The 71923-nt window shown below is 41.4% G+C and overlaps 3 protein-coding genes across 15 annotated transcripts; 2 read left to right on the top strand and 1 right to left on the bottom strand.

Annotated features, from left to right (window-relative positions):
* The first annotated feature begins 2359 nt into the window (after window positions 1-2359).
* On the top strand, window positions 2360-4290 carry LOC135527553 (MICOS complex subunit MIC10-like). Its single transcript, XM_064956050.1, has 4 exons — window positions 2360-2504; window positions 3106-3153; window positions 3802-3908; window positions 4075-4290. The coding sequence occupies exons 1-4, from the start codon at window positions 2441-2443 to the stop codon at window positions 4081-4083; spliced, it is 228 nt and encodes a 75-aa protein (XP_064812122.1). The 5' UTR covers window positions 2360-2440; the 3' UTR covers window positions 4084-4290.
* A 32104-nt stretch (window positions 4291-36394) lies between these two features.
* LOC135528137 (cold shock domain-containing protein E1-like) lies at window positions 36395-67890 on the top strand. 12 transcript variants are annotated; one of them, XM_064956993.1, is made up of 22 exons: window positions 36395-36504; window positions 49281-49946; window positions 50802-51051; window positions 54386-54581; window positions 54995-55104; window positions 55644-55673; window positions 55863-55949; window positions 56019-56137; window positions 56289-56370; window positions 59761-59889; window positions 60178-60303; window positions 60426-60665; window positions 60911-61075; window positions 61509-61679; window positions 62958-63065; window positions 63214-63389; window positions 63508-63620; window positions 63736-63855; window positions 63986-64164; window positions 64369-64532; window positions 66181-66313; window positions 66418-67890. In XM_064956993.1, exons 3-22 carry the CDS (start codon window positions 50926-50928, stop codon window positions 66463-66465), a joined length of 2622 nt encoding a protein of 873 aa, XP_064813065.1. In that variant the 5' UTR covers window positions 36395-36504; window positions 49281-49946; window positions 50802-50925; the 3' UTR covers window positions 66466-67890. The 12 variants fall into 12 exon arrangements, with proteins under 12 accessions (XP_064813065.1, XP_064813072.1, XP_064813071.1 ...); XM_064957000.1 differs by lacking the exon at window positions 55644-55673 and having other exon boundaries at window positions 56040-56137; window positions 60426-60641; window positions 60911-61051; XM_064956999.1 differs by lacking the exon at window positions 55644-55673 and having other exon boundaries at window positions 56040-56137.
* A 353-nt stretch (window positions 67891-68243) lies between these two features.
* On the bottom strand, window positions 68244-70930 carry rassf11 (Ras association domain family member 11). 2 transcript variants are annotated; one of them, XM_064957003.1, is made up of 4 exons: window positions 70841-70918; window positions 70472-70520; window positions 70232-70341; window positions 68244-70107 (listed from the first exon to the last, which is right to left on the bottom strand). In XM_064957003.1, the coding sequence occupies exons 3-4, from the start codon at window positions 70332-70334 to the stop codon at window positions 68717-68719; spliced, it is 1494 nt and encodes a 497-aa protein (XP_064813075.1). In that variant the 5' UTR covers window positions 70335-70341; window positions 70472-70520; window positions 70841-70918; the 3' UTR covers window positions 68244-68716. The 2 variants fall into 2 exon arrangements, with proteins under 2 accessions (XP_064813075.1, XP_064813074.1); XM_064957002.1 differs by lacking the exon at window positions 70472-70520 and having other exon boundaries at window positions 70841-70930.
* Window positions 70931-71923: the final 993 nt, after the last annotated feature.

Raw genomic sequence — 71923 nt, 5'->3', positions numbered from 1 at the left:
GGTGGCCGGACTCGTGGGATGGGGGCAGCACTCAGGCCAAGGAGGTTGGAGTGGGGACTTAGTCTGTGAGCAGAAAAAAGTGGGCGTGTCACCAGGAGCACAGAGCCTGTTTCGGTTTACCAGGTGCACAGAGCCTGTTGCGGGTTGCCAGGTGCACTTGGTTCCTGACAGTGGGACTATAGATGTTTTAGTAATTCCAGGGAGTAAGCTATACTCTAAGGCCAAGGGAGAGGGGTGTTGACCGGGTAGGGAGAGTAGGTGTGGAGGCCAGGTCAATGGGGGCCTGTCTGGAGGTCAGGAAGGCCCCAGGGAGAAGGCCCAAGTGAATAGATGTGTGAGTGACACTGTCCTTCAGGGGGGTAGAGCAGGCAAATTAATGTAAAATTGCGTGAGATTAAAATGGACAAACAAAAGGGTGTGCAATATAGAATGGTAGTCAGTGGCCATTCTGAACCTTGTTTGAGGTCAGTAGGTCACATGACCAAGGAGCTATTGAAATGTTAAAGTTTGAAAAATGAATGTATAAATGTGATGTGGTCATCCTGTCTGGGTTGGCACCCCCCCTAGTGTTGTGCCATGGCGGAGATCTTTGCGGGCTATACTCAGCTTTGTCTCAGGATGGTAAGTTGGTGGTTGAAGATATCCCTCTAGTGGTGTGGGGGCTGTGCTTTGGCAAAGTGGGTGGGGTTATATCCTTCCTGTTTGGCCCTGTCCGGGGGTGTCCTCGGGTGGGGCCACAGTGTCTCCTGACCCCTCCTGTCTCAGCCTCCAGTATTTATGCTGCAGTAGTTTATGTGTCGGGGGGCTGGGGTCAGTTTGTTATATCTGGAGTACTTCTCCTGTCCAATTCGGTGTCCTGTGTGAATCTAAGTGTGCGTTCTCTAATTCTCTCCTTCTCTCTCTCGGAGGACCTGAGCCCTAGGACCATGCCCCAGGACTACCTGACATGATGACTCCTTGCTGTCCCCAGTCCACCTGGCCGTGCCGCTGCTCCAGTTTCAACTGTTCTACCTTATTATTATTCGACCATGCTGGTCATTTATGAACATTTGAACATCTTGGCCATGTTCTGTTATAATCTCCACCCGGCACAGCCGGAAGAGGACTGGCCATCCCACATAATGCTCTCTCTAATTCTCTTTCTTTCTCTCTCTCGGAGGACATGAGCCCTAGGACCATGCCCCAGGACTACCTGACATGATGACTCCTTGCTGTCCCCAGTCCACCTGGCCGTGCTGCTGCTCCAGTTTCAACTGTTCTGCCTTATTATTATTCGACCATGCTGGCCATTTATGAACATTTGAACATCTTGGCCATGTTCTGTTATAATCTCTACCCGGCACAGCCAGAAGAGGACTGGCCACCCCACATAGCCTGGTTCCTCTCTAGGTTTCTTCCCAGGTTTTGGCCTTTCTAGTGAGTTTTTCCTAACCACCGTGCTTCTACACCTGCATTGCTTGCTGTTTGGGGTTTTAGGCTGGGTTTCTGTACAGCACTTTGAGATATCAGCTGATGTACGAAGGGCTATATAAATAAATTTGATTTGATTTGATAAACATGTGAGATGAAAATGGACAAACGAAAGGGTGTGCAATGTGTAGGCCCACTGAGTGTACATTCTGAACCTTGTTTGAAGTCAGTAGGTCACATGACCAAAGAGCTATTGAAATTCAAAAATGTAAATAAATAATTTAAAATAGTGTGAGATGTAAATCGACAAAGAACCAGTTTTGAACATTTTTGGACTAATTGAAATTTGAAAAATTTGTCACTATGTTGATGGTCCCTAACTGCTGTTGGTCGATGTAAGGAAAACTCCAGGCAAATATCTGTCGAATATCCATTCTGAAACTGTCTTTACCTCAGTGATTTGTGTTGGGACTAGATCTTGTGGAAGGATCACTTAAATTAATTCTGCATTGACATATCCAGCCCAAAGCAGGAGTTTAAAAAAATGACTTCTGTAGTGGCCAAAGTTCCAGATCTTCTCTTTAATAAGTACATTTGATTTGAGGCTCAAATGATTTGAGGTTTTATAATGCAACAGTTGTATTTGACACTGTCATCTCATAAAACTGTCTTGTTATTGTTGCAAAAAGTGAGCTGTAATTTATTCAATGTGTTGATAAGCAAATGTATTAATGTTTAATAAATAGTAAACAAATTCCTCAAACTGTTTATTTTACAGCAAAAGGAAATGCTGACATTGCAAGATATGGGCCACCTGCTTGATGGATAGATTTGGTGAAAATGTCCCTTTAATCGGGATGCCGCTAAGACTTCTGGTCTTGGCTATAAAATTAGCTTTGAATTTCCCAGTTCAGTCGCTAGATGGAGTATTATGTTCCTCTTCAATTAAAACGAGCTATCGCGAGATCTAGATAACGGCTCCGAAATCCAAGGACTGCATTTGACATTTTTAGCCATCAAAAAGCTAAACATGTCTGAAAAGGAACTGGGGAAAAAGCTGGATCGATGCCTCGCAGATAGCGCCGTTAAACTTGGTAAATAACTCAATTTGTTCCAGAACGTTAGCTATAGTCTGCTTTGCCAGATAATACAACTAAAAGTAACATGTCAGTATTAGCTAGCTATCACTTACTGCTAGCTACTGAGCTAGTTAGAAGGTCTGCTAAGGACGAGTAGTAGTAGTAGGTGGTGGTAGCAGCAGCAGCCAGCCAGCCATACTATTCTCGTAATCTAGCTAATGTTAACTGTTACGGTGTCAGTTAGTCATTTACAATCACTGTCAGTCCAGTTAGCCACATAGCTAGCGTGCAAGATGTGAATAACATATTTTGGTAGCCAGCAAACATTGTTGCTGCTACTACATAGTTATAACCTGTCAGTGTATGTCCAAAGGGGGGTAGGGCATAGAGGCATAAGATGTCTCAAGCCATTGGATATTCGTTTACATTTTCTAGGTAAATGTGTTAAAGGTATGATACTTTGGCATTATACAATGCTTTCATCGTGTATCCTTTTTGATGTGCATTGGTGGGGACAAGATGGCTAGCTACATCTCTGCCAGTACAGGTTCTGGCCCCATATTTCCTGTCTCAGTTCTGTTACCTGAACATTTCTCCCTATGTTACTTGTTTTAAGGTGCTGGTCTGGGCTTAGGAATTGTGTTTTCTGTGGTATTCTTCAAACGTGAGTACTTTCACTGTTCACAGGATTGTTAACAATGGCCAGAGATAAACATTCTTTATGGGGTGCAGACTGATGATGCAAAATATGGAATATTTGCAGTGGAGCAGCCATTGTGGCCTTGACTATTTCACACTACTGACCTGAACCGAACCAAGCCAAGCCAGGTTGCATTGTGCTGGCCTGTTTGTGCATCAACCACAATTCCTGCAACTCTGCTGGAAAGGAGCATACTCAGCCCTGACCAGATGCATGTTAGTTACATAGCTAGCACATTAAATTTGCATCTAGGGAGGCTCTTTTGATGTTGTGAACACGTTAAGTCATTAATGAAGGGGGTTGTGCTTTTACATTGGTTGGTTCTCTGTGTGTTTGGTCTATCGCAATTAGTGCGATAGCCCAAAACTGTGTGCATTAAGTCAATTAACATGGAACTCAACAGGAGTTTAAAAAAATTGTGGCCAGACCATTTGGAACATAAGCTCTCACTTGACCACGTGGTCTTAGTTTCCAGTCTAGGAAAGGACCATGTGAAAAGAAAATATCTGCACACAGCATTGTTTAGGTCTTCACGGTAGTGTGACTCAGACATTTCTGTGAGTAAATGTATTTTCAAGAGAAAATAACTTGGACAAATTTTGCTTTCCTCAGGACACACCTGGCCAGTTGCCTTTGGCTTAGGAATGGGACTTGGCATGGCATACACAAACTGCCAGAATGATTTGAGAGCACCATATCTAATTCAGAGAAACATTAAGGTCAGTATAAGAATCCATGCACATTTTGTATTGAGGATGTGTTACTAATGCCAAATATGTTGGACCTACATTCTGCTCAATATCGTACATTGTTCTTGCATAATGTACTGAGATGTAATTCAAAATGAAAATTTAATCCCTTTTATCTTCACTATTTTCCTCACAGGAGCAGTAGCCAAACGTCAGTGAAGGAGTGTCTGTCACGTTTTTGTGATGCGTCGCATTTTGCACTGACCTTCAGCCAGACTAATTTCCTTCTGCGGGTTGACCCTTCCATATGTATTAGTATAATTTATATGTGCCTGAACAGGACAGTCTGTCTTTATTTAGATAAAGTAATCATAAAATAAAGACAATTGAGATTGTGTGTGTTTTTAAAACAGCTTATTAGATGTGTAGTGTTTTATCTTCCATTTCACTCTTTGATACAGTTAAAGTTGGAAGTTTACATACACCTTAGCCAAATACATTTAAACTCAGTTTTTCACAATTCCTGACATTTAATCCTAATAAAAATTCCCTGTTTTAGGTCAGTTAGGATCATATTATTTTAAGAATGTGAAATGTCAGAATAATAGTAGTGATTTATTTCAGCTTTTATTTTTTTCATCACATTCCCAGTGGGTCAGAAGTTTACATACACTCAATTAGTATTTGGTAGCAATGCCTTTAAATTGTTGAACTTGGGTCAGTCGTTTCGGGTAGCCTTCCACAAACTTCCCACAATACGTTGGGTGAATTTGGGTCCATTCCTCCTGACAGAGCTGGTGTAACCGAGTCAGGTTTATAGGCCAACTTGCTCGCACACGCCTTTTCAGTTCTGCCCACACATTTTCTATAGGATTGAGGTCAGGGCTTTGTGATGGCCACTCCAATACCTTGACTTTGTTGTCCTTAAGCCATTTTGCCACAACTTTGGAAGTGTGCTTGGGGTCATTGTCCATTTGGAAGACCAAGCTTTAACTTTGATGTCTTGAGATGTTGCTTCAATAACTCCACATAATCTACCTCAGGGTGCCATCTATTTTGTGAAGTGCACCAGTCCCTCTTGCAAAGCACCCCCACAACATGATGCTGCCACCCCCGTGCTTCACGGTTGGGTTGGTGTTCTTCGGCTTGCAAGCCCCCCCCCCCCCTTTTCCTCCAAAATTAATGATGGTCATCATGGCCAAGCAGTTTGATTTTTTTGTTTCATCAGACCAGAGGACATTTCTCCAAAAAGTATGATCTTTATCCCCATGTGCAGTTGCAAATCGTAGTCTGGCTTTTTTTATGGCGGCTTTGGAGTAATGGCTTCTTCCGTGTTGAGCAGCCTTTAAGGTTATGTCTATATAGGACTCGGTTTACTGTGGATATAGATACTTTTGTACCTGTTTCCTCCAGCATCTTCACAAGGTTCTTTGCTGTTCTGGGATTGATTTGCACTTTTCACATCAAAGTGCGTTCATCTCTAGGAGACAGAACATGTCCTGAGCGGTATGAAATAACTCTGAAGTACCTTCAGGCGTCAAGGTATTGGAGTGGACATCAAAGCCTTCACCTCAATCCTATAGAAAATTTGTGGGCAGAACTGGAAAAGCGTGTGCGAGCTAGGAGGCCTGCAGACCGTACTCAGTTCCACCAGCTCTGTCAGGAGGAATGGGCCCAAATTCACCCAACTTACTGTGGGAAGCTTGTGGAAGGCTACCCAAAACATTTGACCCAAGTTAAATAATTTAAAGGCAATGCTACCAAATACTAATTGAGTGTGTAAACTTCTGACCCACTGGGAATGTCATGAAAGAAAAGCCGAATTCATTCTCTATTTCACATTCTTAAAATAACGTGATCCTAACTGACCTAAGGGAATTTTTACTAGGATTAAATGTCAGGAATTGTGAAAAACTGAGTTTAAATGTATTTGGCTAAGGTGTATGTAGACTTCCGACTTCAACCATGCCAGCTTAATTTCATGACCAAGATTGATAGCTGTGCCATGTAAATTGAGATTTGATGTACCGATTGTATGGTGTATTAGCTGGGATTTTATATATGTATCTACAGTGGGGAGAACAAGTATTTGATACTGATTTTTGCAGGTTTTCCTACTTACAAAGCATGTAGAGGTCAGTAATTTTTATCATAGGTGCACTTCAACTGTGAGAGACGGAATCTAAAACAAAAATCCAGAAATCACATTATGATTTTTAAGTAACTCATTTGCATTTTATTGCATGACATAAGTATTTGATACATCAGAAAAGCAGAACTTAATATTTGGTACAGAAACTTGTTTGCAATTACAGAGATCATACGTTTCCTGTAGTTCTTGACCAGGTTTGCACACACACTGCAGCAGGGATTTTGGCCCACTCCTCCATACCCTTCAGGTTTCGGGGCTGTCGCTGGGCAATACGGACTTTCAGCTCCCTCCAAAGATTTTCTATTGGGTTCAGGTCTGGAGACTGGCTAGGCCACTCCATCCAGGACCTTGAGATGCTTCTTACGGAGCCAATCCTTAGTTGCCCTGGCTGTGTGTTTCGGGTCGTTGTCATGCTGGAAGACCCAGCCACGACCCATCTTCAATGTTCTTACTGAGGGAAGGAGGTTGTTGGCCAAGATCTCGCGATAGATGGCCCCATCCATCCTCCCCTCAATATGGTGCAGTCGTCCTGTCCCCTTTGCAGAAAAGCATCCCCAAAGAATGATGTTTCCACCTCCATGCTTCACGGTTGGGATGGTGATCTTGGGGTTGTACTCATCCTTCTTTCTCCAAACACAGCAAATGGAGTTTAGACCAAAAAGCTATTTTTGTCTTATCAGACCACATGACCTTCTACCATTCCACCTCTGGATCATCCAGATGGTCATTGGCAAACTTCAGACGGGCCTGGACATGCGCTGGCTTCAGCCCCAGACCGAGGGTGATTGACAGTCGTCACGTAGATTAGGCCAGAAGGCTATACTGGAAAATCTAACCTCTATCAAAGTAGAAAGATGACAGAGCTGCAAAAGTTATTCTGTGCAAGGGTGTTTAGTTACAAAGTGATTCCGGAACAAAAACGACAGTACTGCCATCAAACATATACTATATGGGCCAGATATAAACTGCTACCCCATCCACAGCGCAATCCAAAATGCCTCTCCATGAACTGAAAGAAAGGCTCCCTTTGTAGGGCGAGCCCCTCCCCTCAGAACAATTAACACTAATTAATTAAGCAATTACCTAGTCAAACCTACATTTTCCATTTACCTAAACAAACTAACTAAAGTATATACATTGCAACACGTTTATGAAACAATATCACAACATTTACAAAATTACATCACTACTGACGGTGTCTTTCAATATGTCCATTTACATGAATGAACCATTCGGGACAGGTACTACAAAGTCAGCCCAATTCCCTGAGCTCGGGTCCTTATCCAGCATACCTGGAAGCTACGGAGAGAGAGAGAGAGAAACAGAACAAACAAACAACGCGCTTATCCACAACATAGATAAGTATAATAAATATTGCTTATATTAAATATGAACACTGACAAGTGTGAAATGTATGTAGACAGAAGCTAATTTGTGTGTCGACCCACATTGTTCACTTATAACAGAGCAGGGAGGAGTGATGAATGTGTGCCCGCGGCAAGTGACGGACTTTAAGTCACAGTCATCTTGAACTTCTTCCATTTTTTAATAATTGCGCCAACAGTTGTTGCCTTCTCACCAAGCTGCTTGCCTATTGTCCTGTAGCCCATCCAAGCTTTGTGCAGGTCTACAATTAAATCCCTGATGTCCTTACACAGCTCTCTGGTCTTGGCCATTGTGGAGAGGATTGAGTGTGTGGACAGGTGTCTTTTATACAGGTAACGAGTTAAAACAGGTGCAGTTAATACAGGTAATGAGTGGAGAACAGGAGGGCTTCTTGAAGATAAACTAACAGGTCTGTGAGAGCCAGAATTCTTACTGGTTGGTAGGTGATCAAATACTTATGTCATACGGATTTTCTGGATTTTTGTTTTCGATTCCGCCTCTCACAGTTGACGTGTACCTTTGATAAAAAATTACAGACCTCTACATGCTTTGTAAGTAGGAAAACCTGCAAAATCGGCAGTGTATCAAATACTTGTTCTCCCCACTGTATGTATATATATATATATATATATATATATATATATTGCTCAAAAAAATAGTTGTGTGTAAGCACAACCCCCACCTGTGGACGTCGGGCCCTCATACCACCCTCATGGAGTCTGTTTCTGACCGTTTGAGCAGACACATGCACGCCTGCTGGAGGTCATTTTGCAGGGCTCTGGCAGTGCTCCTCCTTGCACAAAGGCGGGGGTAGCCATCCTGCTGCTGGGTTGTTGCCCTCCTACGGCCTCCTCCACGTCTCCTGATGTACTGGCCTGTCTCCTGGTACCGCCTCCATGCTCTGGACACTACGCTGACAGACACAGCAAACCTTCTTGCCACAGCTCGCATTGATGTGCCATCCTGGATGAGCTGCACTACCTGAGTCACTTGTGTGGGTTGTAGACTCCGTCTCATGCTACCACTAGAGTGAAAGCACCGCCAGCATTCAAAAGTGACCAAAACATCAGCCAGGAAGCATAGGAACTGAGAAGTGGTCTGTAGTCACCACCTGCAGAACCACTCCTTTATTGGGGGTGTCTTGCTAATTGCCTATAATTTCCACCTGTTGTCTATTCCATTTCCACAACAGCATGTGAAATGTATTGTCAATCACTGTTGCTTCCTAAGTGGACAGTTTGATTTCACAGAAGTGTGATTGACTTGGAGTTACATTGTGTTGTTTAAGTGTTCCCTTTATTTTTTTGAGCAGTGTATGTACACACACACACACAGTGGCAAGAAACAGTATGTCAACCTTTTGGAAATACCTGGATTTCTGCATAAATTGGAAACAATTTGATCTGCTCTTCATCTAGGTCATAACCATTAGACAAACACCATCTGTTTAAACTAACACACAAACAATTATACATTTCCATGTCTTTATTGAACACACTGTAAACATTCACAGTGCTGGGTGGGAAAAGTATGTGAACCCTTGAATTTAGTAACTGGTTGACCCTCCTTTGGCAGAAATAACCTCAACTAAACGTTTTCTGTAGTTGCGGATCAGACCTGCACAACAGTCAGGAGGAATTTTGGACCATTCCACTTGACAACTTTTTCAATTCAGCAATATTCTTTGGATGTCTGGTGTGAACCACTCTCTTGAGGTCATGCCACAGCATCTCAATCGGGTTGAGGTCAGTACTTTGATTGGGCCACTCCAGAAGGCATATTTCCTTCTCTTGTTGATTTACTTTGTGTTTTTGGTCGTTGTCCTGTTGCTTCACCCAACTTCTTTTGAGCTTCAATTGACGGAAAGATAACCTTATATTCTCCTTCAAAATGTCTTGATACGCTTGGTAATTCATTTTTCCGTCGACGATAGCAAGCTGTTCAGGCTCTAATGGAGCAAAGCAGCCCCAAACCATGACGCTCCCTCCACCATACTTTACAGTTGGGGTGAAGTTATGTTGGCGTGCTGTGCCTTTTTTTTCTCCACACATAGTGTTGTGTGTTCCTTCCAACCAACTCAACTGTCGTTTCATCTGTCCACAGAATATTTTGGAACATCCAGGTGCACTTTTGCCAACTTATTTTTGGACAGCAGTGGCTTCTTCCGTGGTGTCCTCCCATGAACACCATTCTTGTTTAGTGTTTTACGTATCGTAGACTCGTTAAGAGATGTTAGCATGTTCCAGAGATTTCTGTAAATCTTTAGCTGACCCTCTAGGATTCTTCTTAACCTCATTGAACATTCTGCACTGTGCTCTTGCATTCATCTTTGCAGGACGGCCACTCCCAGGGAGCGTAGCAATAGTGCTGAAATTTCTCTGTTTATAGACAATTTGTCTTTCCGTGGACTGATGAACATCAAGGCTTTTAGAGATACTTTTGTAACCCTTTCCAGCTTTAAGTAAGTCACATTCTTAATCTTAAGTCTTCTGAGATCGCTTTTGTTTGAGACATGCTTCATATCAGGCAATGCTTCTTGTGAATAGCAAACTCAAATTTTGTGAATGTTTTTATAGGGCAAGGCAGCTCTAATCAACATCTCCAATCTCATCTCATTGATTGGACTCCAGGTTAGCTGACTCCTGACTCCAATTAACTTTTGGAGAAGTCATTAGCCTCTGGGTTCACATACTTTTTCCAAACTACACTGTGAATGTTTAAATGATGTATTCAATATAGACAAGAAAAATACAATTTGTGTTATTAGTTTAAGCATACTGTTTGTCTATAGTTGTGACTTAGATGAAAATCAGATCAAATTTCATGGCCAATTTATGCAGATATCCAGGTAATTCCAAATGGTTCACATACTTTTTCTTGCCACTCAACCAGTCAAATGTTTGGACACCTACTTATTCCAGGGTTTTTCTTTTATTACTATTTTCCTATTTTCTATACAGTACAATAATAGTTAAGACATCAAAAGCGTTCTCCTGGCATCCGCCAAACCCAGATTCGTCCGTCGAACTGCCAGATGGTGAACCATGATTCATCACTCCAGGGAAAGCGTTTCCACTGCTTCAGAGTCCAATGGCAGCAAGCTTTACACCACTCCTGCCGACGCTTGGCATTCCACATGGTAATCTTAGGCTTGTGTGCGACTGCTTGGCCATGGAAACCCATTTCATGAAGCTCCTGATGAATAGTTATGCTGACGTTGCTTCCAGAGGCGGTTTGGAACTCGGTAGTGAGTGTTGCAACATAGAATAGACTATTTGTTTTACTCGCTTCAGCACTCAGCAGTCCCGTTCTGTGAGCTTTGTGTGGCCTACATTTTTAAGACAAAGTTCCAAAACAGAATTGGTTTTCAGTTGTTGTGTGTACATGGACAACACAAGCATTCAGCAATCTGCTAATTTTGACATTGATGAAACATTTGATCTCAATTCAGTTTTCTTTTCCCAAAACTATAATCTATTTATGAACAGAGTGGACTAAGGTTTTGTAGACTTTACCCTTTGCCAAAGTTGAAAAAAAATGTTGTTTAGAAGGAGTGCAAGGGCAAATTTAATTTTTGCACACACACTTCAGAGTTGGCGTTCCCTAACAGAAACCTGCAAATACATGCTATGAAACTGTTTCATAAGTTGTTTTTTTAATCTGTTTTTTTAAATCAAATTTTACTGCTTGCATCAGTTACTTGATGTGGAATAAACTTCCATGTAGTCATGGCTCTATGTAGTACTGTGCTCTTCCCATTGTCTGTAATGGACTTGGAGAATGTGAAGAGATGTCTTGTGGGGTATTCATGCGTGTCTGAGCTGTGTGCCAGTAGTTTAGATAGACAGCTCGGTGCATTTAGCATGTCAATACCTCTCATAAATACAAGTAGTGATGAAGTAAATCTCTCCTCCACTTTGAGCCAGGAGAGATTGACATGCATATTATTAATATTTGCTCTCTGTGCTGCCCTGTTCTAAGCCAATTGCAATTTTCCAAAGTCATTTTTTGTGGCACCTGACCACACGACTGAACAGTAGTCAAGGTGTGACAACTTGCTCAATTTCCACATTATTTATTACAAGATTTAGTTGAGGTTTAGGGTTTAGTGAATGATTTTTCCCAAATACAATGCTTTTAGTTTTAGGGATAACTTATTCCTTGCCACCCACTCTGAAACCAACTGCAGCTCTTTGTTAAGTGTTGCAGTCATTTCAGTAACTGTAGTAGCTGACATGTATAGTGTTGAGTCATCCGCATACATAGACACTCTGGCTTTACTCAAAGTCAGTGGCATGTTAGTAAAAATGGAAAAAAGCAAGGGGCCTAAACAGCTACCCAGGGGAATTCCTGATTCTACCTGGATTATGTTTGAGAGGATTCCATTAAAGAACACCCTCTGTGTTCTGTTAGACAAGTAGCTCTTTATCCACATTAAAGCAGGGAGTGTGAAGCCACAACAAGTTTTTCCAGCAGCAGACTATGATCAATAATGTTAAAAGCTGCACTGAAGTCTAACAAGACAGCCCCCACTATCATTTTATCATCCATTTCTCAGCAAATCATAAGTAATTTGTGTAAGTGCTGTGCTTGTTGAGTGACCTTCCCTATACGTGTGCTGAAATTCTGTTGTCAATTTGTTTACTGTGAAATAGCATTGTATCTGGTCAAACACATTTTTTTCCAGAAGTTTACTAAGGATTGGTAACAGGCTTATTGGTCGGCTATTTGAGCCAGTAAAGGGGGCTTTACTGTTCTTAGGAAGCGGAATGACTTTAGCTTCCCTCCAGGCCTGAGGGCACACACTTTCTAGTAGGCTTAAATTGAAGATGTGACAAATAGGAGTGGCAATATCGTCTGCTATTATCCTCATTAATTTTCCATCCAGATTGTCAGACCCCGGTGGCTTGTCGTTGTTGATAGACAACAATAACTTTTTCACCTCTTCCACACTGACTTTACAGAATTCAAAAGTACAATTCTCGTCTTTCATAATTTGGTCTGAGATACTTGGATGTGTAGTGTCAGCATTTGTTGGTGGCATGTCACCCCTAAGTTTGCTTATTTTGCCAATGAAAAAGTCATTAAAGTAGTTGGCAATATCAGTGGGCTTTGTGATGAATTTTTTCATTCCACCTTTATTTAACCAGGTAGGCCAGTTGAGAACAAGTTCTCATTTACAACTACGACCTGGCCAAGATGAAGCAAAGCAGTGCGACAAAAACAACAACAACACAGAGTTACACATAAACAAACGTACAGTCAGTAACACAATAGAAAAATCTATGTACAGTGTGTGCAAATGTAGAAGATTAGGGAGGTAACGCAAAAATAGGCCATAAAGGCGAAATAATTACAATTTAGCATGAAAGTGCCATCTGATTCAATGAATGATGGAGCCGAGTTGACTTTTTTCCCCAAAATGTAATTTAAGGTTCCCCAAAGCTTTTTACTATCATTCTTTATAGAAATTATCTTTGTTTCAGAGTATAGTTTATTTTAATTTAGTTTAGTCACATGATTTCTTAATATGCAGTACGTTTGCCAATAAATTGGGCTGCCAGACTTATTTGCCATACCTTTCGCCTCATCCCTCTCAATCATACTATATTTCAGTTCCTCATCAATCCAAGGGGATTTAACAGTTTTTACAGTAATTTTCTCAATGGGTGAGTGCTTATTAGTAACTGGAATAAGCAATTTCATAAAAGTACAGCTTCTGGTTGCTCCTCATTACACACCACAGACCAGCAATATTCTTTACATCATCAACATATGAATCACTACAGCACTATGAATCACTGGTTGAGCTCCGTTGGAGAGTTTCCTACCAACATGATGTGAAAAGCTATAATATTCCATGCTTTTCAAAAACTTGTCTGATGAGTGATATAAGTATACTACAGTCTAAATACTGTAGTATTCCCATATGTATATACTATTCACTGTAGTGTTTTTGCTGACATGACTATTATATTGCAGTAACACCTGCTGATTAGGGTTAGCTAAAATGGCACAACTACCAGACTACGCCAGTTACTGTTTAATGAGGGGAACACCTCAACCAGAACATAAGACAGGTTCGTGACAGGCCACCTATTGAGTTGGGTCAACAGTTCTGAGCAATGTATTGGTCCAGACAACACCTTAGCAAAAATATTATATTTTTATTACAATTTTAACATTAAGTATTTTAGGCAGGTTCTGGACTCATTAAATGGAAACAGCACCTAGGCAGATACAGTATAAAGAACAAGCAATGTTTATTAAAGCTTGGAAGATTAGGTTTGCTTGTTTGACACCGATAAATAACACACATTAATAAGAATACACCAAAATGACTTTAGATCTGTTTCTTCCACTAGATGGCTTCCTGAAATACAACACTGCATTTACAGAGAATCAGCTAAACAGGTTCACAATATGACCAAAAACAGGTACAAACAATACTGTACTTCTGGTTAAGTCCAACAAAACAGCCCCCACTATCATTTTATCATCCATTTCTCTCAGCAAATCATCAGTAATTTGTGTAAGTGCTGTGCTTGTTGAGTGACCTACCCTATAAGTGTGCTGAAATTCCAGGGTATTGGGTTTGATACCTGGTACCACCCATGCTTAAAATGTATGCACGCATGACTGCTAAATGGCATGTATTATAAATCAAAAGAAAAACATTTGGAAATACTCTGAGTGCAAAATAAATACAAACCATCATAAATTGTCATGCCAGCATGATGAATCCAGCAAGCATCCCGACCACAGTGCATTAGATTACTTCCTCACATCAAAGATTTTGTCTGAGGTCACTGACCAGCTGGAGGGTCAACCTGGCAGGGTCAACCCTGCAGCTCCCTGTGGGACATCAACACTACAAAATAGCACATGTAATCATGGAGTAACCCAAAAAGTGCATTTCAAAAATGTATTTCATATTTTAGGTTCTTCAAAGTAGTCACCCTTTGCTTTGATGACAGCTTTGCAAACACTTTGAATTCTCTAAACGAGCTTGACCTGGAATGCTTTAATAACAGTCTTGAAGGAGTTCCTACATATGCTGAGCACTTGTTGGCTGCTTTTCCTTCACTCTGCTCCAACTCATCCCAAACCATCTCAATTGGGTTGAAGTAGGGTGATTGTGGAGGGCAGGTCATCTGATGCAGCAGTCCATCACTCTCCTTCTTGGTCAAATAGACCTTATACAACCTGGAGGTGTGTGAAAAACAAATGATAGTCCCTCTAAGCACAAACCAAATGGGATGGTATATCGCTGCAAAATGCTGTAGTAGCCATGCTGGTTAAGTGTGCCTTGAATTCTAAATAAATCACAGACAGTTTCACCAGCAAAGCACCATCACACCTCCTCCTTCATGGTGGGAACCACACATGCAGAGATGATACATTCACCAACTCTGTCTCACAAAGACATGGCGGTTGGAACCAAAAATCAATCATTTGGACTTCCACTGATGTCCACTGGTCTAATGTCCATTGCTTGTGTTTCTTGGCCCAATATTGGTGTCCTTTTAGTAGTGGTTTCTTTGCAGCATTTATTTGGGCTGCAATCTGAGTTGCAGTTAACTAATGAACGTATCCTCTGTAGCAAAGGTAACTCTGGGTCTTCCCTCCTGTGGCAGCCCTCACGAGAGCCAGTTTCATCATAGCGCAATTTGACCATGAAGGCCTGATTCACTCAGTCTCCTCTGAATAGTTGATTTTGAGATGTCTGTTACTTGAACTCTGTGAAGCATTTATTGGAGCTGCAATCGGAGGTGCAGTTAATTGCCGATTTCTGAGGCTGGTAACTAATGAACTCATCCTCTGCATCAGAGGTACTCTGTCTCTTCCTTTCCTGTGGTTGTCCTCATTGAGAGACAGTTTCATTATAGCACTTACTGGGTTTTTTGACTGCACTTGAAGAAACTTTCTAAGTTCTTAATTTTCTGGATTGACATGGACTTCTTCTGTACACCACCCCTACCTTGTCACAACACAACTGATTGGCTCAAACACATTAAGATGGAAAGAATTTCCACAAATGTACTTTTAACAAGGCACACCTGTTAATTGAAATGCATTCCAGGTGACTACCTCATCAAATCAAATAATACAAATGTGATCACATACACATGGTTAGCAGATGTTAATGCGAGTGTAGCGAAATGCTTGTGCTTCTAGTTCCAACCATGCAGTAATATCTAACAAGTAATCTAACAATTTCACAACAACTATCTTATACACACACAAGTGTAAAGGAATGAATAAGAATATGTACATATAAATATATGGATCAGTGATGGCCGAACGGCATAGGCAAGATGCAGTAGATGGTATAGAGTACAGTATATACAAATAAGATGAGTCATGTAGGGTATGTAAACAATATAAAGTGGAATTGTTTAAAGTGACTAGTGATACATTTATTACATCCAATTTTTTATTATTAAGTGGCTAGAGATTTGGGTCAGTATGTTGGCAGCAACCACTCAATGTTAGTGATGGCTGTTTAACAGGGGCGGCAGGGTAGCCTAGTGGTTAGAGCGTTGGACTAGTAACCGGAAGGTTGCAAGTTCAAATCCCCGAGCTGACAAGGTACAAATCTGTTGTTCTGCCCCTGAACCCACTGTTCCTAGGCTGTGGGTTAACATTTAAAAAAAAATAAAAGGTAAAATAAAAAACTGATGGCCTTGATATGGAAGCTGTTTTTCAGTCTCTCGGTCCCAGCTTTGATGCATATGTACTGACCTCGCCTTCTGGATGATAGCGGTGTGAACAGGCAGTGGCTCGGGTGGTTGTTGTCCTTGATGATCATAATGGCCTTCCTGTGACATCGGGTGGTGTAGAAGGGCAGGTAGTTTGCCCCCGGTGATGCGTAGTGCAGCCTTACGGTTGTGGGCAGAGCAGTTGCCATACCAGCCCGACAGGATGCTCTCGATTGTGCATCTGTGAAAGTTTGAGTCTTTTTGGTGACAAGCCAAATTTCTTCAGCTGCCTGAGGTTGAAGAGGCGCTGTTGCGCCTTCTTCACCAATCTGTCTGTGTGGGTGGACAAATTCAGTCCGTGATGTGTACGCCGATGAACTTAAAACTTTCCACCTTCTCCACTACTGTCCTGTGGATGGGGGGGGGGGGGTGTTCCCTCTGCTGTTTCCTGAAGTCCTCGATCATCTCCTCTGTTTTGTTGACGTTGAGTGTGAGGTTATTTTCCTGACACCACACTCCGAGGGCCCTCACCTCCACCCTGTAGGACATTTCGTCATTGTTGGTAATCAAGCCTACCACTGTAGTGTCGTCTGCAAACTTCATGATTGAGTTGGTTGAGTTGGAGGTGGTTGAGATTAATTTAAAATGGACCTACACACAATAAAAGTAGAATTGTGTTTTTCTAAATGTTTACAAATGTAATTAAAAAGGAAAAGCTGAATATCTTGAGTCAATAAGTATTCAACCCCTTTATGTCAAGCCTACATAAGTTCAGGAGTAAAACATTGCTTAACAAGTCACATAAATTGCATAGACTCACTGTGTCACATCTGCTCCTGCTACACCCCCTAGTGGACATCCAGTGTCTCCTTAACCTGCAGCCATTCCCCTAGTTCTCTCCCTCTTCTTTTCTGTGTGTGTGTGTGTGTGTGTGGTTGGAGACAGGTGTGTTGGAGTCAGAGCAGTTCCCCACCAGCTGCAACCTGTTCCATAATCAATACCTCTACAAATACTCAGTTCTACCACTTACACTCTGCCAGATCGTAATTCAAATCTCCATTCAGTCAGTCATGCTTCGAGCATTTAAGATCCTGCTGTGCCTATTTCCTTGCCTGACGCTGTTTCTCCTCTCACTGCAGTTTTGCCGCTCTGACGCTGGTTCCTGTCTCCTGTTCCACATCTCACCACCCTGCTACCCTGTTCTGGATTCAACTCTTCATCACTCCCTTGGATTCCCCTCCAGACCTGTTTACCCTGTCTCAACCCAGCTCACTCCAACCTCAGCCTCCTCATCTGGTTTCCTACAACTCATCCAAGCTTCCCTGGATATGCATTTCATCTCTCCCGGTGTTACAATATCTTGGTTCATTCATCCCGGTTTCCTGGTCTGAGTCTGCTCTTGGGTTCCCCTGTGCTGCTCCGCTTAACACTGTGTACAATAATCTCTTTTAACATGATTTTTGAATGACTACTTCCTCTCTGTACCCAACACATACAGATAATTGTAAGATCCCTCCGTCGATCAAACACACTTTCAACCGCAAAGATCAGGGAGGTTTTTCCAATACCTCGCAAAGAAGGGCACTTATTGGTAGATGAGGGAAAAAAGCAGACATTGAATATCCCTTTAAGCTTGGTGAAGATACAGGTGTCCTTCCTAACTCAGTTGCCGGAGAGGAAGAAAACCACTCAGGGATTTCACCATGAGTGACTTTGAAACAGTTAGTTTAATTCCTGTGATAGAACAATGTTGATCCGTCATGAGTTTAGTTACTTAACAATAATAACCTAATTAACAAAGTGAAAAGGAGGAAGCCTGGAAAGACAAAATATTCCTAAATGTTACGCATGCCTCTATGAAGAGGGAACACAACACCCTGCTACAACTAAACTCTCCGTGAAGTGAAAGAGGTATGGACTAAAGGCGTGAGTAAGGATGACAACAGGCAGAATGTGGTACCGTTTACAAGGACTTTATTCATTTACACGGTAATATGGGGAAAAGGAGCTGGACAGAACCAAAGCAAAGAAAGTCAATCTCAAAGCCCCCCCTCTCCTATCTTACCTGCCTAACCAATACTTACCAAATTTAGCACCACCTGGTGCCCTAACCAAAATACAGGGGTGGTCCGCCCAGGTCTTACCTAGTGTGCCTAGACAGTGTATATGCTACGGGTATATTTATGCCCGCAGGTCTCTTGCCTAAGCACTCCCTAGGTGCCTTCCCCTTCCCCCCTGGGAACAAATGAAACAGGAGAACAAATAATTTCTCAAACTAAGAAACAAAGGACATCAAATAAGCTCTATCTGAGCAACAAACTCACAGAACATACCAACTGCTACCAACATGGTAAATTATCCACAGCCATCAGCCTCCTCTCTCAGCAATGACCTCTCTCAGCAATGACCTCTCACATTCAATCTCTCTGCAATGACCTCCCATCAATGATCCTCTCTCCTGAACAGACCACTGGCTTTATATATAGCTTCAGAAGGAATAGGTAATCGGAGACAGCTGCGTCTTGACGAGGGGGCGGGGTCAGCTCTCCAATTAGCAATGGAGTCAACCAATCAGCTGCTTGAGGGATTTCAGGAAGCCATTTTCTGAAATAAACACATGCAAATACACAAACTGGGGAACGTAACACGCCCACCACAAAAATTGCAAACCTAGTTTTGCAATAACAAAAGCCACTAATGGTGTCATGAGAAGCCCATTTCCGCATCAAAACTCCTGCTTCCATGAAGTAGGCGGTCTCTCTTTTAGCTTCCTCAATGGAAATTACCAGAGCAAAACACTTGCGAAGACTGGTGTCTTCTTTTTGACATTCAATCACCTTCTCGGGGGTGACAGACAAAAGAATGTCATGTAATTGGGGCGCGATTTCGTTTTCCCCTGCCTTAGTATTTACGGGAGTAAAAACTGTCGACATTGCATAAGGCATACTCGGTGCATTGTCTTCTACCTCAACATTCTCAAAAATGGAACTAGCCAAATCCACCACATCTCCTAGCTTGCGAGATTGTGCCCTCGTTAAACACACAAGCAGAAAAAACATGTGGAAATGCTTGAACCAATTTCTCATCTGTAGTTCTAATTTCTGGGTTGTCTACTACCTCTAACACAGGAGTGACATTACCACCAGCAATATCATTCCCTAGTAGCAATGTAACTCCTGATACTGGCAGTGTAGACACTACACCAACACGGAAACGTCCTGATACCAAGTCTGACACTAAGTGGACCCAGTGTAATGGTACAGGTACGGTTTGTCTCTCTATCCCCTGTAATATGACATGCGAGCCACAATACGTTTCAGGAGACCAGGGTAAAGCATCAGTAACGATTACTGACTGCACCGCCCCGGTGTCTCGATTTGGATTTGGATAGGCTTTTGATCAGCTTGTTCTCCTGTTAAGGAAACACAACCGGCAGAGATAAACGGAGCATAGACAGGATCCAGTTTCTCAAATGCTGAATCAATAACTCGATCTAATGGACGAGCCAAAGACTTGACTAAACCCAAACTTTTAATTTTGGGGGACGGTGACTGGGACTGTTGCGGTTTATTGTTCAAAACTGGGCAGTCCGCAATCACGCGACCCTTTTGGTGACAGTAAAAACATTCTCAGATTGAGGGATTTCAGGAAGTCATTTCCTGAAATAAACACATGCAAGTACACAAACTACAACACAAACTGGGGAACGTAACACTAAACATGCATCCTGTTTGCAACAAGGCACTAAAGTAATACTGCAAAAAAATGTGACAAAGAAGTGAGCTTTCTGTCCTGAATAAGTGTTATGTTTGAAGCAAATCCAATACAACATATTACTGAGTACCACTCTCCATATCTTCAAGCATAGTGGTGGATGCATTATGTTATGGGTATGGACTGGAAAATTTTTCAGGGAGCTAGGCACAGGCAAAATCCTACTGGAAAACCTGGTTCTGTCTGCTTTCCACCAGACACTGGGAGATAAATTAACTTTTCGACAAAAACGACAAAAACCTAAAACACAAAGCCAAATCGACATTGGAGTTGCTTACCAAAAAGTCAGTGAAAGTTCCTGAGTGGCCGAGTTAGTCTTGACTTAAATCTACGCCAAGACCTGAAAATGACAACCAACTTGACAGAGCTTTAAGAATTTTGAAAAGAATAATGGACAAATGTTGCACAATCCAGAAAGTTCTTATAGATTTACCCAGAAAGACTCACAGCTTTAATCGATGCCAATATGGATCCCAGCCGGCGACCCAAAAAAAACGATTTCGTAAAAGGGGGAAACAAAGCGGTCTTTTGGTCAGACTCCGGAGACGGGCACATCGTGCACCACTCCCTAACATTCTTCTTGCCAATGTCCAGTCTCTTGAAAACAAGGTTGATGAAATCCGAGCAAGGGTAGCATCCCAGAGGGACATCAGAGATAACGTTCTTTGCTTCACGGAAACATGGCTCACTGGAGAGACGCTATCGGAGTCGGTGCAGCCAGCTGGTTTCTCCATGCATCACGCCGACAGAAACAAACATCTTTCTGGAAGGAAGAGGGGCGGGGGCTTATGCTTCATGGTTAACGAGATGTGGTGTGGCCACAACAACATACAGGAACTCAAGTCCTTCTGTTCACCTGATTTAGATTTCCTCACAATCAAATGTCGACCGCATTATCTACCTAGGGAATTCTCTTCGATTATAATCACAGCCGTATATATTCCCCCCCAAGCAGACACATCGATGGCTCTGAACAACTTTATTTGACTCTTTGCAAACTGGAATCCATATATCCTGAGGCTGCATTCATTGTAGCTGGGGATTTTAACAAGGCTAATCTGAAAACAATACTCCCTAAATTGTATCAGCATATCGATTGTGCAACCAGGGCTGGAAAAACCTTGGATCATTGCTATTCTAACTTCCGTGACGCATATAAGGCCCTGCCCCACTCTCCTTTCGGAAAAGCTGAATACGACTCCATTTGGTTGATCCCTGCCTACAGACAGAAACTAAAACAAGAAGCTCCCGCGCTGAGGTCTGTTCAACGCTGGTCCGACCAATCTGATTCCACACTGTAAGACTGCTTCCATCACGTGGACTGGGATATGTTTCGTATTGCATCAAACAATAACATTGACGAATACGCTGATTCGGTGAGCGAGTTCATTAGAACGTGCGTTGAAGATGTCGTTCCCATAGCAACGATTAAAACATTCCCAAACCAGAAACCGTGGATTGATGGCAGCATTCGCGTGAACTGAAAGCGCGAAGCACTGCTTTTAATCAGGGCAAGGTGACCGGAAACATGACCGAATACAAACAGTGCAGCTATTCCCTCCGCAAGGCAATCAAACAAGCTAAGCGTCAGTATAGATACAAAGTAGAATCTCAATTCAACGGCTCAGACACACGAGGTATGTGGCAGGGTCTACAGTCAGTCACGGATTACAAAAAGAAAACCAGCCCCGTCACGGACAAGGATGTCTTGCTCCCAGGCAGACTAAATAACTTTTTTGCCCGCTTTGAGGACAATACAGTGCCACTGACACGTCCCGCAACCAAAACATGCGGACTCTCCTTCACTGCAGCCGACGTGAGGAAAACATTTAAAATAGTCAACCCTCGCAAGGCTGCAGGCCCAGACGGCATCCCCAGCCGCGCCCTCAGAGCATGCGCAGACCAGCTGGCTGGTGTGTTTACGGACATATTCAATCAATCCCTATCGCAGTCTGTTGTTCCCACATGCTTCAAGAGGGCCACCATTGTTCCTGTTCCCAAGAAAGCTAAGGTAACTGAGCTAAATGACTACCGCCCCGTAGCATTCACTTCCGTCATCATGAAGTGCTTTGAGAGACTAGTCAAGGACCATATCATCTCCACCCTACCTGACACCCTAGACCCACTCCAATTTGCTTACCGCCCAAATAGGTCCACAGACGATGCAATCTCAACCACACTGCACACTGCCCTAACCCATCTGGACAAGAGGAATACCTATGTGAGAATGCTGTTCATTGACTACAGCTTGGCATTTAACCCCATAGTGCCCTCCAAGCTCGTCATCAAGCTCGACCCTGGGTCTCGACCCCGCCCTGTGCAACTGGGTACTGGACTTCCTGACGGGCCACCCCCAGGTGGTGAGGGTAGGCAACAACATCTCCACCCCGCTGATCCTCAACACTGGGGCCCCACAAGGGTGCATTCTGAGCCCTCTCCTGTACTCCCTGTTCACCCACGACTGCGCGGCCACGCACGCCTCCAACTCAATCATCAAGTTTGCGGACGACACAACAGTGGTAGGCTTGATTACCAACAACGACGAGACAGCCTACAGGGAGGAGGTGAGGGCCCTCGGAGTGTGGTGTCAGGAAAATAACCTCACACTCAACGTCAACAAAACTAAGGAGATGATTGTGGACTTCAGGAAACAGCAGAGGGAACACCCCCCGATCCACATCGATGGAACAGTAGTGGAGAGGGTAGTAAGTTTTAAGTTCCTCGGCGTACACATCACAGACAAACTGAATTGGTCCACCCACACAGACAGCATTGTGAAGAAGGCGCAGCAGCGCCTCTTCAACCTCAGGAGGCTGAAGAAATTCGGCTTGTCACCAAAAGCACTCACAAAATTCTACAGATGCACAATCGAGAGCATCCTGTCGGGCTGTATCACCGCTTGGTACGGCAACTGCTCCACCCACAACCGTAAGGCTCTCCAGAGGGTAGTGAGGTCTGCACAACGCATCACTGGGGGCAAACTACCTGCCCTCCAGGACACTTACACCACCCGATGTCACAGGAAGGCCATAAAGATCATCAAGGACAACAACCACCTGAGCCAATACCTGTTCACCCCGCTATCATCCAGAAGGCGAGGTCAGTACAGGTGCATCAAAGCTGGGACCGAGAGACTGAAAAACAGCTTCTATCTCAAGGCCATCAGACTGTTAAACAGCCACCACTGACATTGAGTGGCTGCTGCCAACACACTGACTCAACTCCAGCCATTTTAATAATGGGAATTGATGGGAAATTATGTAAAATATATCACTAGCCACTTTAAACAATGCTACCTAATATAATGTTTACATACCCTACATTATTCATCTCATATGTATATGTATATACTGTACTCTATATAATCTACTGCAATTTATGTAATACATGTATCACTAGCCACTTTAACTATGCCACTTTGTTTACATACTCATCTCATATGTATATACTGTACTCAATACCATCTACTGTATCTTGCCTATGCCGCTCTGTACCATCACTCATTCATATATCTTTATGTACAAATTCTTTATCCCCTTACACTTGTGTCTATAAGGTAGTAGTTTTGGAATTGTTAGCTAGATTACTCGTTGGTTATTACTGCATTGTCGGAACTAGAAGCACAAGCATTTTCGCTATACTCGCATTAACATCTGCTCACCATGTGTATGTGACAAATAAAATTTTATTTGATTCAAAAGGTGATTCTACAAAATATTGGCTCAGGGGTGTGAATACTAACATAAATGTAATATTTTTGTATTTCATTTTCAATAAATTTGCACAAAAATAAAAAACTTTTTCATTATGGGGTATTATGTGTAGATGGCTGATCAAAATAATATATTTAATCCAGGCTGTAACACAACAAAATGTGGATTAAGTCAATGGGTATGAACACTTTGTATTACTTTTCCCAAGTGGCAATAAGTGACATCTCAATAAAGCTAACTATAGGCCTATAGGCCATTAACACATAAATGGCTCCTAACCTCCCATGCATAGGCTACTTTCTGTCCTGAACACTAAAACTAAATAAAATAATAACATTTTTTTTATTAAACTGAAACGAAATCAAAACTAGTAAATCAAGGCGGAAATTGAACTGAAACTAAACTGAATTTAAAATAAAATATAAAAACAAGTAAAAATAAATACTAATTAAATCACAAAACTATAATAACTTTGCCTCAAATCTCGTTAAAAAAATACCATTCCATAGAGTTATATAGAGGGCACACCTGCGACGAGTGCCCTCCGGCCTCACATGGCCATAGAGATGGGTAGAGGGCACATCTGCCACATCATCGAGCATTGAATTCTGTACAAAGATTCGAAACCAACTGGCAGTTCCTTTTGGCTTTACCAGTATGAATCATCAACAATCATCATAAAACGAATAATACAGTCATGGCCAAAAGTTTTGAGAATGACACAAATGTAGATTTTCACAAAGTTTGCTGCTTCAGTGTCTAGATATTTTTGTCAGATGTTAATATGGAATACTGAAGAATAATTACAAGCATTTCATAAGTGTCAAAGGCTTTTATTGACAATTACATGAAGTTGATGCAAAGAGTCAATATTTGCAGTGTTGACCCTTCTATTTCAAGACCTCTGCAATCCACTCTGGCATGCTGTCAATTAACTTCTGGGCCACATCCTTACTGATGGCAGCCCATTCTTGCATAATCAATGCTTGGAGTTTGTCAGAATTTGTGGGGTTTTGTTTGTCCACCCGCCTCTTGAGGATTGACCACAAGTTCTCAATGGGATTAAGGTCTGGGGAGTTTCCTGGCCATGGACCAAAATATTGATGTTTTGTTCCCTGAGCCACTTAGTTATCACTTTTGCCGTATGGCAAGGTGCTCCATCATGCTGGAAAAGGCATTGTTCATCACCAAACTGTTCCTGGATGGTTGGGAGAAGTTGCTCTTGGAGGATGTGTTGGTACCATTCTTTATTCATGGCTGTGTTCTTAAGCAAAATCGTGAGTGAGCCCACTCCCTTGGCTGAGAAGCAACCCCACACATGAATGGTCTCAGGATGCTTTACTGTTGGCATGACACAGGACTGATGGTAGCGCTCACCTTGTGATTGCCCCAAACAATCGCAAAGGGGATTCATCAGAGAAAATAACTTTACCCCAGTCCTCAGCAGTCCAATCCTTGTAACGTTTGCAGAATATCAGTCTGCCCCTTTTTTATTTAGTTGATTTATTTCACCTTTATTTAACCAGGTAGGCTAGTTAAGAGCAAGTTCTCATTTACAACTGCGACCTGGCCAAGATAAAGCATAGCAGTGTGAACAGACAACAACACAGAGTTACACATGGAGTAAACAATAAACAAGTCAATAACACAGTAGAAGAAAAAAAATGAGTCTATATACATTGTGTGCAAAGGCATGAGGAGGTAGGCGAATAATTTCAATTTAGCAGATTAACACTGGAGTGATAAATGATCAGATGGTCATGTGCAGGTAGAGATACTGGTGTGCAAAAGAGCAGAAAAGTAAATAAATAAAAACAGTATGGGGATGAGGTAGGTAAATTGGGTGGGCTATTTACCGATGGACTATGTACAGCTGCAGCGATCGGTTAGCTGCTCAGATAGCAAATGTTTAAAATTGGTGAGGGAGATAAAAGTCTCCAACTTCAACAATTTTTGCAATTCGTTCCAGTCACAGGCAGCAGAGAACTGGAAGGAAAGGCGGCCTAATGAGATGTTGGCTTTAGGGATGATCAGTGAGATACACCTGCTGGAGCGCGTGCTACGAGTGGGTGTTGCCATCGTGACCAGTGAACTGAGATAAGGCGGAGCTTTACCTAGCAAGGACTTGTAGATCCCTGAAGTTTTTCTTGGAGAGAAGTGTCTTCTTTGCTGCCCTTCTTGACACCAGGCCATCCTCCAAAAGTCTTTGCCTCACTGTGTGTGCAGATGCACTCACACCTGCCTGCTGCCATTCTTGAGCAAGCTCTGAACTGGTGGTGCCCCGATCCCGCAGCTGAATCAACTTTAGGAGACGGTCCTGGCGCTTGCTGGACTTTCTTGGGTGCCCTGAAGCCTTTTTCACAACAATTGAACCGCTCTCTTTGAAGTTCTTGATGATCCGATAAATTGTTGATTTAGGGGCAATCTTACTGGCTGCAATATCCTTGCCTGTGAAGCCCTTTTTGTGCAAAGCATTGATGACGGCACATGTTTCCTTGCAGGTAACCATGGCTGAGAGGAAGAATAATGATTCCAAGCAGCACCCTCCTTTTGAAGCTTCCAGTCTGTTATTTGAACTCAATCAGCATGACAGAGTGATCTCCAGCCTTGTCCTCGTCAACACTCACACTTACAGTGCCTTGCGAAAGTATTCTGCCCCCTTGAACTTTGCGACCTTTTGCCACATTTCAGGCTTCAAACATAAAGATATAAAACTGTATTTTTTTGTGAAGAATCAACAACAAGTGGGACACAATCATGAAGTGGAACGACATTTATTGGATATTTCAAACTTTTTTAACAAATCAAAAACTGAAAAATTGGGCGTGCAAAATTATTCAGCCCCCTTAAGTTAATACTTTGTAGCGCCACCTTTTGCTGCGATTACAGCTGTAAGTCGCTTGGGGTATGTCTCTATCAGTTTTGCACATCGAGAGACTGAATTTTTTTTCCATTCCTCCTTGCAAAACAGCTCGAGCTCAGTGAGGTTGGATGGAGAGCATTTGTGAACAGCCGTTTTCAGTTCTTTCCACAGATTCTCGATTGGATTCAGGTCTGGACTTTGACTTGGCCATTCTAACACCTGGATATGTTTATTTTTGAAACATTCCATTGTAGATTTTGCTTTATGTTTTGGATCATTGTCTTGTTGGAAGACAAATCTCCGTCCCAGTCGCAGGTCTTTTGCAGACTCCATCAGGTTTTCTTCCAGAATGGTCCTGTATTTGGCTCCATCCATCTTCCCATCAATTTTAACCATCTTCCCTGTCCCTGCTGAAGAAAATCAGGCCCAAACCATGATGCTGCCACCACCATGTTTGACAGTGGGTATGGTGTGTTCAGGGTGATGAGCTGTGTTGCTTTTACACCAAACATAACGTTTTGCATTGTTGCCAAAAAGTTCAATTTTGGTTTCATCTGACCAGAGCACCTTCTTCCACATGTTTGGCGTGTCTCCCAGGTGGCTTGAAGGCAAACTTTAAATGACACTTTTTATGGATATCTTTATAAAATGGCTTTCTTCTTGCCACTCTTCCATAAAGGCCAGATTTGTGCAATATACGACTGATTGTTGTACTATGGACAGAGTCTCCCACCTCAGCTGTAGATCTCTGCAGTTCATCCAGAGTGATCATGGGCCTCTTGGCTGCATCTCTGATCAGTCTTCTCCTTGTATGAGCTGAAAGTTTAGAGGGACGGCCAGGTCTTGGTAGATTTGCAGTGGTCTGATACTCCTTCCATTTCAATATTATCGCTTGCACAGTGCTCCTTGGGATGTTTAAAGCTTGGGAAATCTTTTTGTATCCAAATCCGTCTTGAAACTTCTTCACAACAGTATCTCGGACCTGCCTGGTGTGTTCCTTGTTCTTCATGATGCTCTCTGCGCTTTTAACGGACCTCTGAGACTATCACAGTGCAGGTGCATTTATACGGAGACTTGATTACACACAGGTGGATTGTATTTATCATCATTAGTCATTTAGGTCAACATTGGATCATTCAGAGATCCTCACTGTTTGCTGCACTGAAAGTAAAGGGGCTGAATAATTTTGCACGCCCAATTTTTCAGTTTTTGATTTGTTAAAAAAGTTTGAAATATCCAATCAATGTCGTTCCACTTCATGATTGTGTCCCACTTGTTGTTGATTCTTCACAAAAAAATACAGTTTTATATCTTTATGTTTGAAGCCTGAAATGTGCCAAAAGGTCGCAAAGTTCAAGGGGGCCGAATACTTTCGCAAGGCACTGTACTTCTTTGCAGGTCCAGGAAGTTTATTGGCAGAGCCCTCTAATAAGGTGACTGTCTAAGTAAAGTCATTTGTATTTCTAAAATGGCAGTTGTTTATGTAAATACAGTGCTTAACTGTTATTTTCTACCATCAGAAGTACAGTATTGTTTCACTGTTTTTGGTCATCTTGTGAACTTGGTCAGCTGAGTGTCTGAAAGCACTGTTGTATTTCAGAAAGCTATTGGGTCCGTTGCATTGCTCGGAACTGTTGACCCAACTCAATAGGTGGCCTGTCACGAACCTGTGTGTCTTATGTTCTGGTTGACTTGTTCCCCTCATTAAACAGTAACTGGCGTAATCTGATAGTTGTGCCTTTTTAGCTAACCCTAATTGGCAGATGGTTTTGCAATATGCTACAGTCATGTCATCAAAAACACTACAGTAAATACTACAGTATATTACAGCCATGTACACATAAACACTACAGTAAATACTACAGTATACTACAGTCATGTCTGCAAAAACACTAGTGACTCTTATAGTACATAAATATAGTAATACTACAGTATTTGGACCATGGTTTACTATTGTATTCTTTTCATGTGGGTTCTCTGTAAATGTGTAACATGTATGAACAAAAATGGAAATGTAACTTTTGTTGTTATTCTGGATACATTTCTAAATGCATTGTATCCACATTTTGATTGAATTTTTAAATAGTTAAATACAAATCAAGGGATACTACAGTGTGGAGTATAGTATTCTCTAGCAAGTATTCCCAAACTGGGGTATGCGCAATGCCGTCGGGGGTATGACAAATACAATTTAAAAAAATATATATATTTAAAAATGTAATTCACATTTTCAAACAGCCATTTACATTTTCCAATGGGGCTATACATTCGGGTGTATTTTTTTCTCGCCAAAGTAGCCACATTTCACTGCCAAAAATAAAATTAAACCATCTAGTGTTCAGTGAAATAACAACACAATGTAAAATACAGGTAGCTTAGTCAAATAATTAACATCGAATCACATTAAGTGTTACTCTCTCATGGGAATTCCACTTTTATTTATTTTATTTCACCTTTATTTAACCAGGTAGGCTAGTTGAGAACAAGTTCTCATTTACAACTGCGACCTGGCCAAGATAAAGCATAGCAGTGTGAACAGACAACAGAGTTACACATGGAGTAAACAATTAACAAGTCAATAACACAGTAGAACGGTCAGTATGTAGCCAAACGTAGCTGCTGCTCATGTTGGTGTCTGTACTGATGGTGCAAAAACCATGACAGGGAGACATAGTGGAGTGGTAACGCGCGTGCAAGCAGTTGCTCCCGACTCCACTAGGGTACACTGCAGCATCCACCGAGAGGCTCTTGATGCCAAGGGAATGCCTGACAGCTTGAAAGACGTTTTGGACACTACAGTGAAAATGGTTAACTTTGTTAAAGCAAGGCCCCTGAACTCTTGTGTATTTTCTGCACTATGCAATGATATGGGCAGCGACCATGTAACACTTTTACAACATACAGAAGTGCGCTGGTTATCAATTGCGAGACGAGCAGTTTTCTTTACTGACCATCATTTTCACTTGTCTGACCGCTTGCATGATGACGAGTTTCTCACATGACTGGCCTATCTGGGTGATGTTTTTTCTCGCTTGAATGACCTGAATCTAGGATTACAGGGACTCTCCGCAACTATATTCAATGTGTGGGACAAAATTGAGGCTATGATTAAGAAGTTGGAGCTCTTCTCTGTCTTCATTAACAAGGACAACACACGCGTCTTTCCATCATTGTATGATTTTTTGTGTGCAAATGAACTCAAGCTTAAGGACAATGTCAAATGTGATATAATGAAGCACCTGAGTGAGTTGGGTGCGCAATTACGCAGGTACTTTCCCAAAACGGATGATACAAACAACTGGATTCGTTATCCCTTTCATGCACTGCTTCCAGTTCACTTATCGATATCTGAACAAGAAAGCCTCATTGAAATTTCAACAAGAGGTTCTGTGAAAATTGAATTTAATCAGAAGCTGCTGCCAGATTTTTGGATTGGGCTATGCTCAGAGTATCCTGTCATGGCAAATCACGCTGTTAAGACACTGATGCCCTTTGCAACTAGTTACCTATGTGAGAGTGGATTCTTGGCCCTCACTAGCAAGAAAACTAAATACAGGCACAGACTAAGACTCTCTCCAATACTACCCAACATTGCAGAGTTACAGTATGTGCATCCTTTCAAGCACATCCTTCTCATTAACCTGTGGTGAGTTATTCATAATTTTTGATGAACAAATCAGGTTTATTATGTACAATGGTTAAATAAAGAGCAAAATTATTGATTATTATTATTTGTGCCCTGGTCCTATAAGAGCTCTTTGTCACTTCCCACGAGCCGGGTTGTGACAAAAACTCACACTCATTCTTATAGTTAATAAATGTATCGTATAGTGTGTGTGTGGCAGGCTTACAATGATGGCAAAAAACAACATTTGAGAGTGAGCTGACCCTGGTTCTAGAGAGGGTATGCAGCTGGAGGTTGAATGTTTGAAGGGGTACCGGACTATAAAAAGTTTGGGAACCACGGCTCTACAGTATCCTACAAAATTGTATAGTAAGCAATGCACTATCGAGGGGGAACCTCAGAGGGAATCCCAGGCATGAGCTCCCCAAGTACGGCACGTTCAAATCAAAACAGCACTGACAAACATAGCAGTAAAGCTAGATAGTAGTCCAATCAATCAAAAAGTTATAAAGTAAGAACTACGTGATCGAGGTATACTACAGTGTATTTTATTTCACCGTTATTTAACTAGGTAGGCCGGTTGTGTCACGCCCTGACCTTAGATATCTCTGTTTTTCTATATATTTTGTTAGGTCAGGGTGTGACTAGGGTGGGTACTCTAGTTTTTGTATGTCTAGGATTTTTGTATGTCTAGGGGTTTTTGTATGTCTATGTTGGCCTGATATGGTTCCCAATCAAGGACAGCTGTTTGTCATTGTCTCTGATTGGGTGGCCATTTTCCTCATTTGTGTTGTGGGATCTTGTCTATGTATGGTTGCCTGTCAGCACTATTTGTATAGCGTCACGATTCGTTTGGTTGGTTGTTTGTTGTTTTGTTCTGTGAGTTTCGAATTATTAAAATGATGTGGAACTCTACTCACGCTGCGCATTGGTCCGATCCTTACGACGAACGAGACAGCTTGAGAACAAATTCTCATTTACAACTGCGACCTGGCCAAGATAAAGCAAAGCAGTGCGACAAAAACAGCAACACAGAGTTACACATGGGCTAAACAAGCACACAGTCAATAACACAATAGAAAAATGTATGTAGAGTGTGTGCAAATGACGTAAGATTAGGGTGGTAAGGCAATAAATAGGTCATAGAGTCAAAATAATTACAATTTAGCATTAACACTGGAGTGAAAGATTTGCAGATGATGATGTGCAAGTAGAGATACTGGGGTGCAAAAGAGTAACAAAAAAATAATAATAATAATATGGGAATGAGGTAGTTGGGTGTGCTATTTACAGATTGGCTGGGTACAGGTACAGTGATTGGTAAGCTGCTTTGACAGCTGATGCTTAAAGTTAGAGAGGGAGATATAAGTCTCCAGCTTCAGTGATTGTTGCAATTTGTTCCAGTCATTGGCAGCAGAGAACTGGAAGGAACGGAGGCCAAATGAGGTGTTGGCTTGGGGATGACCAGTGAAATAAACCTGCTGGAGCGTGTGCTATGGGTAGGTGTTGCTATGGTGACCAGTGAGCTGAGATAAGGCGGGGCTTTACCTAGAAAAGACTTATAGATGACCTGGAGCCAATGGTTTTGGCGACGAATATGTAGCGAGGGCCAGCCAACGAGAGCATACAGGTCGCAGTGGTGGGTAGTATATGAGGCTTTGGTGACAAAACGAATGGCACTGTGATAGACTACATCCAATTTGCTGAGTAGTGTTGGAGGCTATTTTGTAAATGGCATTGCCGAAGTCCAGGATCGGTAGGATAGTCAGTTTTACGAGGGTATGTTTGGCAGCATGAGTGAAGGAGGCTTTGTTGCGAAATAAGAACCCAATTCTAGATTTAATTTTGGATTGGAGATGCAACTCCCCATCCCGGATCCGGGATCGTGACTAAAGCCTCAGGCTCATTAGCATAACGCAATGTTAACGATTTCTGAAAATCGCAAATAAAATGAAAATAATGCATCTGCTCTCAAGCTTAGCCTTTTCTTAACCTCTTACATCTATGGGGGCGCTATTTCATTTTTGGATGAAAAACGTTCCCGTTCTAAACAAGATATTTTGTCACAAAAAGATGCTCGACTATGCATATAATTGATAGCTTTCGAAAGAAAACACTCTGACGTGTCCAAAACTACCAAGATATTCTCTGTGCGTGCCCTAGAACGTGAGCTTCAGGCAAAACCAAGATGAGATGGCATCCAGGAAATGAGCAGGATTTTTGAGGCTCTGTTTTCCATTGTCTCCTTATATGGCTGTGAATGCGAGAGGAATGAGCCTGCCCTTTCTGTCGTTTCCCCAAGGTGTCTGCAGCATTGTGACGTATTTGTAGGCAGATCATTGGAAGATTGACCATAAGAGACCACATTTACCAGGTGTCCGCCCGGTGTCCTGCGCCAAAATTGGTGCGCAAAAGTCACCTGCCAGTATTTTTCCATGGGATACAGAGAGGAAAGCAAGCTTCCACGAACTGCATATCAATGAAGAGATATGTGAAAACACACCTTGAGGATTGATTCCAAACAACGTTTGCCATGTTTCGGTCGATATTATGTAGTTAATCCGGAAAAAGTTTTACGTTGTAGGTGACTGAATTTTCGGTTCGTTTCGGTAGCCAGACGCAATGTAGAAAACGGAACGATTTCTCCTACACACAGACGCTTTCAGGAAAAACTGCGCATTTGGTATGTAACTGAGAGTCTCCTCATTGAAAACATCAGAAGCTCTTCAAAGGTAAATGATTTTATTTATTTGGTTATCTGGTTTTTGTGAAAATGTTGCGTGCTAAATGCTACTCAAAATGCTATGCTAGCTTTGCATACTCTTACACAAATTAGTCAATTTCTATGGTTCAAAAGCATATTTTGAAAATCTGAGATGACAGTGTTGTTAAGAAAAGGCTAAGCTTGAGAGCAGACGCATTATTTTCATTTTATTTGCGATTTTCAGAAATTGTTAACGTTGCGTTATGCTAATGAGCCTGAGGCTTTAGTCACAAACCCGGATCCGGGATGGGGAGTTTCAAGAAGTTAACAACACTGTCATCTCAGATTTTCAAAATATGCTTTTGAACCATAGAAATTGACTAATTTGTGTAAGAGTATGAGAGTACCGAAACGAACCGAAAATTCAGTCACCTACAACGTAAAACTTTTTCCGAATTAACTACACAATATCGACCGAAACATGGCAAACGTTGTTTGTAATCAATCCTCAAGGTGTTTTTTCACATATCTCTTCATTGATATATCGTTCGTGGAAGCTTGCTTTCCTCTCTGAATCGCATGGAAAAATACTGGCAGCTGACTTTTGCGCACCAATTTCGGCGCAGGACACCGGGCGGACACCTGGTAAATGTGGTCTCTTATGGTCAATCTTCCAATGATCTGCCTACAAATACGTCACAATGCTGCAGACACCTTGGGGAAACGACAGAAAGGGTTGACTCACTCCTCTTGCATTCACAGCCATATAAGGAGACAATGGAAAACAGAGCCTCAAAAATCCTGCTCATTTCCTGGATGCCGTCTCATCTTGGTTTTGCCTGAAGCTCACGTTCTAGGGCACGCACAGAAAATATCTTGGTAGTTCTGGACACGTCAGAGTGTTTTCTTTCGAAAGCTACCAATTATATGCATAGTCGAGCATCTTTTTGTGACAAAATATTGCGCTTAAAACGGGCACGTTTTTTTATCCAATAATGAAATAGCGCCCTCATAGATGTAAGGGGTTAATGTGAGTATGATCAAGGAATACTACATTGTGTAGTATAGTATTCTACAGTATGCTACAACATTATATAGTAAGCACTTCACGGTCGAGGGGGATTCCATAGTGTGTAGTATAGTATTCTACCATACACTACACAATTCTAAAGCAAGCACTACATCAGGGGCACTCAATTGTTAACCTACAAGCTCCGGAGCCTGCTGGTTTTCTGTTCTACCTGATGACTAATTGCAGTGGAACTGGCTTCGAGGTCCAGAGTTGTGTATGAGGGCTCTACATGATTGAGGGATACTACAGTATACTACAAAATTCTAAAGTAAGTACTACGCATGATCAAGGAATAGTACAGTGTGTAGTATAGTATTCTACAGTATAATACAAAAGTCTATATTAAGCATTACACATTTGAGGGATACTACAGTGTGGAGTATAGCATTCTACAGTATACTACAGTTTACAACAGAATTCTATAAAATTCAAAAGTAAATAATATAGTATTCTATAGTAAATTGTAGTATTTTTTAATGTGTGTGGACATAAAACTTGAGGGGTTTCTTCATACTTCATTGTGAAAGGACAGAGGACTCAGACAAAACCAAAGGGGAGGGGTTTGCCACCACAAAACAAGAATGGAATTAAGCTGGCACTCAGTGAGTTGAACATGGCCATACACACAAAATGTATCTGTATGCTATTCCTGATGCAGTGAAAATAATACAAAAATAAATAAGGTAAGCTTTATGCAACATATTTTTGAGTGCAGACACATCACATATTTTTGCTTATCTGATTTCATGGGTTTTACACACCAACCAAACTTCTGGGAGAATGCGATGGTCCCCTTTTGTACAGGGCAATAAACAAACAAGAATACGCACACACAGCTTTTCTAGTAGAGGGAGACAATGCGGGGAGACTGAAATGCGTTTTAACCCACTTTTACCAACATCTCTCCTGCGCCACGAGAGGCGCTAACACTATGGACCACTTTTGTTCTACCCACAAAATGCATAAAAGGCCCTCCAACGCCCTCCCTTCGGCAAATCAGACCATGACTCCATCCTCCTACTTCCTGTTTAGAAGCAAAGACTCTAAGTATGAGTGATGCGCACAGTATGGAACATTGAGCACCGGGCTAAAGGCTAGAGCTACCGCTTTCAAGGAACGGGACATGGACACTTACAAGAAAGCCTGCTACGACCTCCGACAAGACATTAACACATGGTTTAGGTCGATATAGGATTAAGATCCTGCTACACCGGCTACAATGCTCATCGTTTGTGGCAGGATTTGCAAACTATTATGAATTAAAAAGGGAAACCCAGCCATGAGTTTCCCAGTGATGCAACCTTCCCAGATGAGCTGTATGCCTTCTATGCTTGCCTCAAGGCAAACAACACTGAGCTAGGCATGACAGCCCCCGCTGTCCCAGACCGTCTTGCTCTCTGTGGCCGATGTGAGTAAGACTTTTAAACAGATTAATACTGGCAAGGCTGCTGGGCCAGACAGACTACTAGGGCGCGTTCTCAGAGTGTGATGAATGTGATGTCTAGTTCACACACACACACACACACACACACACACACACACACACACACACACACACACACACACACACACACACACACACACACACACACACACACACACACACACTCACACACTGCTTGAAAAGTCTACTGATTATAAACATTTAATTATTGGTTATTGTTATTATTAATAATTATCAATGATTTTGTTGACAGAACCCATTGTATTATATTCTTGTACTAAATGACAATATTAACTATTACAAAATATAGAAATGCTGTTGCTTGTCTTTTACATTCTTGTGGAATGTTTAGCATGGCTATACTTGATAGATAAGTTGACTAAAGCACAAACAGACCTGGCTTCTGGGCATGACAAAGAAACATGCATGATCCATGTTTCATGCGACATTTTGAATTGCATGTAAATGTTTTGATGTTGCTAGGAGTTATGGTCTCATTGTGCCTATCTAGACTCTTATTCCTTTAATGAGCTGCAAGAAAATCACATTTAAATGTATATCAAACCATTTTGAAATGTTGACCCTGATGTCAAATATTGGCCCCATTTACCCTTTTTTTGCACTGACTATGCACACTCACTGGACTCTTGTCTACCCACACACTCACAGATACTTACACTGACACTCCAACACACACACATGCATATTGACGCCACACACACACGCTGCTGCTACTCTGTTTGTTATCTATCCTGATTGCCGAGTCACTTTTACCCTTACCTACATGTGTACATATTACCTCAACTACCTCGTACCCCTTGTACATTGACTCAGTACCGGTAGTCCTAGTATATAACCTCGTTATTGTTATTTATTGTGTTACTAATGTTTATTTTTATTAGATCATTTTCTTACTTTTTAACTCTGCATTGTTGGGAAAGGGTTCGTAAGTAGGCATTTCACGGTAAAGTCTGCTGTATTCGGCGCATGTGACAAAAATATGTTTGATTTGATCCATTCAACTTGGGCTCTGGTGTTTGGCTCTTGAACAAACCCCAAAAAACATGATTTCCAACGTTTTCTCCTGTACCGCTGTCATAAGAAATCTCGCGGTAGGACTCCACTTAGATCACTACGTAATGTGCCGTGCTGCTTCTAGCGGCGCTGGTGACAGTGCTGAAAGCTGTTGGGGTGAGTTTTGTAGAATTAACTAATTGAAAATTACGGTTGAGAACCCCTTAATATAAGTGTGGGAGATGATGTTCCTTGTATTCAAGTTATATCTGTAAAAATAATCTGTAACCAATGTTCTTTACCCTTCAAATACTAGGCCTGGGCGGGGGCAGTGTTCTCCGGGCGCCGGTGTTTTTGCTCGTCATAAATCATACCTACACTAGCTGGGGAGTTAGCTATCTTATTTTAACAAACGTTTCGGCGTATTAATAAGAAGCCAACGTACTGTCTAAACATTTTAATTATTTAATGCCTACCGGTATACCAACTATGTTTGGCGTTAAACTAATTTGCTGAAGTGGCAAACTAGCTGACCAGACGACAGCATTTGTTAGTTAACGTTACCTACTATCTGGACTGGCACGAGTTTACCAAGTGTTGGTTAGTTAGCCACAATCTAGCAGATTTAGCCTCATCTGTCGCAGTTCCTTTGTTGTCAGGTGAAACACTGTTACGGCGCCTGCCAGCACTATTAACATGTTTTAGCCATGGTTGTTGAAATTGGCACTATTGACATGTTCGTTTTGACAAGTTCCGGAATTAAGAAGAAACAATGTATGATTAGCTAAGTGATCATAATAGGTAGCGAAGTAAAACTAATGTTGTTGACTAATGTTAGTTAGACATTGATGCATTTGACGATTTGCTAATACCCTTGTTTGTATAGCTAACGTAGCTAGTTAGGTAGTTTGCTAATTTGTAGCTGGCTAAAGTGCTTGTTAGCAAACCACTGCATGTTACTTATGCAAACGAATGATGCGTTCGTTGGCTAGTACGCCACGTTACTGCATTGCAAAGCATGGTCGCTTGACAGCAAATCACATGCTATGGCTGTGCATAGCTGGTAACTAATGGTATTGTTTGTGCCGTTTAACTTGTAAAACAATGTTTTAACCATCAGGGACAGTTGGTTATCTACGTTACTTCGGTGCTATAATGAACGACCTAGCTAACTATTTTGCGTTTATTAATGAACGTCGCAGTTCTAGTCAGCCATACGGAAAGCCGATACAGTAGCTGGCTGGCTAGCTACCACCAGCTTGAAGGCCGCGAGAGACAAGGCCGTATATACGTGTTTATGTTGCATACTTCAGCAGGCATCACTGAAATTTATTATTTGGTTAAACATAAAATAATTGCTAGGTAACGTTAGTAAGTAAACTAGTTAAGTGTTTTTGAACTCGACAATGTGTTCGACCACTTGTTTTGGAAATCTGTGCTAAAGAGCCAATCACAACCAGTAGTTTTAGTGGGTGGGCACGGTCGGCAAATGTTTTTATAGCTGCGTCATAAGCAGCTGAAAAGCAGACGCTCCCAAGTTCCTTTTTGTTTTCACAATGTTGATGCTCTTCAAAACACATTATATCCGTCACATCCACCTAATACGTCAGTGTAGGCTTTTCGTGAAATGCTTACTTTCTCCACAATGCAGAGTTAAAAAATAAAGAAAATAGTTACCCAAACGGTTAAGGGGTACGATGTAATTGTGGTAATGTGTACCTCAGGGTTTCTGTTAGAAGGAAACACCCTGCTTTTGGTGTATAAAAAGCCAGTTTTAGATTTGTAATTAAAAATGGCACGGGACATTTAAAATTGAGGGGAAATCCCATTGCGAAATAATTATTTTAAGCATATTCATTGACAAAATACTAATTGAATTAAATATATTTGGCCTTATCGGTCTGTAAATTTGCACAATTTACTGGAATTCAATTGGTGCATGTGTATATTTGTTATGCATCGTATTTATCACACGTGCACAGCAGACAGATATTTTCTGCTCAAAGACTATGTCAGACAGTGTACGTTAAAAATAGTTCAAATGGCCAAGATTAAAAAGGGCTATTTTATTTATTTCAACCGGTAATTGAAGCGCGTTTTCCATTCACCATTCAAATGCATAGGCAACGGAAGGCAGGCTTCATCAGCTCGTCACGCACCACTTTGCAATGAGCTAGAGGCAGTATGCCTTTTGAAAACGTATAGCTACTTAATTGTTTGAAACCTGGACGTTTTACCTTCGTCAAAGTAGTTTAGACAAAATCGGACTATGCGTTAGTGGAATTTCAATTGGTGACATCACTCGCTCTGAGACCTTGAAGTAGTTGTTTCCCTTGCCCTGCAAGGGTCACAACTTTTGTGGTGCAATAGGTAACAATGATTTGAGGGTGACTGTTGTCAATGTGTGCAGAGGGTCCCTGGTTCAAGCCCAGGTTGGGGCGAGGACAGCGATGGAAGCAATACTTTTACAAGCGGAGGCAATTATTTTATAAAAACATCCATATGCTTTTGAAACCAGTAGTCTATATCTCTTATTGGTTTTCAATTTTCTTTCATTGTCCAGTAGCCAAATGCACATTCACATTTTAAGCTAAATGTTGTCATCTGTTGCATCAAACTCATTGCTTAAAAAAAATATATGTATGTTTGCATGTATGTTTGTATATATGTGTGTAGCCTAGACCTACTGTTTGTATGAATTTGGGATCTATCGTCCCACAACTGTCCCAGTGTCTGTTTGGGATATTTGTTGACAAGCTGACTAATAGAATAGGTCAAATGTTCTACTATGAGGCGTAGAAGGTTGACATAGACAGCGTGTCCATAAGGCTAGGAGAAGCTAAGCTTTCCTGAAGTAAATTCAGTTAGTTGGCCTACTCCTGTCAGTATAGAAATTAATAATAGGCTACTAAAGCATGATTTGGCCACAGCGGATCGTTAGCTTTAAAGTTTTAAATCGCATTGTCTACAGTCGGAAGGAAAGGGAGCGTGCAGCAAATAACAAATAGAGCTTTGTAGAGTTGTGACTGTCAGTGAAGAGGCCAAGCCAGGCATATCGCAATATTTTGAAATTCAATTCCGGAAAAACAGTTTGGAAAGCAAATAGCTATTGCTGTAAAGGGAAGACAGTGAAAAAACTCTAATCTGTTTTATAATCACCAGCCTCGCTTATAATCACCAGCGGAGAGCTTTGGCCATGTGCCTGATCACCGCTCATTTTCACTCTATCATTATTTGGTCAGTGCCACTTAAGTTTGTTTATGGACAATTTCTTCCTCCAGTTTAGATTGATGTCATATTCTGTTTGTCTCCCCTTCTTGTAGGACCTACTATATGGAAGAATTTTTTTTTTATTGATCTGTTTATCAGTGTCAGCAGAGTAGGCTACCCTGTAATTTTCTATATAAAAAAATAATAATATTCTGCTAATGTATGCAGTCATATAAAGTATAGTAGAATTGCATGAAATGTGTTAAAGGCCACATTTTTCCTGTGTAAAAAATAAAATATATCTGATATAGCCGAGGCCTCTACTCTACACGCTCAGCCATGTATTGAATTATTTTTTGCAAACAGTGACTGAGTTATATTATTAGCCTAAATTATGACTATCCAATCTACTCATCACATGATGAAATAGTAGGCTCTTACATAAGTCTGCAAATATGATGATGTATGGAATGCTCTATCATAAGGTGCTATTTATTGATGGTGAAAATGAGCTTCTCCAAACTAGGAACTCACACACTGCCTATGCATAGTGAGGGATTTTACTGCTCATTACTTGTTTTGTTGGCTGAGGAAAAGTAAACGTGGAAAGTTATTCTAACGTCTTCTTCAAAGTGTGTGGTAAGGACACGTCATTGCATCTTCAACTTGTCTCCTGTTAAGATGAATTACCATAAGCTAAATGTGATTTCTGTCATTCTGAGCAACGTGGGCGGACTCTCTAATCAGGTTCCGCACCCATTGCATAGGCATATGGGTCTGGTGAATTTACTCAAATGTCCAGTAAATTAAAATTCTGCCAGTCAAATGTCCGGCGCTACGTTTTCATAACGGAAACCCTGATGTACATGTAGGTAGGGGTAAGATTAACTAGAAGGGATGCAAATTTTGGTCAATTATGTATCAGGCCTTCATGGTCGAATTGCTGCAAAGCAACCACTACTAAAGGACACCAATAAGAAGAAGAGATGTGCTTGGGCCAAGATACACGAGCAATGGACATTAGACTGGTGGAAATCTGTCCTTTGGTCTGATGAGTCCAAATGTGAGATGTTGGTTCCAACCTCCGTGTCTTTGTGAGACGCAGAGTAGGTGAACGGATGATCTCCGTATGTCTGGTTCCCACCGTGAAGTATGTAGGAGGTGTGGGTTGCTTTGCTGGTGACACTGTCAGTAAGGTATTTAGAATTCAAGGCATACTTAACCAGCATGGCTACCACAGCATTCTACAGCAATGCGCCATCTGATCTGGTTTGCGCTTAGTAGGACGATCATTTGACCCAAAACACGCCTCCAGGAGAGTGACGGAGTGTTGCATCAGATGACCTGGCCTCCACAATCACCCGACGTCAACCCAATTGAGATGGTTTGGGATGAGTTGGACCAGAGTGAAGGAAAAACAGCCAACAGGGGCTCAGCATATAACTCTTTCAAGACTGTTGGAAAAGCATTCCTCATGAAGCTGGTTGAGAGAAAGCCAAAAGTGTGCAAAGCTGTCAAGTCAAAGGGTGTCTACTTTGAAGTATCTAAAATATATATTTTGATTTGTTTAACTTTTTTAGGGATACTACATGATTCCATATGTGCTTTTTATTAGTTTGATGTTTCCACTATTACTCTACAATGTAAAAAATAAAGAAAAATCATTGAATGAGTAGGTGTGTCCAAACTTTTGACTGGTACTGTATATAATGACGAGATGCTTATGTTTCCACCCTAACAATGGGAGTCGTCCCAAGGCGGGAATGCAGGCGACAAGCTCAGGCCCAAAATAATGCCTTAGAAATGCATTGGACCTATTTTGGCAAGATTTTGGAGCCAGCAAAACCTCTCGCTTTGCTTCTTCCTCTCTTATGCTATGCATGCATACAAGGACTGGACATTTGTCATTAAGAGCTTAATGGAAACCGGCTTACTATTGTTGCATATCGTCATACAGCCAAAAGGCTATAGCCTATTATTGATCACGCAACTCCTGTAATGAAGCGGCTAATAAAACTTAATTTTTCAATTTGCCAAAGTACAATTTGCGGAAACCAGTTCTAAATAGTGCACCTAATGCCAAAAATTCCATGAGTGACAAAAATGAAAATCTATATTAGAAACTTAGAAAGATGGGGGATTTAATAGAAAATACTATAAAATAAAATTGGTCACATAAACGTGTTTAGCTGATGTTATTGTGGGTGTCTCGAAATGCTTGTGTTTCTAGCTCCAACAGTGCAGTATTGTCTAATTTCACAATGCACACAAATCCAAAGTAAAGGAATGGAATTAACTTCTTGCGTCGAGCAATCCGGGATCCTATTTATTTATAGGATCCCGGATTGCTCGACGCAAGAAGTTAATTCCATTCCTTTACTTTGGATTTGTGTGCATTGTGAAATTAGACAATACTGCACTGTTGGAGCTAGAAACACAAGCATTTCGAGACACCCACAATAACATCAGCTAAACACGTTTTTACTATTTATAGCCTCAAGCTCATTAGCATAACGCAACGTGAACTATTCATGAAAATCGCAAATGAAATAAATATATTTCCTCTCAAGCTTAGACTTTTGTTAACAACACTGTCATCTCAGATTTTCAAAATATGCTTTTCAACCATAGCTAAGCAACATTTTCACAAAAACAAGAAAACCATTCAAATAAAATCATTTACCTTTGAAGAACTTCAGATGTTTTCAATGAGGAGACTCTCAGTTAGATAGCAAATGTTCAGTTTTTCAAAAAATATTATTTGTGTAGGACAAATCGCTCCGTTTTGTTCACGTTTGGCTATGAAAAAAACCTGTATCCAGTTCAAGCATCAAGCTCATTAGCATAACGTAACGTTAACTATTTATGAAAATCGCAAATGAAATGAAATGAATGTGCTAGCTCTCAAGCTTAGCCTTTTCTTAACAACACTGTCATCTCAGATTTTCAAAATATGCTTTTGAACCATAGCAAAACAAGCATTTGTGTAAGAGTATTGATAGCTATAGTGTAGCATTTAGCATAGCATTTAGCGGGCAACATTTGCACAAAAACCAGAAAAGGATTCAAATAAAATCATTTACCTTTGAAGAACTTCGGATGTTTTCAATGAGGATACTCAGTTACATAGCAAATGTTCAGTTTTTCCTGAAAGATTCTTTGTGTAGGAGAAATTGCTCCGTTTTGTACATCACGTTTGGGTACAAAAAAAAAACAAATTCCGTCATCAAAACGGCGAACTTTTTTCCAAATTAACTCCATAATATCGACTGAAACACGGCAAACGCTGTTTAGAATCAATCGTCAAGGTGTTTTTCACATATCTCTTCATTGATATATCATTCGTGGATGTCTACTTTCTCCTGTGAATAGTTTGGAAAAAGACGTGCAGCTGAAGATGACGCACCAATTTCGACAGAGGACACCGGGCAGACACCTGGCAAATGTAGTCTCTTATGGTCAATCTTCCAATGATATGCCTACAAATACGTCACAATGCTGCAGACACCTTGGGGAAACGATAGATCGGGCAGGCTCATTCCTTGCGCATTCACAGCCATATAAGGAGACAATGAAAAACAGAGCCTCAAAAATCCTGCTCATTTCCTGTTTGAAGTTTCATCTTGGTTTCGCCTGTAGCATCAGTTCTGGGGCACTCACAGACAATATCTTTGCAGTTTTGGAAACGTCAGAGTGTTCACTTTCCAAAGCTGTCAATTATATGCATAGTCAAGCATCTTTTTGTGACAAAATATTGCGCTTAAAACGGGCACGTTTTTTTTAATCCAATAATGAAATAGCGCCCCCATAGATGTAAGAGGTTAAGAATATAAGTATTTGGACAAGCAATATTGGAGCTACGTAGACTAAGATACAGTATATACATATGAGATGAGTAATGCAAAATATCTAAACATTATTACGCCTTCTGGATGATAGCGGGGTGAACAGGTAGTGGCTCGAGTGGTTGTTGTCCTTGATGATCTTTTTGGCCTTCCCGTGATATTGGTTGCTGTAGGTGTCCTGGAGGGCAGGTAGTTTGCCCCCGCTGAGGCATTGTGCGGACCGCACCACCCTCTGGAGAGCGCTGCGGTTGTGGGCGGTACAGTTGCTGTACCAGGCGGTGATACAGCCCGACAGGATGCTTTCAATTGTGCATCTGTAAAAGTTTTAGGTAGGGATGCACCGATATGACTTTTTTGACCGATACCAAAATCTGATATTTTCTTTGCAAAAAAAACAAAAAAACAATACAGATAACGGTAACCGATATTTACAATTTTAGCGGCCTTTTTAAGGATTCAAGTATAGTTCAAACACACAGTGACCAAAAAGTTATTTTGTTGTCATTTACATACAGTTGAAGTTGGAAGTTTACATACACTTAGGTTGGAGTCATTAACTTGTTTTCCACCACTCCACAAATTTCTTGTTAAATCACACATGCAAGATAGCAAATTAAAGATACACTTGTTGTGAATCCAACCAACATGTCAGATTTCAAAAAGACTTTTTGGCGAAAGCAATCGATGCTATTATCTGAGGATAGCACCTCCATAAACAAAGACAGAAATCATATTTCAACCCTGCAGGCGCGACACAAAACGCAGAAATAAAAATATAATTCATGCCTTTGACGAGCTTCTTTTGTTGGTACACCAATATGTCCAATAAACATCACAAATGGTCCTTTTGTTCGATTAATTCCGTCGATGTTTTTTTTTATATATATATATATATCCAAAATGTCAATTTATTTGGCGTGTTTGATCCAGAGAAACACCGGTTCCAACTTGCTCAACGTGACTACAAAATATCTCAAAAGTTACCTGTAAACTTTGCCAAAACATTTCAAACTACTTTTGTGATGCAACTTTAGGTATTTTTTAATGTAAATATTTGATAAAATTGAAGACGGGATAATTTGTGTTCAATACAGGAAGAAAACAAACTGAAGCATGCTTTTGCTTTCTGGTCACGCGCCTCTATCTAACAGTACACTTCAAGTGACCCTCGTTCAAGATGGCTGTACTTCTTCATTACACAAAGGAATAACCTCAACCAATTTCTAAAAACTGTTGACATCAGTGGAAGCGATAGGAACTGCAAGAAGGTCCCTTAGAAATCTGGATTCCCAATGAAAACCCATTGAAAAGAGTGACCTAAAAAAAACAAAGATCTGAATGGTTTGTCCTCGGGGTTTCGCCTGCTAAATAAGTTCTGTTATACTCCGACATGATTCAGAGTTTGAGAAACGTCAGTGTTTTCTATCCAAATCGACTAATAATATGCAAATCTTCTGGGGATTTGAATGTGGGCATGCATTTCATCTGGATGTGAAAATACTGCCCCCTGTCACCAAGAAGTTTGAACAAACTATAGTTTTGGCAAGTCGGTTAGTACATCTAGTTTGTGCATGACACAATTTTTCAACAATTGTTTACAGACAGATTATTTCACTTATAATTCACTATCACAATTCTGGTGGGTCAGAAGTTTACATACACTAAGTTGACTGTGCCTTTAACCTGTTGATACTACCCATCCGGGATCGTGAATACAGCCTCAGGCTCATTAGCATAACGCAACGTTAACGATTTCTGAAAATCGCAAATGAAATGAAATAATATGCCTGCTCTCAAGCTTAGCCTTTTCTTAACAACACTGTCATCTCAGATTTTCAAAATATGCTTTTGAACCATAGCAAATCAAGCATTTGTGTAAGAGTATTGATAGCTAGCTTAGCATTTAGCGTAGCATTTAGCACGCAACATTTTCACAAAAACCAGAAAACCAAATAAATAAAATCATTCACCTTTGAAGAACTTCGGATGTTTTCAATGAGGAGACTCTCAGTTACATAGCAAATGTTCAGTTTTTCCTGAAAGAATCTTTGTGTAGGAGAAATCGCTCCGTTTTGTACATCACATTTGGCTACCGAAACAAACCGAAAATTCAGTCACCAAAACGTCAAACTTTCTCCAAATTAACTCCATAATATCGCCACTGGTGCCCTGTCCTCTTCACAGATTAAAGCAGGTTCACACTGAGCACATGTGACAGACGTGACGTGACAGACGCCGTGGAGAATGTTCTGCTGCCTGCAACATCCTCCAGCATGACCGGTTTGGCGGGTGGTCAGTCATGGTGTGGGGTGGCATTTCTTTGGGGGGCCGCACAGCCCTCCATGTGCTCGCCAGAGGTAGCCTGACTGCCATTAGGTACCGAGATGAGATCCTCAGACCCCTTGTGAGACCATATGCTGGTGCGGTTTGCCCTGGGTTCCTCCTAATGCAAGACAATGCTAGACCTCATGTGGCTGGAGTGTGTCAGCAGTTCCTGCACGAGGAAGGCATTGATGCTATGGACTGGCCCGCCCCTTCCCCAGACCTGAATCCAATTGAGCACATCTGGGACATCATGTCTCGCTCTATCCACCAACGCCACGTTGCACCACAGACTGTCCAGGAGTTGGCGGATGCTTTAGTCCAGGTCTGGGAGGAGATCCCTCAGGAGACCATCCGCCACCTCATCAGGAGCATGCCCAGGCGTTGTAGGGAGGTCATACAGGCCCGTGGAGGCCACACACACTACTGAGCCTCATTTTGACTTGTTTTAAGGACATTACATCAATGTTGGATCAGCCTGTAGTGTGGTTTTCCACTTTAATTTTGAGTGTGATTCCAAATCCAGACCTCCATGGGTTGATAAATTTGATTTCTATTGATAATTTTTTGTGATTTTTGTTGTCAGCACATTCAACTATGTAAAGAAAAGTATTTAATAAGAATATTTAATTCATTCAGATCTAGGATGTGTTATTTTAGTGTTCCCTTTATTATTTTGAACAGTGTATTTATATTCCATATTGCCCAGCCCTACTAGTTGCCTATCTGACTAGCATTGTGATTTTGAAAGTGGTGGGTGACATGCTGATAGTCAACGGTCGGCAGGCTATAGCCTATGCATCCGAATGGGAGGCGTGCCTTACGAGTTGAGATAAAAAATTGCTCCTTTTTATTCGTGGCCAGCAAAGTTTACACGCGATTGCATTTAGAATTGTTATTTGTTGCGCAATGAATGGGCTTTCAAAAGCAAGTTTCACTCCAGTACCCTATAGGGTTTGAGGAGCAACTCTCACTCTGTCTGACAGGTGATAGGTTATTCAGCTCCTCAAACTAGGCTCTGTATGCTGTGCGCATGTGATACATAAAAGGCATGACAACTAACGAAAATACACACGCCAATTTAATTCCACAAAATGTTTGAAAATTAACCTAAAGCCTGGTAAGCATGAGTGGTCAAATGTATTTTCGGTGGCTAGTCATTAAATTCCTTAGTGACTAGGCAATCAGGATAGATAATAAACAGAGTAGCAGTGTGTGTGTCATCATTATGTATGTGTGTTGGGGTAGAGTCAGTGAATGTACATGGAGCCGGTGCAAGAGTCTGTGCAAATAAAAAGGGGGTAAATGCAAATAGGGTAGCCATTTGATTAACTGTTCACCGGTCTTGTGGCTTGGAAGCTGTTCAGGAGCCTTTTGGCCCCAGGCATTGCACTGAGGTACCGCTTCAATGTTTTCAGTAAGGATTGTTGTCAGAGTGAACATACGTTTCTTCCACTCCTTTCAATCAGCGTGACCATATTACCAAGGGTGATGAATGTTATCAAGCCACATGTTAATGCAGATGTCAATTGGCATCTGAATGGCAAGGCATTATGATTAAGCAATAGGGCCAGGAGTGTGTGGTATATGGCCAATATACCAAGGCTAAGGGCTGTTCTTAACCTCTACAGTATCGGTGTGTGTCCCGCAGGACGGTTGAGCTAACGTGCACTAATGTGACCATCATGATGTTTTAAGTATGAAGAACATTTCCCGGGACACAGACATATCTGAGATTTACAATTTAAACTTTCTGCCAATATAACTCCACTGCCCAATTTACAGTAGCTATTACAGTGAAACAACACCATGCTATTGTTTGAGAGTGCACAGTTATTAATTTAAATGTATTAATATACCAATTAGTCACATTTGGGCAGTCTTGATACATTTTGAACAGAAATTCAATGGTTCATTGGATCAGTCTAAAACTTTGCACATACACTGCTGCCATCTAGTGGCCAAAATCTAAATTGTGCATAGATTCCTAAGTCATATATTGGCCTTTTCTCTTGCATTTTCAAAGATGATGGAACAAAAAAACTCATGATCTTTTACCAGATCTAATGTTATTTTCCTACATTACTTTCACATTTTCACAAACTTCAAAGTGTTTCCTTTCAAATGGTATATGCATATCAAAAAAAATATGCATATCCTTGCTACAGGCAGTTAGATTTGAGTACATCCTTAAGAGGTTTTCACGACGCAACGTGGTGTGCCCGGATACATCCTTTAGCCTTGTATTTTTGGCCATATACCACAAACCCCTGAGGTGCCTTATTGCTATTATAAACTGGTTGTGAATGTAATTAGAGCAGTGAATTTTATATATATATATATATATATATATATATATATATATATATATATATATATATATATATATATATATATTTTTTCCATAAGCATGGGATACGGTCTGATATACCACAGCTGTCAGCCAATCAGCATTCAGGGCTCGAACCACCCAGTAGATATGTAGATAAACAAAAGGCACCTGCTTGCTTCAGATTGGTATTTCTCATTCTCTCTGAATTTCAAGACTTAATTGATAAAAATCCCTACAGTCGACCAATCATCAACAAAGGGGCGTAGACTTTTTTTATGTGCGTGTCTCAACAGCTGAAAAACCTCTTACTAAAACTCCTACTAAAGTTCAAAACAAATTATGTTTGCACAAAGTCTTCCGAAGAGTTTTGGCTGGTAAGCGTGCACACGCCTTAAGCCATAGATTGCATAATTTCACTGAAACTTTGACTTCAAAGAGGTTCAACTGAGCGCTGCTGTCAATAAACAACTCTAGCCTGATTTCCAAGTAAGACCTATCCACTCCTTGGAATGAAATTTGACCCCTTTCACAACATTATTTTTGAACACTCTGGAAACCAGGTGGGATGCCACCACATTGCGACACTGCCATGTCAGATTAGTTTTCACGTGGCCCTGTTCAGCCAATTGCATTGAGGTCAATAATGCCAGCAATGCCCAGCCATGGGGGTTGTCCCAAAAGCCGAACTTGGTGTGTCCCTACTTCTTGTTACTGTGTATACAGTTAGCTTGAATGTTAGGATCATGACATAGTTCATGACATAGTTCACATGATTACACACACCTCCCTGGTCAGAAAGTGTGCCCTAAATATCAATATGATCAAAGATATGCACGGGGACTTGTTTATCCACAGGACTTGCATGTAGTCGGGCAGCTGAAGATGGTCTATCTTTAGGCCTGTTAGCCTGGGTGCAAAGAATCTGGAGTTTAATTCACATGAAAAGGAAATGACCCAGGGCACAAGTCCACAGGCGGCTTTAACTTTCTCATGTGATGATAAAAACATTAAAGGTGCAATGCAGCTGTTTTTATTTATATATCAAATCATTTCTGGGTAACAATTACTGTGACTTGTGTACAATTTAAAATGGTAATAAAAAAAAGAAACAAAGACCAATTTCTCAAGCAAGAATTTTTCATTTCAGGCTTCACCCAGTTTTTCTAGTTGTTTATTCACATCAGTAGGAATGTAGGCTACATTGATCTATTTTCAACTAATAGTGTATTTCTTTTTCTCAACAGTATGAAGTGAAACGGAACTGAATTTTTTTTTTGTACTATCCGCAACTGCTTCTTCAAGTTCAGATCACAACGAAGAAACAAATTCAAGAGAAACATCCCAAAATGAACAAAGTCGCAACAACTCAATAAAAGGAAAGGCTCACTTCAAAGGAAAATATAGAAGCAAACAAAACGAAGAAACAACCAAAGACGAGATACACAGCTGCCCAATCGAAACACGCTCAAGAGAAACAATCCTTTGCCAAAATTGCAAACCCGAGAACATAACTGATCTGAGACCAGAAGTTTGTGCCTACTCAACAGCTTTGACAAAGCACACGTCCCAACGCTGCTCCCAGCCCTCCTCACCTCACCGCACCACCGACTCACCCCGGGGTGCTTAGAGGGCTGCTGTCTGCTAGTTTTTTTTCCTTCTCATCCCTTTAGCTGTCTCTCTATCCTTGTGCTCTGTTCATTTTGTTGATTTCAAGCAGTGTTATTGCACCTGCGTTTGCCTCCTTTTTTATTTTTATTTTTTATATATGCAACTTATATGCAGAACTTGTGCCAGAAACCTGCAACAAATACGTGGTGTGTGTGTGTGTGTGTGTGTTTTGAAGAGAAGATCTGCAACATCTGCACAGTCGTTAACGTTCAAGACCACACCTTTTAAGACGCCAAATCAAGGTAGGTCTTTTTTTTTATACACTTATTCCATAAATGTGTTGGGGCAGCTGAATTTCTATTCTATTGCAACGCTTAGTAGGATTTTTTTAAAACTCTTTTAGTTTATTTTTATTTTTTATGGCGCATGTTTGAATGTGTCCGAGGTCTGTAAAGGCATCCTCTATATGCCCAGCCATCTTGTCCTCCAAAGAAATTTACACAAACTGAAAAATATTCTTTACCCTGCATGAGGCTTTTACTTATCTACACATATCAAGGAATGATTTTGATAGGACTCAATTGATACATGCATTTGTGAACTGCTGGAATAGTGTATCAAATTACATTTGATATAATGTCTTTGGAATTAAATCTAAGAAGGGGAAAACATACGCTCCCAATTTCTACTCTGGTTCCCTGCTGGGCTGTCATAGGGCAGCAATGTAGATATTTATTTGACTATGAAAACAAATTACCCACTAAATGTCCCAGAAATCCTTCTTGACAAAACAATATGCTGCTCTTGTACATGTCCACTTGTGCTATAATTTTAACGAATATGGTATTATTCTGTAACTTGCTTTGGGTCACTCGGTAACAAGCCATATTAATTGCACCAACTCTCGCAGAGAGATTTAGCGCAGTTGTGAAGTAGTTCCCTTTTTTTTGTTGTAGCCATAGGCGTACTTCATTTTGGAAGTTGTTTTAGCAGGCTTTCCTCTGCCTCTTTATCCTACCCCTCTACCTGGTCCCATCTAGCCTTATGTTCCTTTGTCTCCTCACACCCACAGACCCTTTCCCATGATTGACACTTTGCTCACTGGCTGACCTTTTTGCCTCCTTTAAAACATTTTTTCCCCCTTTTCACCCTTGCAGACATCTACTGGGTGGTTTTAAAAAAAAAAAAGAGGAAAAATTACTAGAAAAGGCAAGGCTTTCAAGCAAACCAGTAATCAAGTACAACAAAGGGGTGGAGTTTGACTCAAGTTTATGGAAAAATATGGGCAGCCCCTGGAAAGGCTTTGTCGAGTTTACCTTGCCCGCGTCGCCGCCTGCCGCGTTCGTTAGCGCTGACCTGAGCAGCACCTCCCCCGTCGGACTCAGCCTGTCACCGTACGGCCGATCCGTAAGTTCCATCATCCTCACCACTTCCTCCCTCCGTCTTCTTCCCCCCATCGAACACCCATTCACCCACCTTGCCCTGCCTCTCTGCTCTGACTGGCTTAACCTTTCCATTCCTCTGGACTCCGAGACTAGCTTTTGCTCAGGTGCAGTGTAGCAAGTACAGGGTGGTCTAAAGGTTACTGGGAATTTGGGTTTGTTTCAAATTCTGTTTTACCTACCACAATTTATGTAAATGAGTCCGTAAATGCTTTGTGCCATGCCCCATGTCCCCTTAGATTAAAGGTGTGGGATATGGTTAGTGTTGTAATTGCCATTTTATGTAGACAATATAAACAAACTGTTTGATCAGTAACTTCTGTGTAGTGAAGACGGTACAGAAGACATTTGACGAGACTTGGGACAAAATCTGTTTGGCATTCTTCCTCAAGTAATACTAGACTGAAATTAAGCAAATTTATAACCAAGAGAGGTTAGTTTGTAAGACGTTGATTTGGAACTGCGTGGAAACAAGGTTGCTTAATCTGAAATCTTAGGTATCAAAACAGCAAATCAAAACATTGAGGCTGGATCACTAACTACTACTAAGTTCAACTCTGTTAGCATTGATGCTTTGCTAGGAAGGGTGTTTTTACCAACATTTTTGAGCTGTAGTTAGAATCAGTTCGATTATTTGTTACATTTTGTATTTTGTATTTTTTTTGTCTGGTTGTTTTGAAATTTAGTTAAACATAAATTCTTGAACAAAACCACATGTCCATGCAAGTCCTTTGTTTACTGGACAAAATGCTTCTGTTAAATCCATCTATGATTATCATGAAGCATCACTTTTGTGTCCCAATTGTCATCGCTTTTTGAGGGAACCACAGTGCGTTGTTTGGGTAAGTGGGTAAGCGCACCAGAGTTCGGGAAGATTACGCCAAACCCATTTGGTGTGAAAGCACCCTAAGGTGACGAGGCTGCTCTGGAACTGTTCATGTAACCAACTATTACCTTACTGTGTAGATGCACTTCTGTCTAACCAGTCATAAAAAATATTAATGCAAGTAGACCGCTGATTAGCCAGCTCAGCCAATGAGCCAACAAATAAAATCACAGTGAATTGCTTACTTACAAGCCCTTAACACATTTTTTCTTAACTGCATTGTAGGCTAAGTAAAAAAAATTGATAAGTAAATTCAAATAATTAAAGAGCAGCAGTAATAAAATAATGACGTTCTGAGGAAATGGCAAGCATCTTTTAAACTGTGTTTGAGATACACATTTGAGGATGTGTTTTTTTCGCCAAATAATACTTTGGCCACGAGTTTTGGATGAGTCAACAATATTATTTGGGCAGAATATTAACTTTTAAAAAGTGAGATTAACTGGACAGTTGCACTTTATTTCAGGCAATAATAATGATATAGCATTTCATGAGTTTCATTCCACTTCAGCAATTACAATGTTACATGACCTCCTTCCTCTACCTTTTTGTTCCATCTGTCCATTCCTTCAAATATACTGAATGGCAAGTGCTTTTGTATTCTTTTAGTTTGATGGGGATGCTAGGTCTCTGATAATTACTACATTTTTGTATGGGTTTCTCTTATGGAATTCTGATTCTCAGGGTCAGTATCAATCAGTGTTTTTATTTGCCTCTCACTTTTACAGTTAAGGAAAGCTTAAGAATATAACTTAGAACTAGAACACTGAGGTGTAATGGAATGAAATCTGAGCTCATGGTTAAAACCACAGCTCCAAGTATCTCTGAATTCCAAAAATCTTTTGACTCCCCTCCCCATCCAACCAGTGTGACCCAGCCCTGACCCCGCTGTCGGATATGGAGAGAGTGCACTCTGAACCCCCTTTGGCACGTAATACTGCCTCTGCCACCTCTGTGGCTATCCCCCGCTCGTTCTCGGTTTCCCACAAAAAACACAAGCGGACACCCCTGTATCGGAGATCAGTAAGTGGGCATGTTGTGTGGGCATCGCATCGGTTGCACCCACAGTGATGGACAGCCCTGTCTGCTCCTGTGGTCTCCTTTGGTGACGTTTGCTAACCGCACGGTTTGATTGTTTTGCAGTGGCTCTTGATGACTGATTCTTGCTGTGCTTTGAAGTCATTGTAGCATCCCAGTTCATCTTGACTTAATGTGCAAGTCAATGGAAGAAGGCAAAGGTTTCTATAACCAACTGATTTTGCACGTATAATGTTCCTAACTTTGTCAATTTAGGGGTGCTGGTGGATTCAGTTGTGATTGTAAAAAATGGAGTGAATAGAAGTACATGCTTCTCTTGAGCCAACTAGAAATGACTACCGTGTGGCCTTTATTTGTAGTGAATTAGGGTTGGATGGTATCCAGCTTTCCATACCTTCATACCGTGCCTGTGCCATCCTGGCATATATGGTGTTACCGCAAGGGGCTTTATAAAAATAAAAAAATCAAATGCCACTTCTGGTTACAAGTACTAAAGAATCCCCATAGAGAATGCTAACGAGAGCATTGCAAACATTTTGTACAGTTTCTGACCTAAATTATACAAGTAACTCAAACGTTACTACATTAGAAAACGAAATGCACAACTGCAGAGCATTTAGCACATTTTAGACAAGTTATAAGATATCTATCTGGTAAACATTTAGTTGTGAATTTCAATATGTAAGTGGATCACTTGGCGCATGCTGCACGACTATAGGCGCTGGTCCCTCGTCGTGGGCTTGTTAACAAACCCCTCGTGACTGGGGACAACCGTAAGATACATAATGTGACTGGTGAAAGGAAGAACGCAATGTTATTTTATCTCCTAACGTATTGCACAAGTGGACTGCAGGTATTTACTTAAAAGTAACTACAAATATTCAAATGTTTTATATAAAATTTAAAAAAGTTGAAACAGTATTGAAAACCATCCCACAGCTTTTTCCAAAAACTGGTATAGGGTATATACAGTATACCTCCCAAGCCTATAGTGAATAGTTTTCATGTCGATTCAGACCAATCTGGGGTTGGCCAAATGTGCTTCCCCGGGAATTCACAAGATAGGGAAAGTGTCAGGTAACACCAGAAAGCTCTTTGGGTTAGTCTCTCCAAACTTTGGTTCAACCACCTGTCGGGAAGCACATTTTGGGTAGGGATTGGTCTTTGTAGATGTGTGTTCACTAAATGCATGTTTGAGTAAAATAGGTCCATTCTGTGTGTGTGGGGGAGTTTAATTTGTCAATTAATTGTTTTATCATACATTTACACAATCCCACTCATAAACTCACATCCGCTCTCAATCTTAAGAGCTGTGTTTTGACTGACCTTTTTGATTTGTGCAATGAGTAACATTCTCTGTTCTTGTTCTGTTTAGATGAGTTTTGACCCTGGCATGCTCCACAATGGGCACACTGCGTTTGCCAATGGCACAGCGGTGGGCATCAGAGAGACTGGCGTGGTGGAGAAGCTGCTCACCTCCTACGGGTTCATCCAGTGCTCGGAGCGGCAGGCACGCCTCTTCTTTCACTGCTCCCAGTACAACGGCAACCTGCAGGAGCTCAAGATAGGAGGTGAGAGGCCAGGGCTTCGTCTCGTCATTTAGTAGTCTAGTCTCATCCACCAGCCTTCTACTAAACAACACAACTTTTAGGGGTGGTTTCCCCAGACACAGATTAAGCCTAATCCTGGACTAAAGCATTTAAATTAAATTCTCCTTTTGAGTTTGTTTTTTAGTAAAGGACTATGCTTAATCTGTGTTTGAGAAACTGCTCCTTTATGTTTATCTGGTCAGAAATATAAAAAAATCCCCCTAAGATATCCTGGGAGCTGAGTGGTGACAATTGATTTCTGCCTCAGTCTCTTCACAAGATACTGTGGGTAGCCTTTAAGTCGATGGAACTCCATGAATGTCCGGTCAGTATTTGGTGTGGCGCACACATTTTCTCAAAACCCGTTTTTCTTACATCTCTCTCTGCCTCTCCAGATGATGTGGAGTTTGAAGTGTCCTCAGACAGGCGCACTGGCAAGCCCATAGCAGTGAAGCTGCTTAAGATCAAACCAGAGGTGCTTCCAGAGGAGCGCATCTCGGGCCAGGTGGGGCCAGACTCGCACGCCTCTCCATTTACTGTGCTGCATGGTTATATTCATCCAGTTAAGGAACACCATTTTACTTTTGGTTCTGTTCTTGTCCGTGTCACCTCAATGTTGGTGTTTGTCAGTTGGGTTTATGTTCAAGCTCATTGTAAATCTTTGTTCATTAATAGTTTCATAGATGCGTACATTCTTTATACTAAACCTTTCTCCCCAAGGATTTGAATCTAATTCTAAATCCACATTTGTCTTTCCATTATTTATGTTATTGCTTGTATCTCCGTTTTTCTGAAACACTAGGAATACCATCTGTTTCCATGGAGATTTACAATGGGCTTAAACTTTCCTTGAAATACAATTTGTGTGGAGTTCAGGGGTGGAGGTGGGATTTGATGTTTAAACAAAATAGAAAATATAGAATTGTACATAGCATAAATCTTTATCCAGAAAGTCATTCAATCAAATAAGCTTGATTGGATGTAATATTTTGATATCCATTGAAGTCTTTTCTATTTGCCTTCTTTTCAATTTGGCTTCTCAAGCATTTCACATCTCATGCAGTAGTATCTACAGTACGTAGCCCTTTGCTTTCTTGATATACTTTTGAAAATCAACCAGTTTGTCTTTTCACTTACCTGATTATTTTAATGTATGCAATCTAATTAATTACAATGATTGTAGTTAGGTAATCGTGTTTGCTTGACTCACCCAAATGCCATTCTTAACCATCTCCTCCCCATGTGGTTCTTTCTGTCCGTTAGGTCGTCTCAGCGATTCCTACTCACCTGGATGGCAAGTCTGCTCCAGGGCAGGTGCCCACTGGCAGTGTGTGCTACGAGAGAAATGGGGTAAGACAGTCAAATGGCCTAAAGAAGGAGACTTGTCATGTCAAGGCTGGTAGTCAATGTAATGTAAAGTATGGATTCCTTCCCACGCAGGAGGTGTTTTACTTGACCTACACCCCAGACGACATAGAGGGCAACATGCACCTGGACACGGGAGACAAAGTCAGCTTCTACATGGAAACCAACAAGCAGTACGTTGTTTTTCTTTAAGTGTCTTATTGTTTCCCAAACAAATTATCTTGAGTTTCACAATTTTTACAATGTTTGATTGCACAATACCTTAGCCCTTTTGCACAATACCTTAGCCCTTTCCTCATGCCTATCATCTTATGTGTGTTTCAGCACCGGTGCAGTCAGTGCACACAACATTGTCCTGGTTAAGAAGAAGCAGATGAGGTGCCAGGGGGTTGTCTGTGCCACCAAGGTAAAGCCACACTACACTGTTGTGGATCCCTGGCTGGACATTGGCTAGTCTACCAGTGGCGGTTCTAGACCATTTCAACTGGGAGGGCCAAGCTGGGGCCAGTTGTACTGTTAGAGAGGCCAGTTACATTAGACGGTATTGTTGTCATATCGTTTTCTTCACTGCATTGCAGGCATTAGCAGGCAAAAGACCATGTTCATATTCATTCAACAATTTATTTGCATCTCCATTATAATTTTCATTTGCATTACATATTCAGTATCAGGTTTTTGTGTTTTTTTGCAAAAAAGATCAGCAAATTAATCTAGACTCAAGGCCTTTGCCCTCCTTGACTCAATACACCTAAATTGCTTAATCTGACATTGTGGACCTGAAGTTTTCACCAGCTTTAATCCAGAAAAACTCTGTTCACGAGAAGCAGTACTAACAGGGTTTGAAACAGCTATCTTGCACAGTTTAAAGACTTCAAAGAAAACTTCTTTATAAGGCTCAATGAATAATGCCAGCTCTACTACACTGGAGGGTCTCTGCATGCCACTCTGTATTTTCCTTTCTAAAATTCTTCTGAACTGATGTAGTTCATGCCCCAAGTCCTCAATATTTGATTCATACATTCTAGCAAATGGAAACGGGGACTTCTCTTTGAGAAACACATCACTTGTAGGGTTTGGATGTCATTCATTATGTCACAGTTTTTGATAGGAAACCTTCTGTTAAGCTCATTGAGCATATGATCTAAAACGGGGTAGAAAAGGGTTGTACGAAAACTGCCCTTGTTCTGAATCTGACCTCTGACCCACTGTACTGAGTACACAGTCTCCATTAAATTGAGCTTAGCTTTTTTGGTTGTTTTGCAGGGGGTGTATTGCAATATCACATTGCTCAGCTGTGTTCAACACTTAATTCCATAGGTCATCAAAAAATGACTCATTCCTGTAGTCATTCAAAGTTTGAACTAAGGCTTCAACTAAATCAACAGCCTTTGAAAGGTCAAGTGATGAAGACTGTAGCATATCTGATATAAATTTTGCTTCTCCAAACACTTTATGCAGTGTAACAAGGCACATAATGAATTGTAAATCTATCTGTGCAAGCAGACCTCGTGCCTCAACAGATCTGTCAACATTGTGTTCTTGGACTATGTCTTGATGGTCTCGCTTAATGGCAGGTAATCTATCAATAATAGTATGTAAAGCCATATATCGAGATGCCCAGCGAGTGTCACTTCGTCTCTGAAGCTCTGTAGGTGCACCTGGGTACATCTCTTTTTGTATGCTAAGCCATTTTTGATGCACATATGATCCGGATGTGAAGACGTAAAGTCTTTCTAGTAAGGAGAAGAACTGTCCGACCTCAGGGACAGCTTTGACTGTATCCACTAAAACTAAGTTTAGACGGTGTGCACTGCAGTGGATGTTTAAGGCTTTGCTTGTTCTTTAATGCGTGCCTGGACGCCTGAATGCGTGCCACTCATAAAGGAAGCACCGTCATATGCTTGGCCTACTAGGTTGTTTTTGTATTCAAGACCATGACTTTCTAATATGTGTATGATTTTGTCAGTAATCCCTGCTGCATCTAGTCGATCAGCCCATTCAAAGTGGAGAAAGCTCCCATGGACAGCTCCTCTGAAATAGTACCTGAGTACTAGAGATATCTGCTCCTTTTTTTAACATCTTTTGTTTCATCTGCCATTATGCTGAAGACCTCACGGTCTTTCACTTCTATAATTTTTGTTCGAACCATGTCTGCCAAACAACTCAGAACCTCATTCTGAATCTCTTTGCTTGTATATTTTGCATTATGAATGGAAGTCAACCTTTTGTTCACAGTTGTGTCATGCTTAGCTATTGTTTCTAGGATTGCCATGGAGTTCCCTTTATTATCTAACTCTGCAGACTCATCGTGTCCTCTTTGCAATGTTTTTGTGTGGCTGTAAGTAATAGTACTTCTCCTACTGTTTTAGTCCCTATTTTCTTGAAGCTGTTTGTTGTGTTCCTTGTTTAGGGCATTTACCAGTGTTGCATTACTTTTTACAGCTTTCTGATAGTCTCTCCATATAATCATTGCTTGTTTGTGCTGCTCAGACCTCATGAATTGCAAATCCCCCCTCTTTGTAAGTTGCCTTCTTCCAGTTGTTAAAACCCAATTGTGAATCAAATACAGTCTCTGAGACTTTGGGAGGGCTAAAATGCCTGCAGGCGTAACCAAACAGTCTGATTTTTTTTTTTATATTTTTTTTTATTCAAGCCAGGGGTGGATATGGTGCCAGGTCGCCTTGAAGCTCCTCCTCCCGTCCCCATCAGAGTTCTTAGGTATATGTTCATCATTGGCTGCGCCAGTGGTTCCTCCTGGGATTTGCTGATATCTGCCAAAGAAAAATATATATAATTAAAAATATGTATTTGGGTAATTTTAGATATACCATTGCCATCAGGAAACTTCTGATATCTATATCACAAGCCCAATAGCATGTTGAATAAGAATTAATTTCAATCACAAACCGACTCATTTCTATACACCCATATAAACTGACTAATTGCACTGCTTTACAAGTAACCACTGATTTATTCAACATCACAAACCTGATGGTCCACTGCTTGTGGAAGCACGAGGCTCCTCTGTTGGTGTCTCACTCTTAGCCTATACCTCAGCCTCAGTCTCTCCATCTGTCTCACTTTCCTGCTCTATGCCTTCACTCTCAGTCTCTCTCCAATGGATAAGTCTTCCTGCTCTCTCTCTGCAGGCTCTCTGCTCTCTCCACACCTGAACCATCTGTCTCACTGTCGGCCTTGTATTTTCTTTGGAAGAAGGACATGATGTCCTTTCTCTTCATTTTGGTGAAAACTAAAGAGCAAAAGCAATGGGGACCATGCTTATTAATTCATTTACTTAAAATAACTGACTTGCTAGGTAACTACCCTTTAATGTCTAACCGTTTTACGTTGCAATGCATTTACGGAGTGTGGTTTAAGTAAAAACACTCAGCACCATGACTTTGTTGATCATATATTTGATCCTTTTTCATACTGCCACAAAGTAACATTTAATGCATTTAATACAAATACATCATATTAACAATTTTACACACCTCTATATTTCCTTTGTGCTTGAACTATAATATTAGTGCGGAATTTCTTACAACTTCTGAGTAGAAAAAAACTTGCAGATGCATGTGGTACGATACTGTTGTGTTCCGCCTAAAGCTGTCCCTCTAGAAAATGTGTGGGTTAAATTAGTGTTCCGCGTTGCCACTAATACCGGATGTAAAAGAAGAACGATAGCAAAAATGTTATGTAAAAATGATTTCATACCCCCCCCCCCCCCAGAACCGCTAGTGTAGTCTACATGCCTGCTCATATTCTATAAATCCCCTTGTGTTGTGTCTGGCAGGAGGCCTTTGGGTTCATTGAGAGGGCTGATGTGGTGAAGGAGATCTTCTTCCACTACAGCGAGTTCAAGGGCGACCTGGAGGCCCTGCAGGCCGGCGACGATGTGGAGTTCACCATCAAAGAGAGAAACGTAGGTAGCATAACATGGAACCGTTCTGGCAAAGTATAGAATATTAGGCCAGTATTGGATCATTGGAATCAAGTTGTTGTTCTTGGGGACTTGTCAAAGCAGGCTTAGGTTTAATGGCAGTCAATATGTCTCAATAGGAAAAGCCATTCAACAGAAATGATTCCTGCTCATGTATATGTTCTCTACACATATTGATGCCATAAGCCTGTAAAGATGCAAAATGATATCCTAATAGAGGAGGGAAAGCAACATTGAAGGAACTAATGCATCTTGTTTTCTCTCATTTAGGGGAAGGAGGTGGCTACTGACGTGAGGCTGCTCGCCCAGGGGACAGTCATATTTGAGGACATCAGCATCGAGCAGTTTGAAGGCACTGTTATCAAGGTCATCCCTAAAGTTCCAACCAAGAACCAGGTCAGAAACTTAAACCATGCCTCTATGCTCATAAGTAACCTGAGTGTTTGGTATTTACTGAATCATATAGATTATTTTGATGAAAATTATAAATCTTTTAAAATTGTTCCTCCCCATTTCAGAATGATCCACTACCAGGCCGCATCTGTGCCAGGATCAGTTACACAGACAAGGAGCTCCTGTTTGGTGAGAAGGACACCAAGTCCAAGGTGACCCTGCTAGAAGGCGACCATGTGCAGTTCAACATTTCCACGGACCGTCGGGACAAGCTGGAGCGGGCCACTAACATCGACATCCTGCCTGATACCTTCCACTTCACCAAGGAGTCCCGTGAGATGGTAAGGACCCTGAGGAGATCCATGGTACGCCCTCTAGTTCATTTGAGGAAGCTTGTTTGTGGGGTTTTAATTGAATATGGCAACATAGTTAAATTATCTGATGTTAGTCCATATTCCATACTGATGTGTAAATCTTACAAAATGCATGAGCAGAAACCTGGATTGGAACTTATCAAAATTGTATCTGCAGTGCACTGTCCTTTAAATGTTATAGAGTCTACAGCATCTCTGCTGTGGTAACGGCTCTCCCTCTCCTCTCTGTCCTATAGGGTGTGATCGCTGCCATGCGCGACGGCTTTGGCTTCATCAAGTGTGTGGACCGGGATGCCAGGATGTTCTTTCACTTTAGCGAGGTCCTGGAGGAAAGCCAGCTGCACATCTCTGACGAAGTCGAGTTCACCGTTGTGCCCGTGAGTCCAGGGAAAAAGTCCATGGTCCGTTTTTCAACATAAAAATGCTGTCTTTTAATTCCTTTACTCTCGCCTGCCCTCTTTCTGTCCTGTCATCTTCAGGGGTTGTGTTAGCGTTCCGAAATGTACATTTTCTAAATGGAGACCATACAAAAAATCAGCAAGATATTTCTTCTTTGCGTTTTATCTTTTTTGTTGTGAAAAACACAGAATTCTGCTCTTCCAAGGGTGTTTCTTTAGTAGGGAACTCTTGCTTTAGGAATGAACATGCAGTCAATTGTTTTAAATATTAAGAATTCTCACTCTTTGAACCCATTCAAATTTCCTAGGCACATTGTTCAAAATATATTTTGGTCTTTGGCTACCTCCACAATATAATCCAGACAATCTCAATGAGTTTTATCGAACACCATCACTAATTAAAAGGGGTGTTTTCTCCCCCCACTCTCCTGTGCAGGACATGCTGTCTGCCCAGAGGAACCACGCAGTGCGCATCAAGAAGCTGCCTAAAGGCACAGTGTCCTTCCATACCCAGTCTGAGCAGCGCTTTGTGGGCGTGGTGGAGAAGGAGGCCACGGCAGCCATCACCAACAACAAGAGCGCAAGCCCCAGCAAGGCCAAAGAGAAGGTACGAGAGCACCCAGGGCAGCACTAGAAAGCCCACAGCAACATTGTCAACGTTTGTCCCTTTTTTGTTTTGTCTTTATTCCCTGCCTGATTTTTTTTCTTTTACATTTATTTCCCCGTTTCCCTCGCCTCCTAGTCTGATCAGTATTGAAATTGAAAACCTCTCCGAGACGACACACACACACACACACTTCCCATTGTGTTTGCACATTTTTCAGACCACCGATTTTTGATGACCCCTCTTTTAGTTCTAATTCTCCTCTTTGCTTTCTCCTTTCACCCTTTCCCCCTCATGCTACTTCTCTCCATTAGAAAAAAGACAAGGTAGGCGTTCGGTCTTTGCATGATGCCATCACCCTGATCAATGCTTTATTTATGCCAATACGCCCGTTCTATTGAATTGTTTTCCTACGGGGTTGACGCAAACTGCGGCACAGTACTAACCACTAGTTTTGGATAAGTCTCCTCAAATTGGCTAGATCTAACATTGATTTGCCAGAGTTTTTACATGGCTACCGCGAGAAGCTCCCCTAGATACCTTAAATTCACAATGATTTGTTTTTTACTCGCTCTTTTTCATATTTCGGCAGACATGCATAGTTGACACGTACGCTCAAATAGGTAGTTTGAATGTGTATATTTATCTTATTTCTCAAGGATAAAGTAGTAGAAAAGGTTGGTGGTGTGGTCTATGTCCTGCTAAATGTGCTCCTCACCCAAGAGTTGACGGCATGGTTTCAGTCCACTAATTAAACTTTAAATCAATTCCTCTGTAAAAACACTTCACTTTTGAAGTCATGCTATTTGTTTTACTAGTTCCTAAGTAGATGTACAAAGGTGTTGATTTCACACAGTTAAGGCTAATGCTAACCAAATACTACCAGGGGTGCTTTGGAATGTGTGCCAGTCATCTGCACAATTAGCTTTTTAAGGACTTGCTACTGCCGTTCTTCTGATATACTCCAAAGCTTATATCAAAGATGCATTCCTCCCTTCCTCTGAAGTAATCACTGATCTGCACCGGCTTGGATGAATTATTATTATTTATTTGTTTTCCCCTACCCATGTACTTTCACCTATCCAGCCTGTTCAGATCAGTAATTTAAAAAAATGCCAGGAATGGTGCCTTTTCCTCTCTGGAAGTATTTTAACATTTCCCAATGCTCAGAACCACAGTAAGGTGCTACAGTTCAATGCCTGAGTTCTGGAGAGAAGAGCATTAGCCAACCTTTGACTGGAACTGCCAGTCTAATCAGTTTGCTGGTTTGTCTTCCTGTAGGAAGCAGAAGAGGGAGTGATTTCTTATGAGGACTGTGGAGTGAAGCTGACTGTGTCGTACCATGTCAAAGATCTGGAGGGAGCTGCCCAGCCACAGGCAGGAGACAAGGTACTGAAAACCAGTTTACAAGTTAAACCAGTAAAACAAATCAACACTGGCTCAAATGTGCTTTGTCGAAATGGCAACGTACCAACCCCAAAAATACATCCTGCAGTTGGTTGTTTCTATTTGGTGTAAATCCAACCTTATCTTCAAGGTGGAGTTTTCCATCAATGAGGTAAAGAGGACGGGCCAGCAGAGCGCGGTCACCATTAAGATCCTCAACCGCACAGTCAACACCAAAAGGCTGCTGGGATACATCGCCACGCTGAAAGACAACTTTGGGTTCATTGAGACGGCCAATCACGATCAGGAGATCTTCTTTCACTACAGGTACAACTATTCAACACAGGCAAGCTACAGTGTAAAATATGTTAGTTGTTGGCACATTAGATGTGTCCAAAAGGGGAGGTCCCACATTTTTCATACTGCCTGTATCTCTCTGTACCAGTGAGCTGTGTGGAGACATGGAGAACCTGGAGCTGGGTGACACTGTGGAATACACCCTGTCCAAGGGCAAAGGAAACAAAGTCAGTGCTGAGAAGGTTATGAAGATGGCAGCAGGTAGGCAAGACAATGCTCTAGTCATTTGTTTGATTTTGCGCTACAGTACGCTCTATAGTGAAGCATTTCTATATTAGTCATCAGTGTCTATGCTAATGGTGTGCTGTTATTGCAGTGAATAGTGTGGGGCAGGATGTTGGTGAGGCGGTGATGCTGGGGAAGGTGGTGCGCCCTCTGCGTAGTGTGGACCCGTCGCAGACAGAGTACCAGGGGCTCATCGAGCACTCCGATGAAGGCGAGTCCCCACTGGCAGTGGAGGGTTATGTCCATCAATTCAATGTTTTTACTCCTGCACATACTCTACAATAACCAAATGGCTAAAATGACCATTCCTCTTCTCCCACCTTGTCCCTCTAACCATTCAGAGGGCATGAAGGGCCAGAATTACTCATTTGGCATCATGGGCATGACAAACAAGGCAGACTGTCTGCAGAAAGGAGAGCTGGTGAAGTTCCAGCTGTGCACAGTGGCCCAGACAGGACAGAAAATGGCCTGCAACGTTGTCCCCCAACGCAAAGCCTTAGTGGAGTGCGTCAAGGACCAGGTATCTGATCATGATTGTTGAAACGGGTGCAAGCACACATGATTTAATTGCCTTTCAAAATAATACTTTATAGATGTATTTTTCAAGTTTGCTAAGGAAATCTAATATGAAGAAATAAGGAATAAGGAATTTTTGGACTTTCTTGGTGTGGCTACCCATGTTGAGTGCTATGCCTATTTAGTCTGTAATGTCTTGTCTCCCCAGTTTGGTTTCATCACATATGAAGTTGGTGAGAGTAAGAAGCTGTTTTTCCATGTCAAAGAGGTGCAGGATGGCTTGGAGCTCCAGACTGGGGATGAGGTGGAGTTCTCAGTCATTCTCAACCAACGCACAGGGAAATGTAGTGCCTGCAATGTGCGCAGAGTCAGGTAAAGACTGCAGGGGGGGGTGTACAAGTACCAATGAAGTGGGTTAAACATTTTTGATTAAATCGTGTGTGTGTGTGTCCCCTCAATCTACACACAATACCCGATAATGACAAAGCAAAAACAGGGTTTTAGAAATTTTAGCAAATGTATAAAAAACTGAAATCGCATAAGTATTCAGACCCTTTACTCTCTACTTTGTTGAAGCACCTTTGACAGAGATTACAGCCTTGAATCGTCTTGTGTATGACGTTACAAGCTTGGCAGACCTGTATTTGGGGAGTTTCTCCCATTTATTCTTTGCAGATCCTCTCAAGCGCTGTCAGGTTGTATGGGGAGTGTTGCTGCACAGATATTTTCAGGTCTCTCCAGAGATGTTCTGGCTGGGACATTCAGAGACTTGTCCCGAAGCCTTTTCTGCGTTGTCTTGGCTGTGTGCTTAGGGTCATTATTCTGTTGGAAGGTGAACCTTCGCCCCAATCTGAGGTCCTGAGCTGGTTTTCATCAAGGATCTCTCCATGCTTTGCTCCGTTCATCTTTGCCTCGATCCTGACTAGTCTCCCAGTACTTGCTGCTGAAAAACATCCCCACAGAATGATGCGGCCACCACATGCTTCACTGTAGGGATGGTGCCAGGTTTCCTCCAGACATGACGCTTGGCACTCAGACCAAAGAGTTCAATCTTGGTTTCATCAGAACAGAAAATCTTGTTTCTCATGTTCTGACAGTCTTTAGGTGCCTTCTTGCAAACTCCAAGAGTGTTGTCATGTGTCTTTTACTGAGGAGTGGCTTCCATCTGGCCACTACCATAAAGGCCTGATTGGTGGAGTACTGCAGAGATCGTTGTTCTTCTGGAAGGTTCTCCCATCTCCACAGAGGAACTCTAGAGCTTTGTCAGTGACCGTCGGGTTCTTGGTTACCCCCCTTACCAAGGCCCTTCTCCCCCGATTGCTTGACCTGGCAGCCTGCTAGGAAGAGTCTTGGTGGTACCTAACTTCTTCCATTTAAGCATAATGGAGGCCACTGTTCTTGGAGACCTTCAGTGTTGCAGAAATGTTTTGGTACCCTTCCCCAGATCTGTGCCTCGACACAATCCTGTCTCAGAGCTCTACGGACAATTTCTTCGACCTCATGGCTTAGTTTTTGCTCTGACTTACACTGTCAACTGTGGGACCTTATATAGACAGCTGTGTGCCTTTCCAAATAATTTCCAAACAATTACATTTACCACAGGTGGACTCCAATCAAGTTGTAGAAACAGCTCAAGGATCATCAATGGAAACAGGATGCACCTGAGCTCAATTTTGAGTCTCATAGCAAAGTGTCTGAATACTTATGTAAAATAAGATATTTCTGTTTTTTATTTTTTAAATAAATTTGCAAACATTTCTAAAAACCTGTTTTTGCTTTGTCATTATGGGGTATTGTGTGTATACTTGGGGGGGGGGACTACTTAATCAATTTTAGAATAAGGCTTGTAAGGTAAGTATGGAAAAAGTCAAGTTGTCTTAATACTTTTCGATGGCACTGTATAAATAAGTTAAATTTAACCTCTTGCCACCAGATTTACTAGTCATGTCTCATTTATGACCCAGTTATCCTAGAGGGTATAGTGTTGGTTAAAAGCCATCTTGTTTCTCTACCCCCACAGTGAAGGGCCTAAACCGGTGGCAACCCCCCGTCCCGATCGTTTGGTCAACCGGCTCAAGAGCATCACACTGGATGACTCTAGCGCCCCCCGCCTAGTCATTGTGAGACAGCCCCGTGGCCCTGACAACTCAAAGGTACACACATTTGGTAGCAAAATGCTGTATAATAGGTTCTGATTTATATTTAAGGTGTGTTAAGTGTGTTGCTTATAATGACCGGTCTTTGTTTTGTACCTAAGGGCTTCAACGTGGAGCGGAAGACTCGTCAACCGGGTGTAATTGACTGAACAGTATATACCCCGTCTGGAATAGGTGGGGCCAGATTTAGAAATGCAATCCCAGAATGGAGGACAACAATGGAAAGGGAATGTTGCTGTCTTGCAGAAACATGCTCTTACACACATACATACTCTTGACAGGCACACAGAAATAAGCATGTGTAACACCTCTCCCTGTTCCATCACCTGCAATGGAACCCTCTCATTCCATTTGTTCCCTGCCACCCACATATGTACTTGATACGGTTTCATACTGCAGTATACATTGCAGGTTTCTCTTCTGAGTGTGTGTGTGATTGTTGTGCATAAGGTGTTTTAGAAATGGTAGAAGTTACAGAGGATTTGTTTTAACGGGTTTCTGCTCCCCTTAAAATCAGAGTGCTGGTTGTGTGGCATTGTCTTGTCCTCATCTTTGCTGAATCTGCTTAAATGTCTGGAATTCTGCACCTGCAACCTGTTGTGTATGTGGATATGTGTGAGTGTGGGCATGTATTAAAGCTCACCTGCTTCTTCCATTTGCTCTCCCTCATTTAAGGAAACGAAATGATTCTCATTTGCCAATGGTTTCCACTATGCTTTCCTACAAAATGCATAAAGCAAAGTTCCCTTCATAAGGAGGATCCTGTTTTTCATATGTGTGGGCTAAAACACGGAGGCTATTTCTCTGCTCGGTTTTTTGAGCAGTTTTGAAACACTTTATCCAAGAGCTGGAGTGAAAGCATGGTGTGGTGTGATGTATGTGAATGTTTAAGTGACTGATTAGAATTTACTTTGACAAATCTGGAGCATTTCAATACCTTTTCAGTATTCACACGCTCCATAAGCAATTTCCCCAGGTGCAGAATTCCTAATGGCATCTTATATCCAGCAGTTATTTTATACAATGTATTCTCTCTTTTTTTTGCACACATTTCTTTTTTTGTTCCATTGAATCTCTATCTGCTAATTAATAAAATGAAGTAAAAATAAGGTGCCTAAAAACTACAAAGAAAACAAAAAAATTAGATGTATCCTCTGACCCCAGCCAACCGCCAAAATATTAAGAACAATCTTGGGATGGCTTTTTTTTCTAGTAGAAATAATACTGGTCTGCATCCCAAAAACCTGTGGGTGGAAATATACTGTATGTAATGTGTGCTTTTTTTCTTAGTGAAAGATTAAAACATCACAATATAACAAAAATACATTTTACTTAAGTAAAAGAGGGGGGAAAGTTAAAGTATTAGAGTTAATCTTAAGGATCAGGATATCTATTATTGTGCTTTAGTGGCATTGGTGGGTGATCTGTTGTGCCTGAATGCACATATGGGAGTTAGTCTAAATGAATTTAAACTGGCGATCACTGGGTTCCTCCTGAACTGCATAGAGGCTCTCCTACGTACTTTTGTTAATGGTCTTGAATGAAACAATTGAATTAAAGTTTTATGAAAAGTACATATGGCGTTTGTCTTTATTTAAAAGAAAATCTAGGCAGTTGAATCTTTTATTTCTTAATATATAGTTTGTAGGATGTATTTTACTCAATGGCAGTAAGATACGTATTTAAAATGTTTTCTTTGTATAGGCTTAAAAATATCATTTGACAGTGCAGGATATCATTTGACAGGGCGGCAGGGTAGCCTAGTGGTTAGAGCGTTGGACTAGTAACCGAAAGGTTGCAAGTTCAAATCCCCGAGCTGACAAGGTACAAATCTGTCATTCTTCCCCTGAACAGGCAGTTAACCCACTGTTCCTGGGCTGTCATTGAAAATAAGAATTTGTTCTTAACTGACTTGCCTAATAAAATAAAGGTAAAATTATTTAAAAAAGGAAATGCTGTCCTGACCTCTTTTCAAACCAAGGTGCCTGAACAGTGGAACAAAATTTAAGATTTAAAAGATATTAAGAAACTCTTGGTAGGACAAATATTTAGCCTTTTTATTTTTACAGCAACAGAACAGTCAGTACAGAAATGTGAAACTGCAAACAAATCATGTATTTATTATGGATCCCTATGGCAGCAGCTACTCCTGGGGTCCAGCAAAACCAAGGCAGTTTATACCATTTTAAAAACATTACATTACATTCACATATTTCACAACACACTGTGTGCCCTCAGGCCCCTACTCCACCATTAACACATCGACAGTACAAAACCCATGTGTACGTGTGTGTATGCATGTCTGTGCCTATGTTTGTTGCCTCACAGTCCTCGCTGAACGCTAAGGCTTTATTATGTTTGGTTTTTACAGATAAGTTTTTGTTTTTCCTCAACCTCTTTTCAAACTCTGGTGCTGCCCAGATGTATCATTATTTCAGAGATATGCACAACCCTTGGTTGTGTTTCTGGATTTGGACTCTGAGCTTCAGACCAGCATGTCCACCAGTCCCTAAGCTGACTTGGCCCTGAGGGCCGCAATTCCTTGATCTGGTTTGGAAGATCTACAGCATGAGGATGACTGGAGTCCACTCTGGGCGCAAACTTCCTGTCAGTATTTACCACACTGACTGTAAGAGATCTTGATTGATTCAGGGCCTCATTCAGCCTTGTCCACCCTGCAGCAGCAGGAGATGTGGCATCTTGGCTTGGAACGTTCACTTGCTCCTCTTGAACAGTTCTCCTGTCCCTTGAAGAATCAAGACCTTGCATTTTGCGTTTGTACTCTTCTAACTTGGCCTTACACTCCACAGCTTTCACCTTCATCTCCAGGAATTGTTCCTGCAAGTCTTTCTCATATCCCTCCTCGGCCTTCAGCTCATTTTTCCAAAATTCCAGGTGCTCTGCCTCCTCCACTATTTTTTGCTGGGCCTCTTGGTCAGCTTGCCTGGCCTTTCGTTGCTCCTCCAGCTCATGAATTTGGCTATCCGTGCAGGTTATTTGGACCTGCAGCTCTTTCAGACTAGCCTGTTGGATAGCAACTAGTGCTCTTAACTTCCTTTTCTCATCAACCATCTTAAGGGCACTGGTTGGATTCTGCTGGCCCTCAGCTTTTATCTTTGCCATGCTAACCTCTGGGTGTTTCTTAACATGTTGGATATCATTACCTTCATCAGAATTGAAAAGGTTACTTTTCTCTCTGTCCCTCCCCTGGTCTCCCATGCAGCAGGAGATTCGCTGGTGCTCAGTGGACTTAGCACTCTTTTCTCTAAATTTGCTCTGCAAAACCCCAGGAGTGGAGGGATCCTTGGCAACAGTGACCGTAACGTTCAGGGAACAACCATCCCTTTTAACCGTGTCCATCCTGCTACCCTTTTCGTGGCCTGATTGGTTTACTGTGCCCCTTCCTATGCTCTCCAGCCATCCCCAAGCCTCCTCCATCAGGGTCAGGGACTTTCTTTTGGGCTTTTTTGGTTCTTCCGGTCGCTGCTCGGCTTGTTGCCGCAGGCACGATAAGGGAGGTAGGCTTTGACGGTGTAAACTAAGCCCACCGCTAACCCTTTGTACCTGGCCCCCAGCATCTGCTCTCCTAAGCTGAGGGCCAGCCTCGTATCTGCCGCCTTTCCCTCTGCTAGGCCCTTCCCAGAGGGATGGCCCATTGTGCAGCAGGGTGAGCTGGATCTCTCTGGCCTGCTGGCCGTACTTCTCAAGAGACTCCAGAAGCCGTTCATTAGGCGTCATATTTCGCTCAAACTCTTTGAATTTCTCCTGAAGTGTGTAGCGCCCAGGACGACCTAAGCAGAGGAAGATAATTAGGATGAATTTATTACCTGAAAAGATTGATTTGTATGAGAAATCAAGTAAAGTATACAGTGAAATGAGACCCCAAAATGTAAATGCCGCCAGATGTGTACTCACCAAGGGATTGAGCCAAAGCTATGACTACTTCCTGGCATGTGGTTTTCTCAGTAACTCCACAGACAACACGTGGGACTCCCTCCACTGATACCTTAACCTCCATTCTTATTCTGTATTCAGAAAATTAAGGGATGAGAACAAAATGAAGCGTTACTGTAGGTGCTGATATCTCTAGGTTCAGAGCCTCCATTACTGTACAAACAGGGGAAGTGGTGGAGACAGACTAATGACCCTCATTACCATTCTCTGTAAATAGGTTGTCTGCTCACTGTCTTGGCCAGCTTTGTGTCTTGAGGGCAGTCAAAATGACATATTTGTAAGTTTAATGCAATCATCGAGTTGGAATTTACAGTATTTTCAAATAATGCTTAATGATACTCAAGGATGTAAACAAACAATTCATATATTGAGGGTAAAACTTAATAGTTGTATAAAATGTTATCAAAGGCATTAATGAACAAAGCATCCAGTTGCCAGCAAAATTCACCTATTTGGCGTCAAAAGTAGATGGTTCGAAGTTGGACATTTTCTCAAGATAATTGTAATAATCCGTTGGTTCCGATGCCAGAATATCACATGCATAGACTGTGAATAAAGTTCGCTACCTACCTCTTAGATCCGATGCTGGGAGCCGTCCACTATACTGAAGGCACAATGCTCTGAAAGGGATGGAAATGGTCTTGTGAGGAGCACCGTGGAGTGAGTAAGGCCAATTTGAATTCCCTTGGGTAACTACTACTGCAGGGAAGTTTATTATCCCACTCCTCTCAAAAAAAGATTGAGGGCTGATCTGTGTGAAAATTGCACAGATTAGACCTGGAAAGTTTATCTGTAGGTTTGTTATATTTATGCTTAAAATGGCATAATACTTGAATACAATGGATAAATTGACAACTTTGTATGCATTGTGTTATTTATTTTCAAAATGGCATTGTTGCGTCAAGAAAAATAAATAGTCTAATTTGGGTATAAATTAAAATCCAAGTTGACATAAACTCTTAGCTACTTAGTTTGTTCGAGCTAACCAAATACTATCAACATTGGTTCACTTGCATCAGTAAACTGTCAGATATTTTTGGCTCTGGGTGTTTTTGTGTATCTTTCTGACAGGAAGGGGGATCCCTATCGGAACAGAAAATATAAACAGTCTGGTAAACTGTCCAAAGCTCCAGTACGCCAAGTTCTAGAGCATTCCACAACTGTTATGATTTGCCTTCGATTGACCAAATACATGGATTTTGAGTCTCCAGCCTTGTCGAACAGTACAGTAATCCCTTATTAGCTAATGACACTTGTTCATCATGAATCTTGACAGCAAAATTCTTGTAAATGTACTTCCACAGCACCCCTGACAAGTTATCCAAACTAGTGCTCTGATTAGATGTTGTAGGGAATGGATATTCTTAAATACATTTTGTTACTGCCAATAACACCTTCAACTGAATATGATGCTCATACCATAGAAATAGAATCAATAGAACATGCTTGGAACCTCTAATCCTGGCAATTTTACTGGTAAACTCATGTGGTACACTCGCAATGGCTGTCTGGAATTGTGATGCAATCATTTCCATGGTAATGTAGATTGTTCATTGAAATGATGCTAACAAATGTGGCTCATGCAATGGAAATTATTTTTTGTAATGTTGAGTTGATTCAACAAATTACAGCACAGATTGATGGGTACAATTC

This window comes from Oncorhynchus masou, chromosome 33 (assembly GCF_036934945.1).
Source record: "Oncorhynchus masou masou isolate Uvic2021 chromosome 33, UVic_Omas_1.1, whole genome shotgun sequence".
Lineage (NCBI taxonomy): Eukaryota > Metazoa > Chordata > Actinopteri > Salmoniformes > Salmonidae > Oncorhynchus > Oncorhynchus masou.
Note: the sequence above shows the minus strand (reverse complement) of the source record. Positions and strands in the feature narration are given on the sequence as shown.

Bases quoted from the DNA above. Each gene is read 5' to 3' on its own strand.
- LOC135527553 (XM_064956050.1), top strand. From the start codon at position 2,441: ATGTCTGAAAAGGAACTGGGGAAAAAGCTGGATCGATGCCTCGCAGAT. The intron at 2,505-3,105 runs GTAAATAACTCA...ACTTGTTTTAAG, and splicing joins AGATAGCGCCGTTAAACTTG to GTGCTGGTCTGGGCTTAGGA. The intron at 3,154-3,801 runs GTGAGTACTTTC...TGCTTTCCTCAG, and splicing joins TTCTGTGGTATTCTTCAAAC to GACACACCTGGCCAGTTGCC.
- LOC135528137 (XM_064956989.1), top strand. From the start codon at position 50,926: ATGGGCAGCCCCTGGAAAGGCTTTGTCGAGTTTACCTTGCCCGCGTCG. The intron at 54,582-54,994 runs GTGAGAGGCCAG...CTGCCTCTCCAG, and splicing joins GCAGGAGCTCAAGATAGGAG to ATGATGTGGAGTTTGAAGTG. The intron at 64,165-64,368 runs GTATCTGATCAT...TTGTCTCCCCAG, and splicing joins TGGAGTGCGTCAAGGACCAG to TTTGGTTTCATCACATATGA.
- rassf11 (XM_064957002.1), bottom strand. From the start codon at position 70,334: ATGGAGGTTAAGGTATCAGTGGAGGGAGTCCCACGTGTTGTCTGTGGA. The intron at 70,108-70,231 runs GTGAGTACACAT...TCCTCTGCTTAG, and splicing joins AGCTTTGGCTCAATCCCTTG to GTCGTCCTGGGCGCTACACA.